Source organism: Salmo trutta, unplaced genomic scaffold (genome assembly GCF_901001165.1).
Source record: "Salmo trutta unplaced genomic scaffold, fSalTru1.1, whole genome shotgun sequence".
NCBI lineage: Eukaryota > Metazoa > Chordata > Actinopteri > Salmoniformes > Salmonidae > Salmo > Salmo trutta.
Genome location: NW_021822813.1, coordinates 23773 through 95861, shown reverse-complemented (window position 1 = coordinate 95861; position 72089 = coordinate 23773). Strand labels below are relative to the sequence as shown.

At 44.1% G+C, this 72089-nt stretch overlaps 1 pseudogene; it reads left to right on the top strand.

The window, feature by feature from the left end:
* Positions 1-24010: 24010 nt before the first annotated feature.
* On the top strand, positions 24011-58083 carry LOC115185003 (histone-lysine N-methyltransferase PRDM9-like; annotated as a pseudogene).
* Positions 58084-72089: the final 14006 nt, after the last annotated feature.

The window sequence follows — 72089 nt, the reverse complement described above, 5'->3', positions numbered from 1 at the left end:
TTGATCTGTGCAGCACCAGTAAACCTGCTATTTGAGGGGTGTGAGATGTTGTTCTGTGCAGCACCAGTAAACCTGCTATTTGAGGGGTGTGAGATGTTGATCTGTGCAGCAGCAGTAAACCTGCTATTTGAGGGGTGTGAGATGTTGATCTGTGCAGCACCAGTAAACCTGCTATTTGAGGGGTGTGAGATGTTGATCTGTGCAGCACCAGTAAACCTGTGAGAGAGATCCCCACTCGCCAGAGAGCTGCATGGGTCTCACCAATTATCAGCTTCTCAAGGAATGCCTAAAGACAGTACAGGATATGTAAGTGGGATTGGCAACATTAAATAGCCTATAATACCTTTATCCACACAGTGATCCACAGATGTCATTGGTCCAATAATGTTGTTATTACACTATTGCAGGGGTAGGCCACCCTAACCCCCCCCCCCCTTAAAAGAGTTAGATGCACTATTGTAAAGTGGTTGTTCCACTGGATATCATAAGGTGAATGCACCAATTTGTAAGTCGCTCTGGATAAGAGCGTCTGCTAAATGACTTAAATGTAAAATGTAAATGTAATGTTAAATGTGCCTAATTGGGATAACCTCCTGCAGGACCTGCAGCACTCCTGAAACAGGGTTGCCTAGCCCTGTACTATGGTCTTATGGTCAATGTTCTATAGTGACAACATTGTACTTGCTACAAAGGCCTTTTGTTTTTTATTTCATTTTATTGAACCTTTATTTAACTCGGCAAGTCAGTTAAGAACAAATTCTTATTTACAATGATGGCCGACCCCGGCCAAACCCGGACTACGCCCGGGCCAATTGTGCGACGCCCTAAGGCCTACTGTACTGTAAGTGTGTTGTTAATTTGAATTGGATAACTGAGATCTGGACCCGTATTCATAAAGTATCTCAGAGTAGGAGGATTGCTGGTCAAGGATCAGTTCCCCCTGGCTTAATCATTATGATCTAAAAGGCAAAATTGATCCTAAAGTCAGCAGTCCTACTCTGAGACATGTTATGAATACATGCCCTGATGGACATCAACCAGTTTCCCTACTCACAGAGGATAGCTGAACTGGATGCAGTGTTGGTGACCGTAGCCCAGGGTGAGGAGGAAGAGGAGGCATGTCTCAGAGCCTTGGAGAAGAAGGTCCACATCAAAACATTACAGGTGAACAGCAGTCTTCCACACAGCAGCTGCAGAGGGATGTGGAGCTGGAATGCAATAGGACCTGTTAGTGCTCTGGTAGAATGGTATCTCTCACTCTTTATCTCTCACACTCTCTCTCTCTCTCTCTCTCTCTCTCTCTCTCTCGCACTCTCTCTCTCGCACTCTCTCTCTCTCTCTCTCTCTCTCGCACTCTCTCTCTCTCTCTCTCTCTCTCTCTCACAGTCCCTCTCTCACACACTCTCTCTCACACACTCTCTCACACACACTCTCTCACACTGTTTCTCACACTCTCTCTCACACACTCTCACACACTCTCTCTCACACTTTCTCTCACACTCTCACATTCTCTCTCTCACACTCTCTCTCACTCTCTCTCACACTCTTTCACACTCTCTTTCACACTCTCTCTCACACTCTCTCTCTCACACTCTCTCTCTCTCACTCTCTCTCATTCTCTCTCTCACACTCTTTCACACTCTCTTTCACATTCTCTCTCACACTCTCTCTCACTCTCTCTCACACTCTTTCACACTCTCTTTCACACTCTCTCTCTCACACTCTCTCACACTCTCTCTCTCACACTCTCTCTCACACTCTCTCTCTCTCACACTCTCTCTCTCTCACACTCTCTCTCACACTCTCTCACACTCTCTCTCTCACACTCTTTCACACTCTCTTTCACACTCTCTCTCTCACACTCTCTCTCTCACACTCTCTCTCACACTCTCTCTCTCTCACACTCTCTCTCTCTCTCTCTCACACTCTCTCTCACTCTCTCTCACACTCTCTCTCTCACACTCTCTCACAACCTCTCTCACACTCTTTCACACTCTTTCACACACTCTCTCACACTCTCTCTCACTCTCTCTCAATCTCTCTCACACTTTCTTTCACACTCTCTCACACTCTCTCTCACACTCTCGCTCACACTCTCTCACACACACAAATGTTTAAAAATTATCCATAGTTAACCAAATGTTGTCTCACTTTCACCAATTTGTAAGGTGATGTTTCTTCCTGAATGATCCTGTGTCCAGACTTTCAGCCCTGTTTCACACATCCCTTTGAGGTAGTCTGAGCCCAGCAGTCTAGCTCTGGTAACTACTATCTATTACTGTATGTAGTGGTGGACTGGGCTTCAGTGCTGCTAACGCTACAGCTGTTAGTCTGTTCTCTCTATAACTTTAGTGGTGGACTGGGCTGGGTCAGGCTAGAAGGAGACTAAAGCAAAGGAATCATCGACCAACAACAACCCCTGTTGTCTCAGAGCTGCAGGAATATGTTGCCCTCAATCTTTTCTCTGTAGGTGAAGCAAGTAAGCATGTAATCACATTACAGCACCATCCCATTCCATCTCACAGCCCTAGGGGAGCTTATCGTAGAGAAGATTAGATTTCCCTGTGCAAAACGTATTCATCAGAGATAAATCCTATCTGCAGATATCACTGATACCAAATGGCCTATTTGCTTTTAGAGGCGTGTTGTATTCAGATTCAATGGTTACATCCCAAATAGCAACATATTATATGGATGGGAGATGTTTTGACACTGTAAAGTAACCACCCGTATTCAATTACCCCTCTCAGCAGACCACAGTATGGTAGCCTATGTAGAAGACTAGGCCTGCTTGGAAGGGGAGGTAATTGGTGACGCAGTTATTCCAGGGAAATTACAAGAATGAACATTTAAACGTTTATTATATTGTTGTAACATTATAAAAGTGTCCTTTGAAAGTGTCCTTTGAAATCAAGGGGTATATTTCATTAATTGAATTCATAGCCAACAAGTCCATCATAAAACATGGCATGATGTATGATTAAAAACCACTTGGTGGTTATCTAAGCATGGAGGCAGAGACAACTGGAAAATCACTCTGTCCCTTCTTCAATCAGCAACATTATCGGCAGAATTAAGAAATAACATAAGGTTAATACGTATTCAGAGAAAGATAATATATACAAATAATTATGTAGTCAATTAGACACAGTAACTCAGGACTAGAGTAGGCTGGTCCTCAATGTGCATTAGTGGCAATACTAAATTCAGACAAGTACAAGTTCAATGTGTGTGTTGTCTACCTCATGGGGACTCTTCAGTGTTCCTCCTCTCACAGTGTTTGGGGCACAGCAGGTGGTGGTGGTCTTGTTGTGGTGTACCGGTGGTGAGCTCCTCTCTTCCTCCTCCTGTCTCCCCCTGTAGGCTGCTGCTCGTTATTACAGCGGTGGACCAGGACAGGCTGTTTTGACCGAGAAGCCCGACTGCAGCGTGTAGTTTGGGGCCGGGCTCAATGTGGGCGGAGTCAAACGTCGGGGCGGGCTCAATGTGGGCGGAGTCAAACCCGTTTAACCCGAACCCTTCCCGTCTCCTTCAAGGTCACCCAAGTTGAGGTAAACGTCTCCTTCAAGGTCACCTAAGTTGAGGTAAACGTCTCCTTCAAGGTCACCTAAGTTGAGGTAAACGTCTCCTTCAAGGTCACCTAAGTTGAGGTAAATGTCGACGGTATCAACATCAACGAAAACGAATCTTAATCGAACCTAACCTACATGGATAAAAATATAAACCATGGAAGTGAGTCTGTCATTATGCATAATGTTCTTTGTAATATTCATGTTACACCAGTGCAGTGGTATATTTTTATATGACCAACTACCGCACCGATGTTAGGATAGCATTAATTAGCACCTATTTGCACGTGAGCTAGCTAATTGCTTAATATGAGGGAATCTTATTTGGACAAATTTGCCTACTTGAGCAGTAAGCCTAGGTTTATGTAATGTACAGTTATGTAATCGATTTGATTGGTGATTTTCTGTGTTTCTTCAATGTATGCCTTGTTGTGTTTGGCTGGCTCTAAATGTGTATCCTTGATGCCATTCCCTTAGTTACACATAGCGAGTCTACACTAGAGGTCGACCGATTATGATTTTTCAACACCGATACCGATTATTGGAGGACCAAAAAAAGCCGATACCGATTAATCGGCCGATTTATATATATATATATTTGTAATAAATATATATTTGTAATAATGACAATTACAACAATACTGAATGAACAATGAACACGATTATTTTTTTTATTTTTTTTTACAACAATACTGAATGAACACTTATTTTAACTTAAAATAATACATCAATAAAATCAATTTAGTCTCAAATAAATAATGAAACATGTTCAATTTGGTTTAAATCATGCAAAAACAAAGTGTTGGAGAAGAAAGTAAAAGTTCAATATGTGCCATGTAAAAAAGCTAACGTTTAAGTTCCTTGCTCAGAACATGAGAACATATGAAAGCTGGTGGTTCCTTTTAACACGAGTCTTCAATATTCCCAGGTAAGAAGTTTTAGGTTGTAGTTATTATAGGAGTCTTTCTCTCTATAACATTTGTATTTCATATACCTTTGACTATTGGATGTTCTAATAGGTACTTTAGTATTGCCAGCCTAATATCGGGAATTGATAGGCTTAAAGTCATAAACAGCGCAATGCTTGAAGCACAGTGAAGAGCTGCTGGCAAATGCAGGAAAGTGCTGTTTGAATGAATGCTTACGAGCCTACTGCTGCCTACCACCGCTCAGTCGGACTGCTCTATCAGATCATAGACTTAATTATAATATAATAACACGCAGAAATATGAGCCTTAGGTCATTAATATGGTCAAATCCTGAAACTATAATTTCGAAAACAAAACGTTTATTCTTCCAGTGAAAAACGTAACAGTTCCATATTTTATCTAATGGGTGGCATCCATAAGTCTAAATATTGCTGTTACATTGCACAACATTCAATGTTATGTTGTAATTATGTAAAATTCTGGCGAATTAATTACGGTCTTTGTTAGAAAGAAATGGTCTTCACACAGTTCGCAACGAGCCAGGCGGCCCAAACTGCTTGTAATATAGTCTGTGTGTAGCTGGTGTAGAGGAGTCAGGCGCAGGACAGCAGATATGAGTAAATAAACGTATTTTACTCAAAATCGACAAATACAAATACAAAATAAGCGAACCCACATAAACGGACCGTATTACATAAAAACAATTACTCACAAACAAACATGGGGGAACAGAGGGTTAAATAATGAACAAGTAATTGGGGGAATTAAACCAGGTGTGTAAGACAAAGACAAAACAAATGGAAAATGAAAAGTGGATTGGTTTCGGCGGAAGTCGTGACACTGCTGCATATACCCTGACTCTGCTTGCACAGAATGCAGGCAATATTAACTAAATATGCAGGTTTAAAAATATATACTGATTTTGATTTTAAGAAAGGCATTGATGTTTAGATACACATTGGTGCAACGACAGTACTTTTTTTCGCGAATGCGCTTGTTAAATCACCCGTTTGGCGAAGTAGGCTGTGATTCAATGATAAATTAACAGGCACTGCATCAATTATATGCAACGCTGGACAAGCTAGATAAACTAGTAATATCATCAACCATGTGTAGTTAGCTAGTGATTATGTTAAGATTGATTGTTTTTTATAAGATAAGTTTAATGCTAGCTAGCACCTTACCTTGGCTCCTTGCTGCAATCGCATAACAGGTAGTCAGCCTGCCACGCAGTCTCCTTGTGGCATACAATGTAATCGGCCATAATCGGTGTCCAAAAATACCGATTACCGATTGCTATGAAAACTTGAAATCGGCCCTAATTAATCGGCCATACCGATTAATCGGACGACCTCTAGTCTACACAGCCTACAGATAGTATATACAATAATGAAATCACCTGGTCCCAACATACATGGCAACATTGATGTGAGAAATTGTGCGTTTGCAGTCGAAAATACATTTTCTGGTCCAGCAACACCCATACATGTTGTGACAAATACTTGGGATAATTCAGTTCCAACTGTGTTCAAAACTGTTATGCATGCTGGAGTATTAAAAAGCTGTTGAATTGTACCTTTTCTATACTTTCACATTCACAGAAACATTGCTCGGATCTTGTCCCCTGGACCTTGGAGGACTTTTGGTGTGGATGATGTTCAGGTTAGATATTCCTTTAAATGATTCCACTGAACTGTACCATTTGATTGTCATTCCTTTATTGAAAAGTGTACCTTGTTCACACCACAGGGCCTACCAAAGCAAGGTTTCTCAAACAACTGCGGGGTGTTTGTTTTGATTGTTAACCTCTCTAGGGTAGGTGGCACCAAATCGTCCCGCCTACGTAACAGCCAGTGGAATCCTGTGGCGCGTTTTTCAAATACCTTAGAAATGCTATTACTTCAATTTCTCAAACATATGACTATTTTACAGCATTTTAAAGACAAGACTCTCGTTAATCTAACCACACTGTCCGATTTCAAAAAGGCTTTACAACGAAAGCAAAACATTAGATTATGTCAGCAGAGTACCCAGCCAGAAATAATCAGACACCCATTTTTCAAGCTAGCATATAATGTCACAAAAACCCAGAAGACAGCTAAATGCAGCACTAACCTTTGATGATCTTCATCAGATGACACACCTAGGACATTATGTTATACAATACATGCATGTTTTGTTCAATCAAGTTCATATTTATATCAAAAACTAGCTTTTTACATTAGCATGTGACGTTCAGAACTAGCATACCCCCTGCAAACTTCTGGCGAATTTACTAACAATTTACTAAATTACTCATGATAAACGTTCACAAAAAGCATAACAATTATTTTAAGAATTATAGATACAGAACTCCTCTATGCACTCGATATGTCCGATTTTAAAATAGCTTTTCTGTGAAAGCACATTCTGCAATATTCTAAGTAGATAGCCCGGCATCACAGGGCTAGCTATTTAGACACCCAGCATGTTTAGCCTTCACCAAACTCCGATTTACTATTAGAAAAGTTTGATTACCTTTGGTGTTCTTCGTCAGAATGCACTCCCAGGACTTCTACTTCAATAACAAATGTTGGTTTGGTCCCAAATAATCCATAGTTATGTTCCAACAGCGGCGTTTTGTTCGTGCGTTCAAGACACTATCCGAATGGTAAATAAGGGTGACGCGCATGGCGCATTTCGTGACAAAAGATTTCTAAATATTTCATTACCGTACTTCGAAGCATGTCAACCGCTGTTTAAAATCAATTTTTATGCCATTTTCTCGTAAAAAAAGCGATAATATTCTGACCGGGAATCTGCAATTAGGTAAACAGACGAAAGAAAATAAAGCATGAGGTCGACTCGGGCACGCGCCTAAGCCCTTTGTCCTCTGATCGGCCACTTGTCAAAGGCGATAATGTGTTTCAGCCAGAGGCTGCCTCGATATCGTTCAGCTTTTTCCCGGGCTCTGAGAGCCTATGGGAGCCGTAGGAAGTGTCACGTTACAGCTAGGATCCTCAGTCTTCAATAAACAGAGGCAAGAACAACAACACCTTGTCAGACAGGCCACTTCCTGCATGAAATCTTCTCAGGTTTTTGCCTGCCATATGAGTTCTGTTATACTCACAGACACCATTCAAACAGTTTTAGAAACTTTAGGGTGTTTTCTATCCAAAGCCAATAATTATATGCATATTCTAGTTACTGGGCAGGAGTAGTAACCAGATTAAATCGGGTATGTTTTTTATCCGGCCGTGTAAATACTGCCCCCTAGCCCTAACAGGTTTTAAGGTGCTGGCTATTCAGTGTATTATATTAGTCCTATTTTCTGTTATAACATATAAAAAGTTATTATTATTTCTATGCTTGCAGCATGCAAAGCACACTATTGTTATTGCTCATACTTTTTCTTGTTAATTATTCTTGACACGTTTTGGGACCTATTTCCTACAGTTTTTACACTACATAAACAATTCATAGTCTTCTAAATCCTGAAATATATTCCTGGGGGGGGGGAGGTCTTCTACATCCTGAAATATATTCCTGGGGGGGGGGATGTCTTCTACATCCTGAAATATATTCCTGGGGGGGGGGATGTCTTCTACAACCTGAAATATATTCCTGGGGGGGGGGATGTCTTTATGTCTTTACATCCTGAAATATATTCCTGGGGGGGGGATGTCTTCTACATCCTGAAATATATTCCTGGGGGGGATGTCTTTATATGTATTTCAGGATGATGTAGAAGACACCCCCCCAAGAAGTCACAGCATGTCACATCAGCATCCAGCTCTGCAGGATCAGGTACTATATAGGCTATTAGGGCTAGGGGGCAGTATCCTGAATTTCCACCTGACTGACGTGCTCAAAGTAAACTGCCTGTTACTCATGCCCTGCCTGTTACTCAGCCAGGTTATGCATATAATTGATAGCATTGGATAGAAAACACTGAAGTTTCTAAAACTGTTAAAATAATGTATGTGTCTATAACAGAACTGATATGGCAGGTGAAAATCTGAAGAAAATCCGACCAGAATAGTTTTTTTCAGCTCCCAGGCTCTTATTAAACCTATTGTTTGTAATGGTGTCCGTCACCCAGATTGCAATTCCTATGGCTTCCACTAGATGTCAACAGTCTTTATTCAAGGTTTCAGGCCTCTATCTTGAGCAAATCAGTCTTTCGGCGCATGCTTACGAATTTGGCTTTCCTATTGAACATACTTCTTTCCGTGTGAAATATTACCATTTATTTACATTTTAGAGTACCTGAGGATCAAATAGAAACATCGTTTGACTTGTTTGGACGAAGTTTAGTGGTAGCTTTTTGGACTCCTTTGTATGCCAGTTGTACAAGTGGATTACTGAAATCAATGGCGCCAACTAAACTGACTTTTTGGGATATAAAGAAGGATTTTATCGGACAAAACAACCATTCATGTTGTTGCTGGGACCCTTGGGATTGCAAACAGAGGAAGATCTTCAAAGGTAAGTGATTTATTTTATTGCTATTTGTGATTTCTGTGAAGCCTGTGCTGGTTGAAAAATATGTTCATGTGAGGGCGCCGTCCTCAGACAATCGCTTGGTATGCTTTCGCCGTAAAGCCTTTTTGAAATCTGACGACACAGTTAGATTAACAAGAAGTTAAGCTTTTAAATTATATAGCACACTTGTATGTTCATGAATGTTTAAAATTACGAATATTTATTTGAATTACGCGTCCTCCTAAAGTAAGGTGCATTCTTGTACTGTCACGGTCATCGTATGAAGGAGACCAACGTGCGTATCGTTCCACATCTTTATTTCTATGTGAAACTATGCAAGACATACAATAAACTATAAACAAAAACAACAAACCGTGACGAAGAGGTGCAACATGCATAAACTCAAAATAATCTCCCGCAAACACTAGTAGGAAAAACAACAACTTAAATATGATCCCCAATTAGAGACAACGATGACCAGCTGCCTCTAACTGGGAATCATACAAAAATCCCAACCTAGAAAAAAGAAGCTAGAACACAACATAGAAAATGTAAACTAGACAAAAACCCCAACATAGAAAAAATAAACTAGAACCAAACATAGAAATAAATAAACTAGACAAAACCCCCAGTCACGCCCTAACCTACTCTACCATAGAAAAATACGAGCTCTCTATGGTCAGGATGTGACAGTACCCCCCCCCCCCCAAAGGTGCGGACTCTGGCCGCAAAACCTGAAACCAAAAGGGAGGGTTAGGGGGGGTGTCTAGTGTTGGTGGCGGCTTTGGTGCAGGTCGAAGAACCTTTTCATCCCGCGAATCCTCCCGCATCAGAGGCGGTTCTGGTGCGGGACGAAGAACCCTCTCATCCTGCGGATCCGCCAGCATAGGAGGCGGCTCTGGTGCAGGACGAAGAACCCTCTCATCCTGCGAACCTGCCAGCATCGGTGGAGGCTCTGGGCTGCGGACCGTCGCTGGAGGCTCCGGACTGCGGACCGTCGCTGGAGGCTCCGGACTGCGGACCGTCGCTGGAGGCTCCGGGCTGCGGGCCGTCTCAGGAGGCTCCGGGCTGCGGGCCGTCTCAGGAGGCTCCGGGCTGCGGGCCGTCTCAGGAGGCTCCGGGCTGCGGGCCGTCTCAGGAGGCTCCGGGCTGCGGGCCGTCTGACCAGCTGTCTCTTATTGGGAATCATACGAAAACCCCAACCTAGAAAAAAGAACCTAGAACACAACATAGACTATTTAAACTAGACAAAAACCTCAACATAGAAAAAAAGAAACTAGAACCAAACATAGAAATAAATAAACTGGACAAAACCCCCCAGTCACGCCCTGACCTACTCTACCATAGAAAAATACGAGCTCTCTATCGTCAGGACGTGACATGTACACACATCCCTAGAGGTTCCCTTACATTACTAAATGACCACAATCTGTTGTCTTTCTAGACAATACTGAAAACAAAATGCATGGCGAACTGGGAGCTGTGAACTGGGTCTACTGTGTGTAATGCTGAAGGCTTGATGCATGGCAAGATATTATAGTTGTGATGACTTGTTGAGTAGTTATAGATATCACTGAAAACCCCTTTAGTAATAATGGCTTTTGTTTGCATGGTGGTGTTGTGAAAGTGGGGTGTAGTTTGTCTTGATCACCCAATGAGGCACTACTCTTAATATTTATTCTTCCTTATTCTTCCTTTATTCTTCCTTTTTCTTCAAGGAAGCAGATGTTTTTCTAAGGGACACCCTAGAGGCAGCAAGGTGGTGCGAACTCCAAACAGATGTTCTTCTAAGGGACACCCTAGAGGCAGCAAGGTGGTGTGAACTCCAAACAGATGTTCTTCTAAGGGACACCCTAGAGGCAGCAAGGTGGTGCGAACTCCAAACAGATGTTCTTCTAAGGGACACCCTAGAGGCAGCAAGGTGGTGCGAACTCCAAACAGATGTTCTTCTAAGGGACACCCTAGAGGCAGCAAGGTGGTGTGAACTCCAAACAGATGTTCTTCTAAGGGACACCCTAGAGGCAGCAAGGTGGTGCGGACTCCAAACATTTAATGGCACTGTTTCCCTCCCTAGTGTAATTGGGATGGACGGGGAAGACCACATTACAACCCTTAAAGAACTACGGATGTATGATGGAGGGGGAAGACCGCATTACAACCCTTAAAGAACTACGGTTGTATGATGGAGGGGGAAGACCACATTACAACCCTTAAAGAACTACGGTTGTATGATGGCCTGGAAGACCGCATTACAACCCTTAAAAACTATGGTTGTATGATGGCCTGGAAGACCGCATTACAACCCTTAAAAACTATGGTTGTATGATGGCCTGGAAGACCGCATTACAACCCTTAAAGAACTACGGTTGTATGATGGACTGGAAGACCGCATTACAACCCTTAAAGAACTACGGTTGTATGATGGCCTGGAAGACCGCATTACAACCCTTAAAGAACTATGGTTGTATGATGGCCTGGAAGACCGCATTACAACCCTTAAAGAACTACGGTTGTATGATGGCCTGGAAGACCGCATTACAACCCTTAAAAACTATGGTTGTATGATGGCCTGGAAGACCGCATTACAACCCTTAAAGAACTACGGTTGTATGATGGCCTGGAAGACCGCATTACAACCCTTAAAGAACTACGGTTGTATGATGGAGGGGGAAGACCGCATTACAACCCTTAAAAACTATGGTTGTATGATGGCCTGGAAGACCGCATTACAACCCTTAAAGAACTACGGTTGTATGATGGCCTGGAAGACCGCATTACAACCCTTAAAGAACTACGGTTGTATGATGGCCTGGAAGACCACATTACAACCCTTAAAGAACTACGGTTGTATGATGGCCTGGAAGACCGCATTACAACCCTTAAAGAACTACGGTTGTATGATGGCCTGGAAGACCGCATTACAACCCTTAAAGAACTACGGTTGTATGATGGCCTGGAAGACCGCATTACAACCCTTAAAGAACTACGGTTGTATGATGGACTGGGAAGACCGCATTACAACCCTTAAAGAACTACGGTTGTATGATGGCCTGGAAGACCGCATTACAACCCTTAAAAACTATGGTTGTATGATGGCCCAGATGAAGAGGAAAATATTCTCCTCAAGGAACCATTTATGTTCCAGTTACAGAGAGATTATGAGATGTTCTATGTGGAAGCAGTTGACAACAAGAAAATTACTGTCTTTGCCTCTTGAGGAGCAGGAGTTAGGCCATTTTTGAGGAGTGGTCGAACCTTCTTTTTGTCTGCTGTGTTAATTGTTTAAATTGTTAATTGTGTTGTTTAGTAAAGATGACATAGAAGTCAGCCGAGTCTCTGATCGCTTTACTGGAGCTGGTATAACTTAATGTACAAAGCACATTCAGCTTGTTCGTATGTCTGTATGGTATAGTCTGTCTCCATTCTCATGAGGAAAGTAAATAGCATTATAAATCAGGATAGGTAGTGACTGTGTATATATATGCGCAATGAAATAATATAATTACAAAGTTATAACATTTATCAACACAATTTTAACAGTACATGACATATATAAAAAGTTTGTTGTTCACTGCAACAATATCAGTAGCTTGTCTCAAATATAGCATGAAACAAAAAGTATTACAACACATCTGCTGGTACCACTTTACATAATATTTCTTACGATCTTCAAAAATGAAATACGTTTGTATTCAACGTGTGCCTTGCACAAACGTGTGTTTGTATTCAGTGGGTGACTGTCAAACCTCAGATGGGCAAAAAACGGTGGGTGTGGTCAAACGTGGGCGGAGTCAAACGTTTGACACCGCCCACATTGAGCCCGCCCCGAATTGCACACTGCAGTCAGGGGTACCTGGTTTGACCAAAGCTGGACTTTCATTGTCGACTCTTCAGGACCTGCTTGTCTGACCGCTCCTTCCTAAAGTCATCCTCATGCACCTTGTGCTGGACACAGGAGACCAGAGATAGTGGTTAGTTAGCTATTTTATAAATTCATATTGAAAATATATATATTTTTAAATGGAATTGACGTTTCAATGCATCTCCTAAAATGGAATGAACTCTGACCCTAGCATATAAAATAAAAATTATCTTTACAACAAGGCCCTGTTGGACTTTCACATGCAGCACTTCCAGCAGCACTTCCAGCAGCACTTCCCAGATGACTTTCCCAGACGACTTACACATGCAGCACATCCAGCAGCATTTCCCAGATGACTTTCAGATGCAGCACTTCCAGCAGCATTTCCCAGATGACTTTCCCAGACGACTTACACATGCAGCACATCCAGCAGCATTTCCCAGATGACTTTCAGATGCAGCACTTCCAGCAGCATTTCCCAGATGACTTTCCCAGACGACTTACACATGCAGCACATCCAGCAGCATTTCCCAGATGACTTTCAGATGCAGCACTTCCAGCAGCATTTCCCAGATGACTTTCAGATGCAGCACTTCCAGCAGCATTTCCCAGATGACTTTCCCAGACGACTTCTAATAAAACCATATGGTCATTACGGATATGTTGTGTCCCATTCATTTCACATTCAACTTAACCCAATGTCAGTTTATGTCCTTATCTGTTACGCTACACTCCATCTGCCCAGCTGTTTCTATTAATTCAGGTGTGTGTGTGTGTGTGTGTGTGTGTGTGTGTGTGTGTGTGTGTGTGTGTGTGTGTGTGTGTGTGTGTGTGTGTGTGTGTGTGTGTGTGTGTGAGTGTGTGGATGTGTTTATGTGGACCAGAAGTCCCCACAAGAATAGTAAACAAACAAAAATTAGACCAACTGGAGACATTTTGTTAGTCCCCACCAGTGGTGGGGAAAAAGTACCCAATTGTCATAGTTAAGTAAAAGTGAAAGTCATTCTGTAAAATACTACAGCTATTTGGTTTTAAATATACTTAAGTATCAAAAGTAAATGTAATTGCTAAAATATATTTAAGTATCAAAAGTAAAAGTATAAATCATTTCAAATTCCTTATACCAGAGGGCACCATTTTTGTAAAACAAAATGTAATCTACGGATAGCCAGAGGGCACACTCCAACACTGAGACAGAATTTACAAACGAAGCATTTGTATGTAGTGAGTCCACCAGATCAGAGGCAGTAGAGCTGATCAGGGATGTTCTCTTGATAAGAGTGTGAATTAGTCAGTTTTCCTGTCCTGCTAAGCATTCAAAATGTAACTGGTACTTTTGGGTGTCAGGGAAAATGTATGGAATAAAAAATACATTCTTTACTTTATGAATGTGGTGAAGTAAAAGTAGTAAAAAATATAAGTAGTAAAGTACAGATACCTCATAAAACTACTTAAGTAGTATTTTAAATTATTTTTACTTAAGTACTTTACACCACTGGTCCCCACGAGGTCAAATGCTATTTCTAGGGGGTTTAGTGTTAAGGTTAGAATTAGATTAAGGGTTTGTTTTAGGGTAAGAGTACGGGCTGGGGAAATATAATTTTGAATGGGACTGAATTTTGTGTGTGTGTGTGTCCCACTACCTGTTCCTGCAGTAGGGCCATCTGTTGTCTCATCTCCCCTCTCTACCTCCTCAGTCTGTTGTTCTCCTGCTGGGTGTGTTTGTGGTCCTTGTGCTCAGTCTGGTACTCTGCTTCATAGATCTCTGTCAGGTACTCTGCTTCATAGATCTCAGTCTGGTACTCTGCTTCATAGATCTCTGTCTGGTACTCTGCTTCATAGATCTCTGTCTGGTACTCTGCTTCATAGATCTCTGTCTGGTACTCTGCTTCATAGATCTCTGTCTGGTACTCTGCTTCATAGATCTCAGTCTGGTACTCTGCTTCATAGATCTCTGTCTGGTACTCTGCTTCATAGATCTCAGTCTGGTACTCTGCTTCATAGATCTCTGTCTGGTACTCTGCTTCATAGATCTCAGTCTGGTACTCTGCTTCATAGATCTCAGTCTGGTACTCTGCTTCATAGATCTCTGTCTGGTAGTCTGCTTCATAGATTTCAGTCTGGTACTCTGCTTCATAGATCTCTGTCTGGTACTCTGCTTCATAGATCTGTCTGGTACTCTGCTTCATAGATCTCTGTCTGGTAGTCTGCTTCATAAATCTCTGTCTGGTACTCTGCTTCATAGATCTCTGTCTGGTAGTCTGCTTCATAGATCTCAGTCTGGTACTCTGCTTCATAGATCTCTGTCTGGTAGTCTGCTTCATAGATCTCAGTCTGGTACTCTGCTTCATAAATCTCTGTCTGGTTCTCTGCTTCATAGATCTCTGTCTGGTAGTCTGCTTCATAAATCTCTGTCTGGTACTCTGCTTCATAGATCTCTGTCTGGTAGTCTGCTTCATAGATCTGTCTGGTAGTCTGCTTCATAGATCTCTGTCTGGTAGTCTGCTTCATAGATCAGTCTGGTACTCTGCTTCATAGATCTCTGTCTGGTACTCTGCTTCATAGATCTCTGTCTGGTAGTATGCTTCATAAATCTCTGTCTGGTAGTATGCTTCATAGATCTCTGTCTGGCACTCTGCTTCATAGATCTCTGTCTGGTAGTATGCTTCATAGATCTGTCTGGTAGTATGCTTCATAGATCTCTGTCTGGTAGTCTGCTTCATAGATCTCTGTCTGGTAGTCTGCTTCATAGATCTCTGTCTGGTAGTATGCTTCATAAATCTCTGTCTGGTAGTATGCTTCATAGATCTCTGTCTGGTACTCTGCTTCATAGATCTCTGTCTGGTAGTATGCTTCATAGATCTGTCTGGTAGTATGCTTCATAGATCTCTGTCTGGTAGTCTGCTTCATAGATCTCTGTCTGGTAGTCTGCTTCATAGATCTCTGTCTGGTAGTCTGCTTCATAGATCTCTGTCTGGTAGTATGCTTCATAGATCTGTCTGGTAGTATGCTTCATAGATCTCTGTCTGGACAGAGGACAGAGACACAGTTAATGCTAGATGAAACACAGTCTAGGAACAGAGGGCAGGGACAGTGGTAGTTAATGCTAGGTGAAACACAGTCTAGGGACAGAGGACACTGGTAGTTAATGCTAGGTGAAACACAGTCTAGGGACAGAGGACACTGGTAGTTAATGCTAGGTGAAACACAGTCTAGGGACAGAGGACACTGGTAGTTAATGCTAGGTGACACACAGTCTAGGGACAGAGGACACTGGTAGTTAATGCTAGGTGAAACACAGTCTAGGGACAGAGGACAGGGACAGTGGTAGTTAATGCTAGGTGAAACACAGTCTAGGGACAGAGGACACTGGTAGTTAATGCTAGGTGAAACACAGTCTAGGGACAGAGGACAGGGACAGTGGTAGTTAATGCTAGGTGAAACACAGTCTAGGGACAGAGGACACTGGTAGTTAATGCTAGGTGAAACACAGTCTAGGGACAGAGGACAGGGGCAGTGGTAGTTAATGCTAGGTGAAACACAGTCTAGGGACAGAGGACACTGGTAGTTAATGCTAGGTGAAACACAGTCTAGGGACAGAGGACAGGGGCAGTGGTAGTTAATGCTAGGTGAAACACAGTCTAGGGACAGAGGACACTGGTAGTTAATGCTAGGTGAAACACAGTCTAGGGACAGAGGACACTGGTAGTTAATGCTAGGTGAAACACAGTCTAGGGACAGAGGACACTGGTAGTTAATGCTAGGTGAAACACAGTCTAGGGACAGAGGACACTGGTAGTTAATGCTAGGTGAAACACAGTCTAGAGACAGAGGACACTGGTAGTTAATGCTAGGTGAAACACAGTCTAGGGACAGAGGACACTGGTAGTTAATGCTAGGTGAAACACAGTCTAGGGACAGAGGACACTGGTAGTTAATGCTAGGTGAAACACAGTCTAGGGACAGAGGACCGGGACACTGGTAGCTAACGCTCGGTGAAACACAGTAGCTGTACATTGATCAACTATTGAGTAGTTCTGATATTCAACCACTCTGTGGTGCTGTTCACCATCTAATAATCCAAGCAGGCAGGAAGACACTTGTCCTTTATCTGTACTGTAAAATACAAGATAGAAATACAATGGAAAACTACCGTAAATCTGGTGAACCCTGTCCACTTCTTCACTGCAAATTTAGAAAGGACTACAGAGTTACACTCCTGCTCCCTGACTGGTTCTCTACCTCTACCGGTCTGCAGGGGGTATGGAGGAGGAGGAAGTGGAGGGAGTATGTAGGAGGAGGAAAAGTGGAGGGGGTATGGGGGAGGAGGAGGGAGTGGAGGAAGTGGAGGAGGGTGTGGAGGGGGAATCGAGGAGGTGGAGGGGGAATTGAGGAGGTGGGAGGAGTAGAGTAGAGGGGATACGGAGGAGGAGGGAGGGAGTAGGACATGGAGGATGTATAGAGGAGGAGGGAGTGGAGGGGGTATGGAGGAGGAGGGAGTGGAGGGGGTATGGAGGAGGTGGGAGGAGTGGAGTAGAGGGGATATGGAGGAGGAGGGAGGGAGTAGGACATGGAGGATGTATAGAGGAGGAGGGAGTGGAGGGGGTATCGAGGAGGAGGGAGTGGAGGGGGTATGGAGGAGGTGGGAGGAGTGGAGTAGAGGGGATATGGGGGAGGTGGGAGGAGTAGAGTAGAGGATATGGGGGAGGAGGGAGGGAGTAGGACATGGAGGATGTATAGAGGAGGAGGGAGTGGAGGGGGTATGGAGGAGGAGGGAGTGGAGGGGGTATGGAGGAGGTGGGAGAAGGGAGTGGATGGGGGAGGTGAAGTGACCTACCTGGTGTCTGTGGGCCTCCAGCTGCTCCTTTCAGTCTTGCACCTCCTTCTGGGGGTCTGCCTGGTCCTCTAGTGCTCTGAAGGGGCCACTGCTGCTTGTACCCCCACTCCAGGCCACTCAATCTGGGGTGGTGGAGGAGGAAAGGTGGGATGGTGGGCCATGGCTGGAGGAGGAGGAGAAGAGGCCGGGTATGGTGCGATGACTAGGGGGCTGGGGGACAGACCGTGACCAGTGCGATGTGGCTCAGACTGGAGGAAGATGAGAAAAAGCTTTGTGTGTTGCGATGACTGGGGCTGGGGGACAGACCATGACCAGGGCGATGTGGCTCAGACTGGAGGAAGATGAGAAAAAGCTTTGTGTGTTGCGATGACTGGGGCTGGGGGACAGACCATGACCAGTGTGATATGGCTCAGACTGGAGGAAGAGAAAAAGCTTTGTGTGGTGCGATGACTGGGGCTGGGGGACAGACCATGACCAGTGTGATATGGCTCAGACTGGAGGAAGAGAAAAAGCTTTGTGTGTTGCGATGACTGGGGCTGGGGGACAGACCATGACCAGGGTGATGTGGCTCAGACTGGAGGAAGATGAGAAAAAGCTTTGTGTGGTGTGATGACTGGGGCTGGGGGACAGACCATGACCAGGGCGATGTGGCTCAGACTGGAGGAAGATGAGAAAAAGCTTTGTGTGTTGCGATGACTGGGGCTGGGGGACAGACCATGACCAGTGTGATATGGCTCAGACTGGAGGAAGAGAAAAAGCTTTGTGTGGTGCGATGACTGGGGCTGGGGGACAGACCATGACCAGTGTGATATGGCTCAGACTGGAGGAAGAGAAAAAGCTTTGTGTGTTGCGATGACTGGGGCTGGGGGACAGACCATGACCAGGGCGATGTGGCTCAGACTGGAGGAAGATGAGAAAAAGCTTTGTGTGGTGTGATGACTGGGGCTTGGGGACGGCCCCCGAGGAGCATCAGAGGTGGGGTGATTTCTGGAAGTGGTACACTTGTTTCTGGTTCAATTCCTGTAGTTCGATGCAGTGTAGTTTTGTGTGTCACCTCTTTGTTGACCTCTCACCAGCAAGGACAATCTCCTCCTCCTCATCCGCCCTGTACACACACACACACACACACACACACACACACACACACACACACACACACACACACACACACACACACACACACACACACACACACACACAGAGTGAGAAAATTGTGTAGGAAACCCACAGCACTCTCCTGAACATACCAACAGATATACGTAGAAGCCACAGAGTGACATGGTATGAAGCATGAAGTACTACTGTGACATGGTATGGAGCATGAAGTACTGCTATAGATGGTATGGAGCATGAAGTACTACTATGACATGGTAAGGAGCATGAAGTACTACTATGACATGGTACGGAGCATGAAGTACTACTGTGACATGGTACGAAGCATGAAGTACTACTGTGACATGGTATGGAGCATGAAGTACTACTATGGCATGATATGGAGCATGAAGTACTACTATGGCAGTAGCATGAAGTACTACTATGGCATGATATGGAGCATGAAGTACTACTGTGACATGATATGGAGCATGAAGTACTACTGTGCCATGATATGGAGCATGAAGTACTATTGTGACATGATGTGGAGCATGAAGTACTACTGTGACATGATGTGGAGCATGAAGTACTACTGTGACATGATATGGAGCATGAAGTACTACTGTGACATGATATGGAGCATGAAGTACTACTATGACATGGTATGGAGCATGAAGTACTACTATGCCATGATATGGAGCATGAAGTACTACTGTGACATGATATGGAGCATAAAGTACTACTATGACATGATATGGAGCATGAAGTACTACTGTGACATGATATGGAGCATGAAGTACTACTATGACATGGTAAGGAGCATGAAGTACTACTATGACATGGTATGGAGCATGAAGTACTGCTATGACATGGTATGGAGCATGAAGTACTGCTATGACATGGTATGGAGCATGAAGTACTACTGTGACATGGTAAGGAGCGTGAAGTACTACTATGACATGGTATGGAGCATGAAGTACTACTACAGATGAACGGAGCATGAAGTACTACTGTGACATGGTATGGAGCATGAAGTACTACTATAGATGGTATGGAGCATGAAGTACTAATATGACATGGTGTGGAGCATGAAGTACTACTGTGACATGATATGGAGCATGAAGTACTACTATGGCATGGTATGAAGCATGAAGTACTACTACAGATGAACGGAGCATGAAGTACTACTGTGACATGGTATGGAGCATGAAGTACTACTATAGATGGTGTAGAGCATGAAGTACTAATGTGACATGGTGTGGAGCATGAAGTACTACTATGCCATGATATGGAGCATGAAGTACTACTGTGACATGATATGGAGCATGAAGTACTACTGTGCCATGATATGGAGCATGAAGTACTACTGTGACATGATGTGGAGCATGAAGTACTACTGTGACATGATGTGGAGCATGAAGTACTACTGTGACATGATATGGAGCATGAAGTACTACTGTGACATGATATGGAGCATGAAGTACTACTATGACATGGTATGGAGCATGAAGTACTACTATGACATGGTATGGAGCATGAAGTACTACTATGACATGGTATGGAGCATGAAGTACTACTATGCACAATCTCACACCTACACACACGCATACACAGTAACACCCTATAGCATTTACACATGCCTGCAAATACACCCACCATCACTCTCAAACACCCAAATAATTTCCACCACCACTTCAAGTGTGTCTTGTCTAAGATGAGAAAAACACATCCTTGATACATTCTACAATCTAGTACAGGGGTAGGCAACCATGGTCCTGGAGTGCCGCAGACACTTCATATTTTTTGATTTAATGGAAGAAGACCAAGTGTGTTCAATTTAGGCAATCACTGAACTGATCAATTAACTCAGTTGGTCAGGTGTGGTGCCTAGTTGGAACAGAATCCTGCAGTACCTGCAGCACTCCTGGAACAGGGTTGCCTTCTCCTGATCTAGACCATTCCCCTGTGAGCTACCTGTCAACTGCAGCAGATTCACATCATTGCCATCTAATGATCCCTGTGCTGTGCCACCTGCACGCTTCTTGTGTCTAGATGACCACCATATTTTTGTCTGTTTGATTTTGCTTGAATCCAATTTAGTAACAGAGTTATTGAGCATGTCCATCAACAAATTGTCCAGTCCATTCAACCTCATAGATGGATCCAGTCTCCAGCCCTTCTTTCTCCTGAATATTCAACATGTTTTCTTCCTCTTGGACAGCAGATGAATGTGACCCAGATTAAGCAAGTTTTCAATCATAAACGCTGTCTTGGAATGACACCAAGATGCTATTTCTTCCCACGGCAGTTTGGTTATTTGTCATCTAGCATGAACAAAAGGGTAATAATATCTTCCTTCCCCCCCTGCCATGCAGGGAAAAAGTTATTCAAAAAATGTAATATCCTGTCACGTCCGTCATAAGAAGGAGACCAAGGCGCAGAAAGTATCGTTCCACATTTTTTATTTTAATGTGAAACTTAGCGAGACAAACAAGAAACTAATAACAACAAACCATGACGACAGAGGTGCAACATGCACTAAACTCAAAATAATCTCCCACAAACACAGGTGTGAAAAACAACTACGTAAATATGATCCACAATTAGAGACAATGATGACCTGCTGCCTCTAATTGGGAATCATACAAAAACCCCAACATAGAAAAAATAAACTACAACACAACATAGAAATAAATAAACTAGATAAACCCCCCAGTCATGCCCTGACCTACTACTCTACCATAGAAAATAAGAGCTCTCTATGGTCAGGACGTGACACATCCTGTCACGTCCTGACCACAGTAAGATGTTATTTTTCTATGGTAGAGTAGGTCAGGGCGTGACAGGGGGTGTTTTGTGTTTTTCTATGTTTTCTATTTCTATGTTCCTAGGTTCTAGTTTTTGTATTTCTATGTTGGCTTGTTTGGGATGATCTCCAATTGGAGGCAGCTGGTCCTCGTTGTCTCTAATTGGAGATCATATTTAAGTAGGGGTATTTCTTCCTGGGTTTTGTGGGTGATTATTTTTGAGTAGTGTTTGTTCTCCTCTGCGTCACGGTTTGCCTACTCCCCAATTGGCACCCTATTCCCTTCACAGTGCACTACTTTTGAGCAGGCCACATAGAGCTCTGCCCAAAAGTAGTGCTCTATATAGGGAATAGGATGCCATTTGGGACATTACCAATGTCAATTGATGTGTGGGTGCTCTGCAGTAGCAGGCTGTACTACTATCAGATGAATTGATAATTGGGTCATTGCACAACGCAGTCCTCAGCCACTTCTGGGTCAAAAATACATTTAGAATCAATCACTTCAGGATAAAAAACCTTCAGGACAACAGAACTCTCAATGATCTAATTCACATTCTGCAATGTCATTCCATGGGCGTAAATAGATCATTGCACCGCAGTCTGAGTAGTGTTTATTTGGAAACAAATAATGAGATGGGGGAGGAAAAAAAGTTACCTCCTTGTATGTGAATGCACCAAAGCCTCTGCTGAGAAGTCTATGCCTTATTGGCACAGGTGGATTGTGCACTGGCACTTACTATAACTCTAGAACAGAGTTCTTGTCCCCCCTTAATCACTACTGAACACATGATAAACTTCAGCAGTAGTCATGTGACCTGAACAGTGAGGGTCAATCCAACATATTGACTTATTGACTTGGGGAAACTCCCCTGACATACCAAGTTCCTTTTTTAGCTGGAATGGAATAGATAACCCACACATGACCTATTCACACACCCTGTTATTTACTGATAGTAATGCAAGTGTTTTCCCAGCTAGCACATAACGTTCTGAGAACCATGTTTCTTAGAGCTTGGTGAGAGCGAGGTTGTCCCATGGTTATTTAGCATACATTCGCATAATGTCTCCTATAGATTTCCCCATGGCTGTAATGTAATGTTCTCAAATTGTTTAGAGAACGTTAAGAAAATAACCTTCTTCTGTTGGATTCCAGTACCTCAGCATAATGTTTTCTACAGGTTTCCTCATGGTTCTATTTAAAGTATTTTTTTTCAGAACATCAAAACGTTTCCATAAAAAACCCAAGAAAACATTAGTAACATTCAAAGAACCTTCTAAGAATGTTATTTCAAAACATATACATTCTGTTCTCAGCATCAACAAAACTATCTCTATCCTCTATCTTATTTAGTGTATTCAGGTGTGTTGGCCACACCCACTAATTGGCCACACCTGATCTTAATGAGTGCTTGTTTCCTTTGAAATTAAGTCTGTTTGTCACGTCCAGAGAGTCCTTATTTTCTATGGTGGAGTAGGTCAGGGCGTGACTGGGGGGTTAGTCTAGTTTACATTTTCTATGTGGGGTTCTAGTTTATTATTTCTATGTTGGTGATTTGTATGATTCCCAATTAGAGGCAGCTGGGAATCGTTGTCTCTAATTGTGGATCATATTTAGGTAGCACTATTCCCACCTGTGTTTGTGGGATATTGTTTTGAGTTAGTGCACGTAGCACCGCTTAGTTACGGTTTGTTGGTTTGTGCGTTTCTATTATTAAATATGTGGAAACCATATCGCGCTGCACCTTGGTCCAATTATTACGACGAACGTGACACTGTTTGAATATACTAAAATGAACAGCTTTGCGTGTTAAAAAAACATGGCATGCTAGCTCTATCCTGGTGGTGCAGTGGACTAATTCCATGAATAGAGAACAGAAGATTATAGGTTTGCATCTCACTGATGCTGTGCCACATAAAGAAATGTGTTTGCATTGATTAATGCCTAAGAAAATTAGTTTATATGTGTCATATCTCTGCTTGGAATTCAAAACAGTTAACCTAAGCTAGCAGTGTTATTAAACGTCTTATTGAAACGTTATTTAATTACCTTCAAATAACCTCGAATTTCTGTTCTCAGAATGCAGTGATTTTCATGCTTGACCATGATATGGTGGGGTTGTGACGTTGGAGCCACGGGAGGCCGAGGATTACCTTGTGTACGGGTGTGGTTGTGATGAAGAAGGGAAGACTTTCCCGGTGCATTGGTTCCACGGTGAGGGTGAGTGGTGCTGTGATGTGGGTAATTGTGCCGGATCACAGTGGTCACGTATCCAGGGCTTGGACAGGAAAAGGAGAAGAGAGCAGGTGTGAGGTTAAGTTCAGGGAGGAGGCGAGGGCCTGGTCGATGAAGTTCCCTATCGGCACCAGAGTCCACTAGAGCTGTAGAGACATTACCTGAGGGAAAGCCAGCCAGTGAAATGGGAACCATAAAGGGTTTGGCAGAAAACGATGATACTGGAATACTCACGCCTACCCTGGGAGACAGAAGGTCACGGGGCCACCCTCTGCTCTGCTCTAGTGGATCCCCAGCTGAAGCTGGTGGCCCTCCTGGCTGCAATAGGAACAGAGCCTCTCTCCAGCGACGCCGCATTGCCGTGGAGAGATGTGTGGCCTCTACCTCCATGGGTTCAGGCTCTGCCTCAGGACAGCCTTAGGAGGGAGGCGAGTGGAGAGGTGGATACCAACGCTCCTGAAGAAGGTTATCTATGACATGACCTCCTCATGCAATAGAGTGCGGAGAGCCAGCTCATTCCATCCCCTGGAGGCTGCCACAGTGCGAAAGGTGAGGACATACTCCGCAGCGGAGAACCATGCAGGAGCTGGAAAAGTCACTCGTCTCCCTCTCTGCCCTCCGGAGGATTCTTATTTTTTTATTTCACCTTTATTTAACAAGGCAGGCCAGTTGAGAACAAGTTCTCATTTACAACTGCGACCTGGCCAAGATAAAGCAAAGCAGTGCGACACAAACAACACAGTTACACACGGGATAAACAAACGTACAGTCAATAACACAATAGAGAAATCTATATACAGTGTGTGCAAATGTAGTAAGATTAGGGATGTAAGGCAATAAATAGTCCACAGTGGCGAAATAATTACAATTTAGCAATTAAACACTAGAGTGATAGATGCGCAAAAGATGAATGTGCAAGTAGAGATTCTGGGTTGCAAAGGAGAATAAAAACAATAACAATATGCGGATGAGGTAGTTGGGTGGGCTATTTACAGATGGGCTGTGTACAGGTGCAATGATCGGTAAGCTGTTCTGACAGCTCGTGCTTAAAGTTAGTGAGGGAGATATAAGACTCCAGCTTCACAAATTTTTGTTTTTGCAATTCATTCCAGTCATTGGCAGAAGAGAACTGGAAGGAAAGGTGACAAAAGGAGTTAGCTTTGGGGATGACCAGTGAAATATACCTGCTGGAGCGCGTGCTATGGGTGGGTGGTGCTATGGTGACCAGTGAGCTAAGGTGGGGCGTTACCTAGCAAAGACTTGTAGATGACCTGTGGGTTTGGCGACGAGTATGAAGCGAGGGCCAGCCAACGAGAGCGTCCAGGTCGCAGTGGTGGGTAGTATATGGAGCTTTGATGACAAAATGGATGGCACTGTGATAGACTGCATCCAATTTCTTGAGTAGAGTGTTGGAGGCTATTTTGTAAATGACATCGCCGAAGTCGAGGATCGGTAGGATGGTCAGTTTTACAAGGGTATGTTTGGCAGCATGAGTGAAGGATGCTTTGTTGCGAAATAGGAAGCCGATTCTAGATTTAATTTTGGATTGGAGATGCTTAATGTGAGTCTGGAAGGAGAGTTTACAGTCTAACCAGACACCTAGGTATTTGTAGTTGTCAACATATTCTAAGTCAGAACCGTCCAGAGTAGTGATGCTGGACGGGCGAGCAAGTGCAGGCAGCGATCGGTTGAAGAGCATGCATTTAGTTTTACTTGCATTTAAGAGCAGTTGGAGGCCACGGAAGAAGAGTTGTATGGCATTGAAGCTCGTCTGGAGGTTAGTTAACACAGTGTCCAAAGAAGGGCCAGAAGTATACAGAATGGTGTTGTCTGCGTAGAGGTGGATCAGATAATCACCAGCAGCAAGAGCGACATCATTGATGTATACAGAGAAGAGAGTTGGCCCGAGAATTGAACCCTGTGGCACCACCATAGAGACTGCCAGAGGTCCGGACAACAGGCCGTCCGATTTGACACACTGAACTCTATCAGAGAAGTAGTTGGTGAACCAGACGAGGCAATCATTTCAGAAACCAGGGCTGTTGAGTCTGCCAATAAGAATGTGGTGATTGACAGAGTCGAAAGCCTTGGCCAGGTTGATGAATATGGCTGCACAGTAATGTCTCTTATCGATGGCGGTTAGGATATCATTTCGGACAGCTCAGAATTGAGATTGCAAAGCAGAGAAGGAACGGTGGAATTCGAAATGATCGGTAATTTGTTTATTAACTTGGCTTTCAAATACCTTAGAAAGGCAGGGTAGGATAGATATAGGTCTGTAGCAGTTTGGGCCTAGAGTGTCTCCCCCTTTGAAGAGGGGGATGACCGCGGCAGCTTTCCAATCTTTGGGGAACTCAGACGATACGAGAGGTTGAACAGGCTAGTAATAGGAGTTGCAACAATTTTGGCAGATAATTTTAGAAAGAGAGGGTCCAGATTGTCTAGCCCTGCTGATTTGTAGTGGTCCAGATTTTGCAGCTCTTTCAGAACATCAGCTATCTGGATTTGGGTGAAGGAGAAATTGGGGAGGCTTGGGTGAGTTGCTGTGGGGGTGCAGGGCTGTTGACCGGGATAGGGGTAGCCAGGAGGAAAGCATGGCCAGCCGTAGATAAATGCTTATTGAAATTTTCAATTATAGTGAATTTATTGGTGGTGACAGTGTTTCCTAGCCTCAGTGCAGTGGGCAGCTGGGAGGAGGTGCTCTTATTCTCCATGGACTTTACAGTGTTCCAGAACCTTTGTGTTTGTGCTAGAGGATTCAAATTTCTGCTTGAAAAAGCTAGCCTTAGCTTTCCTAACTGCCTGTGTATACTGGTTCCTAACTTCCCTGAAAAGTTGCAAATCACGGGGGCTATTCGACGCTAATGCAGAACACCACAGGATGTTTTTGTGCTGGTCAAGGGCAGTCAGGTCTGGAGAGAACCAAGGGCTATATCTGTCCCTGGTTCTACATTTTTTTGAATGGGGCATGCTTATTTAAGATGGTGAGGAAGGCACTTTTAAAGAATTACCAGGCATCCTCTATTGGCGGGATGAGGTCAATATCCTTCCAGGATACCCGGGCCAGGTCGATTAGAAAGGCCTGCTCGCAGAAGTGTTTTAGGGAGCGTTTGACAGTGATGAGGGGTGGTCGTTTGACCGCAGACCCATTACGGATGCAGGCAATGAGGCAGTGATCACTGAGATCTTGGTTGAAAACAGCAGAGGTGTATTTGGAGGGCAAGTTGGTTAGGATGATATCTATGAGGGTGCCCGTGTTTACGGATTTGGAGTTGTACCTGGTGGGTTCATTGATAATTTGTATGAGATTGAGGGCATCAAGCTTAGATTGTAAGCTTAGATTGTAGGTGTTGAGCATGTCCCAGTTTACGTCACCTAGCAGCACGAGCTCTGAAGATAGATGGGGGGCAATCAATTCACATATGGTGTCCAGGGCACAGCTGGGGGCAGACGGTGGTCTATAGCAAGCGGCAACGGTGAGAGACTTGTTTCAGGAAAGGTGGATTTTTAAAAGTAGAAGTTTGAATTGTTTGGGTACAGACCTGGATAGTAAGACAGAACTCTGCAGGCTATCTCTGCAGTAGATTGCAACACCGCCCCCTTTGGCAGTTCTATCTTGTCGGAAAATGTTATAGTTAGGGATGGACATTTCAGGGTTTTGGTGGTCTTCCTAAGTCAGGATTCAGACACGGCTAGGACATCCAGGTTGGCAGAGTGTGCTAAAGCAGTGAATAAAACAAACTTAGGGAGGAGGCTTCTAATGTTAACACGCATGAAACCAAGGCTTTTACGGTTACAGAAGTCAACAAATGAGAGCACATGGGGAATGGGAGTGGAGCTAGGCACTGCAGGGCCTGGATTAACCTCCACATCACCAGAGGAACAGAGGAGGAGTCGAATAAGGGTACGGCTAAAGGCTATAAGAACTGGTCGTCTAGTACGTTTGGAACAGAGAGTAAAAGGAGCAGGTTTCTGGGCGCGATAGAATAGGTTCAAGGCATAATGTACAGACAAAGGTATGGTAGGATGTGAATTCAGTGGAGGTAAACCTAGGCATTGAGTGATGATGAGAGAGATATAGTCTCTAGAAACATCATTTAAACCAGGTGATGTCACCACGTGTGTGGGGGGTGGAACTAAAGGGTTGGCTAAGGCATATTGAGCAGGGACTGAGGCTCTACAGTGAAATAAGACAATAATCACGAACCAGAATAGCAATGGACAAGGCATATTGACATTAGGGAGAGGCATGCGTCGCCGAGTGATCATAGGGATCCAGTGAGTATTGAGGCTGGCTGGAGACATGGCGGTTCAGACAGCTACCGGGCCGGAGCTAGCAAGCTAGCAGAAGGGCGTTAGAGGGACGTCGTGACAGAGGAAGTCTGTTTATAGCCTCCTCGTGCGGAGCCTCCTCGTCGGTTGTGATGGATTAGTAGGGTTCCGTGTGGTAAAGGGGTCCAGACCAATTGGCAAAATAGGTATACTGGCCCAAGAAATTCAGCTTACAGTCCGATATGCTCTAGACAGCTAGTGGGCCTGGGCTAGCAGGCTAGCAGATGGGCATTCAGGAGATGTCGCGACAGAGGGGCCAGTTGAAAAACCCCCTCGGGCAGATTACATCGGCAGTCCAGTCGTGAAGGATCGGCGGGGCTTCGTACCGGCAGTAAAAGGGGTCCAGGTATAGGTATTGTAGCCCAGGAGTGGCTGATGGGCCTCTTCAGCTAGCTGGAAGATGGACCTAGCATGGGCTAGCTCCAGGCTAATTGGTACTTGCTTCGGGACAGAGACGTTAGCCATGAGTAGACACTCGGATTGCAGCCAGCTAGCTGCTATGATCCAGGTGAAAAGGTTCAGAGCTTGCGGTGGAATCCAGGGATATGGAGAGAAAATAGGGCCGGTGGGATTCAAAATGGTCGGTGATCTATTTGTTAACTTGGCTTTTGAAGACTTTAGAAAAGCAGGGTAGGATAGATATATGTCTGTAACAGTTTGGGTCTAGAGTGTCTCCCCCTTTGAAGAGGGGGATGACTGCGACAGCTTTCCAATCTTTAGGGATCTCAGACAAAACGAAAGAGAGGTTGAACAGGCTAGTAATAGGGGTTGCAACAATTGCGGCGGATAATTTTAGAAAGAGAGGGTCCAGATTGTCTAGCCCAGCTGATTTGTAGTGGTCCAGATTTTGCAGCTCTTTCAAAACATCAATTATCTGGATTTGTCCCAGAACCTTTTTGAGTTTGTGCTACAGGATGCAAATGTCTGTTTGAAAAAGCTAGCCTTTGCTTTCCTAACTGCCTGTGTATATTGGTTAGGATGGTCGAAGACCTCCCTGTACTCTCTCCCAGACGGCCGTAGCCCACTCCAGTTCCGTCAGCAGGGAAATGACCGTGGCAACCTTGGACCTCTCGGTGGAGGGGGTTGGTTAAGAGAATGCCAAAGCTGTCATCAAGGCAAAGGGTGGCTACTTTGAAGAATCTCAAATATAAAACATATTTAGCTTTCTTTAACACTTTTTTTGGTTACTACATAATTCCATATGTGTTATTTCATAGTTTTGATGTCTTCACTATTATTCTGCAATGTAGAAAATGGTAAAACTAAAGAAAAACCCTTGAATGAGTAGGTGTCCAAATGTTTGACTGGTACTATATATACATTACATTTGCGTGTTTCAGCGAATGGTTAGTGAGGGAGGCCCTGCTCTCTCACTTCCCCAGTTGTTTAGTTAATTTTCTTTCCAATCTCCTTTGCATTAGCGTAGCCTCTCCTGTAGCCTGTCAACTATGTGTCTGTCTATCCCTGTTCTCTCCTCTCTGCACAGGCCACACAAACGCTTCACACCGCATGGCCGCTGCCACTCTAACCTGGTGGTCCCAGCGCGCACGACCCACGTGGAGTTCCAGGTCTCCGGCAGCCTCTGGAACTGCCGGTCTGCGGCCAACAAGGCAGAGTTCATCTCAGCCTATGCTACCCTCCAGTTCCTCGACTTCTTGGCGCTGACGGAAACATGGATTACCACAGAAAACACTGCTACTCCTACTGCTCTCTCCTCGTCTGACCACGTGTTCTTGCATACCCCGAGAGCATCTGGTCAGCGGGGTGGCGGGACTGGAATCCTCATCTCTCCCACGTGAACATTCTCTCTTTCTCCCCTGACCCATCTGTCTATCTCCTCCTTTGAATTCCATGCTGTCACAATCACTAGCCCATTCAAGCTTAACATCCTTATCATTTATCGCCCTCCAGGTTCCCTTGGAGAGTTCATCAATGAGCTTGACGCCTTGATAAGTTCCTTTCCTGAGGATGGCTCACCCCTCACAATTATGGGTGACTTTAACCTCCCTACGTCTACCTTTGACTCATTTCTCTCAGCCTCCTTCTTCCACTCCTCTCCTCTTTTGGCCTCACCCTCTCACCATCCCCCCCTACTCACAAGGCAGGCAATACGCTTGACCTCATCTTTACTAGATGCTGTTCTTCTACCAATCTCACTGCAACTCCCCTCCAAGTCTCCGACCACTACTTTGTATCCTTTTCCCTCTCGCTATCCTCCAACACTACTCACTCTGCCCCTACTCAGATGGTATTGTGCCGTTGCAACCTTCGCTCTCTCTCTCCTGCTACTCTCTCCTTCCATCCTATCATCTCTTCCCTCTGCTCAATCCTTCTCCAACCAATCTCCTGATTCTGCCTCCTCAACCCTCCTCTCCTCCCTTTCTGCATCCTTTGACTCTCTATGTCCCCTATCCTCCCGGCAGGCTCAGTCCTCCCCTCCTGCTCCGTGGCTTGAAGACTCATTGCGAGCTCACAGAACAGGGCTCCGGGCAGCCGAGCGGAAATGGAGGACAACTAGCCTCCCTGCGGACCTGGCATCTTTTCACTCCCTCCTCTCCACATTTTCTTCCTCTGTTTCTGCTGCTAAAGCCACTTTCTACCACTCTAAATTCCAAACATCTGCCTCTAACCCTAGGAAGCTCTTTAACACCTTCTCCTCCCTCCTGAATCCTCCTCCCCCCCTCCTCCCTCTCTGCGGACGACTCTGTCAATCATTTTGAAAAGAAGGTTGACGACATCCGATCCTTGTTTGTTAAGTCAAACGACACCACTGGTCCTGCTCACATTGCCCTAACCTATGCTCTGACCTCTTTCTCCCCTCTCTCTCCAGATGAAATCTTGCGACTTGTGACGGCCGGCCGCCCAACTTGACCCTATCCCCTCCTCTCTTCTCCAGACCATTTCCGGAGACCTTCTCCCTTACCTCACCTCGCTCATCAACTCATCCTTGACCGCTGGCTACGTCCCTTCCGTCTTCAAGAGAGCGAGAGTTGCACCCCTTCTCAAAAAACCTACACTCGATCCCTCCGATGTCAACAACTACAGACCAGTATCCCTTCTTTCTTTCCTCTCCAAAACTCTTGAGCGTGCCGTCCTTGGCCTGCTCTCTTGCTATCTCTCTCAGAATGACCTTGATCCAAATCAGTCAGGTTTTAAGACTGGTCATTCAACTGAGACTGCTCTTCTCTGTGTCACGGAGACTCTCCGCACTGCTAAAGCTAACTCTCTCTCCTCTGCTCTCATCCTTCTAGACCTATCTGCTGCCTTTGATACTGTGAACCATCAGATCCTCCTCTCCACCCTCTCCGAGTTGGGCATCTCCGGCGCGGCTCACTCTTGGATTGCGTCCTACCTGACAGGTCGCTCCTACCAGGTGGCATGGCGAGAATCCGTCTCCGCACCACGTGCTCTCACCACTGGTGTCCCCCAGGGCTCAGTTCTAGGCCCTCTCCTATTCTCGCTATACACCAAGTCACTTGGCTCTGTCATATCCTCACATGGTCTCTCCTATCATTGCTACGCAGACGACACACAATTCATCTCCTCCTTTCCCCCTTCTGATAACCAGGTGGTGAATCGCATCTCTGCATGTCTGGCAGACATATCAGTGTGGATGACGGATCACCACCTCAAGCTGAACCTCGGCAAGATGGAGCTGCTCTTCCTCCCGGGGAAGGACTGCCTGTTCCATGATCTTGCCATCACGGTTGACAACTCCATTGTGTCCTCCTCCCAGAGTGCTAAGAGCCTTGGCGTGACCCTGGACAACACCCTGTCGTTCTCCGCTAACATCACGGCGGTGACCCGATCCTGTAGGTTCATTCTCTATAACATTCGCAGAGTACGACCCTGCCTCACACAGGAAGCGGCGCAAGTCCTAATCCAGGCACTTGTCATCTCCCGTCTGGATTACTGCAACTCGCTGTTGGCGTGGCTCCCTGCCTGTGCCATCAAACCCCTACAACTCATCCAGAACGCCGCAGCCCGTCTGGTGTTCAACCTTCCCAAGTTCTCTCACGTCACCCCGCTCCTCCGCACACTCCACTGGCTTCCAGTTGAAGCTTGCATCTGCTACAAGACCATGGTGCTTGCCTACGGAGCTGTGAGGGGAACGGCACCTCCGTACCTTCAGGCTCTGATCAGTCCCTACACCCAAAGAAGGGCACTGCGTTCATCCACCTCTGGCCTGCTTGCCTCCCTACCTCTGCAGAAGCACAGTTCCCGCTCAGCCCAGTCAAAACTGTTCACTGCTCTGGCACCCCAATGGTGGAACAAGCTCTCTCACGACGCCAGGACAGCAGAGTCAATCACCACCTTCCGGAGACACCTGAAACCCCACCTCTTTAAGGAATACCTGGGATAGGATTAAGTAATCCTTCTAACCCTCCCCCCAAAAAAATATATAGATGTACTATTGTAAAGTGGTTGTTCCACTGGATATCATAAGGTGAATGCACCAATTTGTAAGTCGCTCTGGAGATGAGCGTCTGCTAAATGACGTAAATGTTAAATAAAAACGTTTTGTAGGCCTATAGGATATTTCATGAGTATGAAACCATCAGTCTGAAAAGGTTAGGAATTTATTCCGCAATGGCTGGGCACCATTTAGAACCCATACAGACTAGCATTAGGTCAACATCATTACTTCCTATATTTACACTATGAATCCTAGTAACCTCTTAGCATGATCCATCATATTCGACCTTGATCGTTTTGGATTTAACAGCAAGTTATGCAATGAAAGGATACAGGGAGGTAAAGGGGAGCGAGAAGGAAGGGAGAGAGAGATATGTAGAGGTTAGACTGTGACAGAGCGATAGAAACCGACAGAAAGGGTGGCTGCGAGACATAAGGCAGAGAGAAATTAGCAACACAAATCAAATGCGTTTTGATGCAATGACATTGGAAGTGATGACATTGGAAGTTGCGTCTCTTGAATGAAAAGGAATGAGGGAGAAACTAATTAGTTCATATAATCCTCTCCCTCCCCACTGGGCACACACTATTTAAATCAACGCTGTTTCCACGTAATTTCAATGAAATTACCTTGATCCAACGTGGAATAGACATTGAATTGACATCTGTGCCCTCTCTCCCTCCCTGCTCCTGTCTCCCCCTCTCTCCCTTTTCCCTTTCTCTGTCTCCCCCTCTCCTGATCATATGGCCCTGGCCTCTCTATGCGTGTCCTCCCTCTCTCCTCCACTCTCTCCTCTCCCTCTCCTCCACTCTCTCCTCTCTGTCTCCTCCCCCTCTCCTCCACACTCTACTCCTCTGCCTACGGCAGCCTCTTTCAATAGCAATGCTCACTGAATCTTTACATAGACAAAGCTTTCCTTCATTTGGTGTCAGTCACAGTGGTCAAGTATTCTGTCACGGTGTGCTCTCTGTTAAGGTCCAAATAGACAACTTACCCCTCTCCCTCTCTGGCTAGATTGACAGGTTAATGTATTGTCTCTCTCTCTCACACACACACACAGCTGAATGTGATTGGAAATGCAAGGCCCGACCGGTCAATAGTAATAAGGCTTTTTAATTAAGAGTCTGATAGAACATGATGCTAATCTGAGTGTGATGCTCCCAGCAGGTGGGATCAGTATGGAAGACATCAGGCCAGTGTTTACAGGATGAACAATGGGGCTGGTTTGAAAGAGAACACATGTAAATGGATCAGATTGGTGTAAGCTTTAGTCATCATGGAGGTTAGGAAAGGTGGTGTGTACACATTCTTAATGAGGTTGCTCCATACAGGAAGTACACTCTCCATAAGGTTGCTCCATACAGGCAGTACACTCTCCTCATGAGGTTGCTCCATACAGGAAGTACACTCTCTTCATGAGGTTGCTCCATACAGGAAGTACACTCTCTTCATGAGGTTGCTCCATACAGGCAGTACACTCTCTTCATGAGGTTGCTCCATACAGGGAGTACACTCTCTTCATGAGGTTGCTCCATACATTGATGCATGTCCAGGAAGTATGGTTTTATATACAATAATCTGCAGGTGGCTGGGTCCAGGCACATACTATAGAATGGATGTCATTAAACACGCCTCATGGATCAAATGGATTTGGAAAGACGTGACATTATCAACCATAGAGGTCAAGAGTTACACAGACATTCTCAGGCAGATCTATAGATCACAAACTGACCGTTACTGGTCATCAAAGGGGTCAATCACAGATTTGATCCAGTTAACATGACCCCTCCTCTCCTGCTTCCACCCCCTCCTACTTTTTCTTCCCAAGCCTTCCATCTTAGAGGTAATCTTTGTGGTGGTGAAATTATCATACATCATGTCCACTGGCTGCCTCTTTCTGCTCCCTGCTCGCCCGCACGTGTCACGCCCTGATCAGTTTCACCTGTCCTTGTGAATGTCTCCACCCCCTCCAGGGGTTGCTTATTTTCCCCAATGTATTTATCCCTGTGTCTACGGTCTCTCTGTGCCAGTTCGCCTTGACCACGAGCCTGTCTGCCACTCTGTACCTCCTGGACTCTGTTCTGGTTTTGACCTTTTTGCCTGTCCACAACCATTCTCTTGCCTACCCCTTTGGATGAATAAACATTGTAAGACTCCAACCTTCTGCGTCCTGTGTCTGCATTTGGGTCTCACCTTGTGCCTTGATAGCACGAGGGAGTACATGCTAAAACAACAGAAATTACAATTCCAGTCATTTTCAGAACAGCGTGTGGCTATTCCTGTGAGCGGAACTGGATTCCGTGACGTGTCTGTTTGTGCGTGGTTGTGTGCATGTGTGTGGTGTGCACATGCGCACGCTCGTGTGTATGTGCCTGCATTGTGTATGTTGCTGTGTGGCGCAGGGATCTGACCTGAGCCCTGTAGGAGGATTATACATCCAGACAAGACAGCTATGGCTTTGGCCTGTGTGCTTTGGGTCAGTCTGACGGAGTCAATGGGATCAATTGTTGTGCAGACCAGGCCCAAAACAAGAGCGAGACATTGTCATCCTACAAGAAACATGTTATAAAAGAAACTGACCCACTGGTTGCCCTCTAGGTTACAGAGAGCTGGTAGTCCCGTCCACCAAACTACCAGGTGTGAAACAGGGAAGGGACTAAGGGGGTATGCTAATTTGATATAGAGCAGACCTAACCCACTCTATTAAATTAGTCAAAACAGGAACATTTTACACCTGGCTAGAAATGAGTTTTTTTCAATTGTTTAAGCACAATTTTGAAAATGGCCCGGTTTGTCAAAACACTACACACAATTAGCACAACCCTACACCAAAGTAGCACAACACTTCAGATAATTTGCAAAATGGAACACTTTTGTCAAAACTACACACAACTTCATAAAAACAATATTTTGTTACCATACGAAACACATTTCATATGACTTCAATCTTTTTGAACCAGTTACACACTGCTGTTGCTAACCTAAAACACTTTTAGCAAGCCTAATTGTCAGTGATTAGAGTACTGTAAATGAAGTACACAGAGAACACTACACAAGACCAATGCTGCAGACTGAGGAAAATATCATTTATTTCTCTCCATATACCCAAATCAGTCAACATGGAGAATCACAACAAAACATGTCCCAGTTTTCATGCTACTACAGTAGTGTGCATAACACTGTTAGCTCAGCAAACAGACAAACTTAAAATACTGTATCCAGTACAGGTTACAATTACAGTAAATAACAACAACAAACCTAAAAAAAAAAAAAAAAAAGACAATATTGTACAGAAAATACTACAGTAAACATTCTATACATTATCTCTTCGCCTAGCTGGATCTGGCCAGAGAATTTCATCAACATCACAAGCAATATCCTCATTAGCAAGACAACGCGGGAATAACCGTCTTGAATGTGGAATCCATCCTTGCACAGCTGCGGCGTCGATTTGGTCACAGGCGTCCTCCATGGCCTGAATGAGGGGTACCTGAGCCTGGGGCTGGAGATCGTAAACCTTCCACCGCCATGCAGAGAAAAACTCTTCAATAGGGTTTAGAAATGGAGAGTATGGTGGAAGGTATAGTACTGTCAACTGTGGATGGTGTTGAAACCAGTTCTGGACCAAAGCAGAGCGGTGGAATGACACATTGTCCCAGATGACAGTGTATTGCATCTGGTGCATTTCATTACCTGCTGTGACGATGTGGTGCAATCGGTCCAAAAATGCGAGAATGTAAGGTGTGTTGTAAGGGCCCATTTTGGCATGACGGAGGAGAACCCCATGCTGTGAAATGGCAGCGCAAAGGGTGATGTTACCCCCACGTTGCCCTCGGACATTGATTATAGCCCTGTGGCCAATTATATTTCTGCCTCTCCTTCTTGCTTTTGTGAGGTTGAACCCTGCGTCATCAATATATACTGCTCAAAAAAATAAAGGGAACACTTAAACAACACATCCTAGATCTGAATGAAATAAATAATCTTATTAAATACTTTTTTCTTTACATAGTTGAATGTGCTGACAACAAAATCACACAAAAATAATCAATGGAAATCCAATTTATCAACCCATGGAGGTCTGGATTTGGAGTCACACTCAAATTTAAAGTGGAAAACCACACTACAGGCTGATCCAACTTTGATGTAATGTCCTTAAAACAAGTCAAAATGAGGCTCAGTAGTGTGTGTGGCCTCCACGTGCCTGTATGACCTCCTTACAACGCCTGGGCATGTTCCTGATGAGGTGGTGGTGGATGGTCTCCTGAGGGATCTCCTCCCAGACCTGGACTAAAGCATCCGCCAACTCCTGGACAGTCTGTGGTGCAACGTGGCGTTGGTGGATGAATCGAGACATGATGTTCCAGATGTGCTCAATTGGATTCAGGTCTGGGGAATAGGCGGGCCAGTCCATAGCATCAATGCCTTCCTCTTGCAGGAACTGCTGACACACTCCAGCCACATGAGGTCTAGCATTGTCTTGCATTAGGAGGAACCCAGGGCTAACCGCACCAGCATATGGTCTCACAAAGGGTCTGAGGATCTCATCTCGGTACCTAATGGCAGTCAGGCTACCTCTGGCGAGCACATGGAGGGCTGTGCGGCCCCCCAAAGAAATGCCACCCCACACCATGACTGACCCACCGCCAAACCGGTCATGCTGGAGGATGTTGCAGGCAGCAGAATGTTCTCCACGGCGTCTCCAGACTCTGTCACGTCTGTCACGTGCTCCGTGTGAAACGTTTGAGCAGACACATGCACATTTGTGGCCTGCTGGAGGTCATTTTGCAGGGCTCTGGCAGTGCTTCTCCTGCTCCTCCTTGCACAAAGGCGGAGGTAGCGGTCCTGCTGCTGGGTTGTTGCCCTTCTACGGCCTCCTCCACGTCTCCTGATGTACTGGCCTGTCTCCTGGTAGCGCCTCCATGCTCTGGACACTACGCTGACAGACACAGCAAACCTTCTTGCCACAGCTCGCATTGATGTGCCATCCTGGATGAGCTTCACTACCTGAGCCACTTGTGTGGGTTGTAGACTCCGTCTCATGCTACCACTAGAGTGAAAGCACCGCCAGCATTCAAAAGTGACCAAAACATCAGCCAGGAAGCATAGGAACTGAGAAGTTGTCTGTGGTCCCCACCTGCAGAACCACTCCTTTATTGGGGGTGTCTTGCTAATTGCCTATAATTTCCACCTGTTGTCTATTCCATTTGCACAACAGCATGTGAAATTTATTGTCAATCAGTGTTGCTTCCTAACTGGACAGTTTGATTTCACAGAAGTGTGATTGACTTGGAGTTACATTGTGTTGTTTAAGTGTTCTCTTTATTTTTTTGAGCAGTGTATATGAATTCATGCAGGATTTCCTCAGCATCCATCTGCAAAACTCCCTGAAATACAGTGAAAGACAAAATTGTGTAGTTCAGGATAGGTCTAGTATACAGTCAATGTAAAAAAGTAATGTGTGCAGTATGCAACATCCCAGTGCTAAAGTGAACAATACAAACCTCCACATACTCATGCCGCAGCCGTTTGACCCTCTCTGAATTCCGCTCAAAAGGCACTCGATAAAGTTGTTTCATTTGAACCTGATGTCTTTTCAGGATGCGTGCCAGTGTTGACAGAGACCTGATGGACATTATTGAAAATGGCATGTCACCGATAATGTTGGCTTGTAGTTCTCTGAGCCTGATAGCATTATTGGCCAAAACCATGTTTATTATCTCTCTCTTGTTCATGCTTGAATATGGGCCCCCTTCCTCCTTGTCGTTCCTGACCCTCAATCCTACGTAGAGAATAATACATGTAACTTACTGTACAATGTCACAGGAAGGGGTATCACAAGTGCTGATATGGTGCATACAATAAGCGGCTGATTACTGTAACTGTAGACAGATCTTCTTTTACCTGTTTTCCTGTCGAAAAGTCCTTATGACAGATGCCACTGTATATCTGCTAAGATTTGGCTGAACTCTCAGTCCAGCCTCCCTCAGCGTCAATCCGTGGTTCACAACATGGTCCACGAGTGTTGCATGAATGTCATTTGATAAGTTTGGTCCTCTTCTTCTTTGTGCTTGTTCTCCTCCTGCTTCAGGTTTTCCTCGACCTCTGGCTCGGCCTCTGCCTCTTCCTCTTCCTCTACCTCCTTCTCTGTGTACTCCTCCTCTCACCCTCACTCTTCTTCTGACTCCTTCCATTTTGGTTGAAGGCAGGTGAACCTACCTGCTGCATTTTTATAGTGCTTAAACCTGATTGGTGTGTCTACAATTTAGCAATCATGTGTTTGTGCACCTGATGGCTGTGTTTAACAGATTGGTTCATAGGTGTGGTAATTTGACAGTCAGTGCTTTGGAATTGCAAGGAAGTGACATCATGATATACTTCTGTGTCTGATGTATACAAGTGTGTTTAGTGTTTTGCAAATCACTGTGTGTAATGTTTTGCAAATAGTGTGAAGCTGACAATGTGCTTACAGTTGTGCAAATCTAGCCTTGTGTTTTGCTCCTTGAGTGTAAGGTTTTGCTAATTGTGGGAAAAGTTAAATTTTAGCGTGTAAGCAATCTTAAAAAACTGTAATAAGGAAATTATCTCAACAGAGAAAAATGTCCTCATGTGTGCTACCTATATACCCCCACTAGAATCCCCATACTTTAACGATGACAGCTTCTCCATCCAAGAGGGGGAGATCAAGCATTTCCAGGCCCAGGGACATGTACTAGTCTGTGGTGACCTAAATGCCAGAACTGGACAAGAACCTGACAGTCTCAGCACAAAGGGGGACAAACACCTACCTGGAGGTGACAGTATTCCCACCCAAATATGTCCCACTAGACACAACTATGACAAAACAACCAACAAAAACGGGTCACAACTCCTGCAGCTCACAACTCCTGCGTATGTACATAGTCACTGATAGGCTTCGAGGGGACTTCTATGGTAGGTACACCTACAGCTCATCTCTTGGCAGTAGTACTGTAGACTACTTTATCACTGACCTCAACCCAGAGTCTCTCAGAGCATTCACAGTCAGCCCACTGACTCCCCTATCAGATCACAGCAAAATCACAGTCTACTTGAACAGAGCAATACTCAATCATGAAGCATCAAGGCCAAAAGAACTGTAATGCTTTAGATGGAAGGCAAATAGTGTAGAAACCTACCAAAAAACAATTAGGCAACAACAAATTCAATCCCTTCTAGACAACTTCCTGGACAAAACCTTTCACTGTAATAGTGAAGGGGTAAACTTGGCAGTAGACAACCTAAACAGTATATTTGACCTCTCAGCTTCCCTATCAAATGTAAACATTTCAAGCAGACAACCTAAGAAAAAACAATGACAAATGGTTAGATGAAGAATGCAAAAACCTAAGAAAGAAATTGAGAAACCTGTCCAACTTCACTATGGTGAATCTCTAAAACAATACAGAAATACACTACGGACCCTCATGCCAAATTGAGTCAAAAGCTTTTTTTATAAATCAACAAAGCATGAGAAGACTTTGCCTTAGTTTTGGTTTGTTTGTCTGTGAATTAGGGTGTTCATGGTGAGTACGTGGTCTGTCGTAAAATAATTTGGTAAGAAGCCAATTTGACATTTGCTCAGTACATTGTTTTCACTGAGGAAATGTACGAGTCTGCTGTTAATGATAATTCAGAGGATTTTCCCAAGGTTGCTGTTGATGCATATCCCACGATAGTTATTGGGGTCAAATTTGTCTCCACTTTTGTGGATTGGGGTGATCAGTCCTTGGTTCCAAATATTGGGGAATATGCCAGAGCTAAGGATGATGTTAAAGAGTTTAAGTATAAGCAATTTGAATTTGTGGTCTGTATATTTTATCATTTAATTCAGGATACCATCAATACCAGAGGCCTTTTTGGGTTGGAGGTTTTGTATTTTGTCCTGTAGTTCACTCAATGTAATTGGAGAATCCAGTGGGTTCTGGTAGGGCTGTTATACAGCGTTGATATCATCTGTAATTCTGATGAGGGCTGTTATACAGGGGTGATATCATCTGTAGTTCTGATTGGGGCTGTTATACAGGGGTGATATCATCTGTAGTTCTGATAAGGGCTGTTATCCTGTTTGGGATAGGGGGCAGTATTTTCACAGCCGGATAAAAAATGTACCCAATTTAATCTGGTTATTACTCCTGCCCAGAAACTAGAATATGCATATAATTAGTAGATTTGGATAGAAAACACCCTAAAGTTTCTAAAACTGTTTGAATGGTGTCTGTGAGTATAACAGAACTCATATGGCAGGCCAAAACCTGAGAAGATTCTATATGGGAAGTGCCCTGTCTGACCATTTCTTGGCCTTCTGTAGCCTCTTTATCGAAAATACAGGATCTCTGCAGTAACGTGACATTTTCTAAGGCTTTCATTGGCTCTCAGAAGGCGCCAGAACGTTGAATGATAACTCTGCAGTCTCTGGGCGAAAAACAGCAGGGGTTTTGGTGAGTGGTACTTCTGAGAACAATGACACTGGCTGCGCGCGTGCATGTGATGACTCCATTTTCTTATTTCAGTGTTTGAACGGATACAACGTCTCCCGGTTGGAATATTATCGCTATTTTACGAGAAAAATTGCAAAAAATTTGATTTTAAACAGCGTTTGACATGCTTCGAAGTACGGTAATGGAATATTTTGAAATTTTTTGTCACGAAATGCGCCGGCGCGTCACCCTTCGGATAGTGTCTTGAACGCACGAACAAAACGGCGGTATTTGGATATAACTATGGATTATTTGGAACCAAAACAACATTGGGTGTTGAAGTAGAAGTCCTGGGAGTGCATTCTGACAAAGAACAGCAAAGGTTATCAAATTTTTCTTATAGTAAATCTGAGTTTGGTGAGTGCCAAAGTTGGTGGGTGTCAAAATAGCTAGCCATGATGGCCGGGCTATCTACTCAGAATATTGCAAAATGTGCTTTCAACGAAAAGCTATTTAAATATCGGACACTGCGATTGCATAAAGGAGTTCTGTATCTATAATTCTTAAAACAATTGTTATGTTTTTTGTCAACGTTTATCGTGAGTAATTTAGTAAATTCACCGGAAGTTTTCGGTGGGTATGCTAGTTTTGAACAAAACATGCTAATGTAAAAAGCAGTTTTTTTTATATAAATATGAACTTGATTGAACAAAACATGCATGTATTGTATAACATAAAGTCCTAGGAGTGTCATCTGAAGAAGATCATCAAAGGTTAGTGCTGCATTTAGCTGTGGTTTTCTTTTTTGTGACATATATGCTAGCTTGAAACATGGGTGTGTGATTATTTCTGCCTGGGTACTCTCCTGACATAATCTAATGTTTTGATTTTGTTGTAAAGCCTTTTTGAAATCGGACAATGTGGTTAGATAAAGGAGATTCTTGTCTTTAAAATGGTGTAAAATAGTCATATGTTTGAAAAATTGAAGTTTTTGCATTTTTTAGGTATTTGTAATTCGCGCCATTCTATACCATTGGATATTGGTGAGGCATTCCGCTAGCGGAATGTCTGTCCCTAACAGGTTTTGAACAGGGGTGATATCATCTGTAGTTCTGATGAGGGCTGTTATACAGGGGTGATATCATCTGTAGTTCTGATTGGGGCTGTTATACAAGGGTGATATCATCTGTAGTTCTGGTGAGGGATGTTATACAGGGGTGATATCATCTGTAGTTCTGATTGGGGCTGTTATACAGGGGTGAAATCATCTGTAGTTCTGGTGAGGGCTGTTATACAGGGGTGATATCATCTGTAGTTCTGGTGAGGGATGTTATACAGGGGTGATATCATCTGTAGTTCTGATTGGGGCTGTTATACAGGGGTGATATCATCTGTAGTTCTGGTGAGGGCTGTTATACAGGGGTGATATCATCTTTAGTTCTGATGGGGGCTGTTATACAGGGCTGATATCATCTGTAGTTCTGATGGGGGCTGTTATACAGGGGTGATATCATCTGTAGTTCTGATGGGGGCTGTTATACAGGGGTGATATCAAATCAAATCAAATTTATTTATATAGCCCTTCGTACATCAGCTGAAATCTCAAAGTGCTGTACAGAAACCCAGCCTAAAACCCCAAACAGCAAGCAATGCATGTGAAAGAAGCACGGTGGCTGGGAAAAACTCCCTAGGAAAAACTCCTGAGAAAGGCCAAAAACCTAGGAAGAAACCTAGAGAGGAACCAGGCTATGAGGGGTGGCCAGTCCTCTTCTGGCTGTGCCGGGTGGATATTATAACAGAACATGGTCAAGATGTTAAAATGTTCGTAAATGACCAGCATGGTCAAATAATAATAATCATAGTAGTTGTCGAGGGTGCAACAAGCACGTCCGGTGAACAGGTCAGGGTTCCGTAGCCGCAGGCAGAACAGTTGAAACTGGAGCAGCAGCATGGCCAGGTGGACTGGGGACAGCAAGGAGTCATCATGCCAGGTAGTCCTGAGGCATGGTCCTAGGGCTCAGGTCCTCCGAGAGAAAGAAAGAAAGAAAGAGAGAAAGAGAGAGAGAATTAGAGAGAGCATATTTACATTCACACAGGACACCGGATAAGACAAGAGAATACTCCAGATGTAACAGACTGACCCTAGCCCCCCGACACATAAACTACTGCAGCATAAATACTGGAGGCTGAGACAGGAGGGATCAGAAGACACTGTGGCCCCATCCAATGATACCCCCGGACAGGGCCAAACAGGCAGGATATAACCCCACCCACTTTGCCAAAGCACAGCCCCCACACCACTAGAGGGATATCTACAACCACCAACTTACCGTCCGAAGACAAGGCCGAGTATAGCCCACAAAGATCTCCGCCACGGCACAACCCAAGGGGGGGGCGCCAACCCAGACAGGAAGACCACGTCAGTGGCTCAACCTACTCAAGTGACGCACCCCTCCCATGGACGGCATGGAAGAACACCAGTAAGTCAGTGACTCAGCCCCTGTAAAAGGGTTAGAGGCAGAGAATCCCAGTGGGAAGAGGGGAACCGACAAGGCAGAGACAGCAAGGGTGGTTCGTTTCTCCAGCCTTTCCGTTCACCTTCACACTCCTGGGCCAGACTATACTTAATCATAGGACCTACTGAAGACATAAGTCTTCAGTAAAGACTTAAAGGTTGAGACTGAGTCTGCGTCTCTCACATGGGTAGGCAGACCATTCCATAAAAATGGAGCTCTATAGGAGAAAGCCCTACCTCCAGCCGTTTGCTTAGAAATTCTAGGGACAATTAGGAGGCCTGCATCTTGTGACCGTAGCGTACGTGTAGGTATGTACGGCAGGACCAAATCGGAAAGATAGGTAGGAGCAAGCCCATGTAATGCTTTGTAGGTTAGCAGTAAAACCTTGAAATCAGCCCTTGCCTTAACAGGAAGCCAGTGTAGGGAGGCTAGCACTGGAGTAATATGATCAAATTTTTTGGTTCTAGTCAGGATTCTAGCAGCCGTATTTAGCACTAACTGAAGTTTGTTTAGTGCTTTATCCGGGTAGCCGGAAAGTAGAGCATTGCAGTAGTCGAGCCTAGAAGTAACAAAAGCATGGATTAATTTTTCTGCGTCATTTTTGGACAGAAAGTTTCTGATTTTTGCAATGTTACGTAGATGGAAAAAAGCTGTCCTTGAAGCAGTCTTGATATGTTCTTCAAAAGAGAGATCAGGGTCCAGAGTAACGCCGAGGTCCTTCACAGTTTTATTTGAGACGACTGTACAACCATCCAGATTAATTGTCAGATTCAACAGAAGATCTCTTTGTTTCTTGGGACCTAGGACAAGCATCTCTGTTTTGTCCGAGTTTAAAAGTAGAAAATTTGCAGCCATCCACTTCCTTATGTCTGAAACACAGGCTTCTAGCGAGGGCAATTTTGGGGCTTCACCATGTTTCATTGAAATGTACAGCTGTGTGTCGTCCGCATAGCAGTGAAATTTAACATTATGTTTTCGAATGACATCCCCAAGAGGTAAAATATATAGTGAAAACAATAGTGGTCCTAGAACGGAACCTTGAGGAACACCGAAATTTACAATTGATTTGTCAGAGGACGAACCATTCACAGAGACAAACTGATATCTTTCCGACAGATAAGATCTAAACCAGGCCAGAACTTGTCCATGTAGACCAATTTGGGTTTCCAATCTCTCCAAAAGAATGTGGTGATCGATGGTATCAAAAGCGGCACTAAGATCTAGGAGCATGAGGACAGATGCAGAGCCTCGGTCTGACGTCATTAAAAGGTCATTTACCACCTTCACAAGTGCAGTCTCAGTGCTATGATGGGGTCTAAAACCAGACTGAAGCGTTTCGTATACATTGTTTGTCTTCAGGAAGGCAGTGAGTTGCTGCGCAACAACTTTTTAAATTTTTTTTGAGAGGAATGGAAGATTCGATATAGGCCGATAGTTTTTTATAATTTCTGGGTCAAGATTCGGCTTTTTCAAGAGAGGCTTTATTACTGCCACTTTTAGTGAGCTTGGTACACATCCGGTGGATAGAGAGCCGTTTATTATGTTCAACATAGGAGGGCCAAGCACAGGAAGCAGCTCTTTCAGTAGTTTAGTTGGAATAGGGTCCAGTATGCAGCTTGAGGGTTTGGAGGCCATGATTATTTTCATCATTATGTCAAGAGATATAGTACTAAAACACTTTAGTATCTCCCTTGATCCTAGGTCCTGGCAGAGTTGTGCAGACTCAGGACAATGGAGCCCTGGAGGAATACCCAGATTTAAAGAGGAGTCCGTAATTTGCTTTCTAATGATCATAATCTTTTCCTCAAAGAAGTTCATAAATTTATTACTGCTGAAGTGAAAGCCATCCTCCATTTGCGAATGCTGCTTTTTAGTTAACTTTGCGACAGTGTCAAAAAGAAATTTCGGATTGTTCTTATTTTCCTCAATTAAGTTGGAAAAATAGGATGATCGTGCAGCAGTGAGGGCTCTTCGATACTGCACGGTACTGTCTTTCCAAGCTAGTCGGAAGACTTCCAGTTTAGTGTGGCGCCATTTCCGTTCCAATTTTCTGGAAGCTTGCTTCAGAGCTCGTGTATTTTCTGTATACCAGGGAGCTAGTTTCTTATGACAGATGTTTTTAATTTTTAGGGGTGCAACTGCATCTAGGGTATTGCGCAAGGTTAAATTGAGTTCCTCGGTTAGGTGGTTAACTGATTCTTGTCCTCTGACGTCCTTGGGTAGGCAGAGGGAGTCTGGAAGGGCATCAAGGAATCTTTGGGTTGTCTGAGAATTTATAGCACGACTTTTAATCTTCCTTGGTTGGGGTCTGAGCAGATTATTTGTTGCAATTGTAAACGCAATAAAATGGTGGTCCGATAATCCAGGATTATGAGGAAAAACATTAAGATCCACAACTTTTATTCCATGGGACAAAACTAGGTCCAGAGTATGACTGTGGCAGTGAGTAGGTCCAGAGACATGTTGGACAAAACCCACTGAGTCGATGATGGCTCCGAAAGCCTTTTGGAGTGGGTCTGTGGACTTTTCCATGTGAATGTTAAAGTCATCAAAAATTAGAATATTATCTGCTATGACTACAAGATCCGATAGGAATTCAGGGAACTCAGTAAGGAACACTGCATATGGCCCAGGAGGCCTGTAAACAGTAGCTATAAAAAGTGATTGAGTAGGCTGCATAGATTTCATGACTAGAAGCTCAAAAGACGAAAACGTCATTGTTTTTTTTTTTGTAAATTGAAATTTGCTATCGTAAATGTTAGCAACACCTCCGCCTTTATCATCTGTAGTTCTGATGAGGGCTGTTATACAGGGGTGATATCATCTGTAGTTCTGATTGGGGCTGTTATACAGGGGTGATATCATCTGTAGTTCTGGTGAGGGATGTTATACAGGGGTGATATCATCTGTAGTTCTGATTGGGGCTGTTATACAGGGGTGATATCATCTGTAGTTCTGGTGAGGGCTGTTATACAGGGGTGATATCATCTTTAGTTCTGATGGGGGCTGTTATACAGGGGTGATATCATCTGTAGTTCTGATGAGGGCTGTTATACAGGGGTGATATCATCTGTAGTTCTGATGGGGGCTGTTATACAGGGGTGATATCATCTGTAGTTCTGGTGAGGGCTGTTATACAGGGGTGATATCATCTGTAGTTCTGATGGGGGCTGTTATACAGGGGTAATATCATCTGTAGTTCTGGTGAGGGCTGTTATACAGGGGTGATATCATCTGTAGTTCTGATGAGGGCTGTTATACAGGGGTGATATCATCTGTAGTTCTGGTGAGGGCTGTTATACAGGGGTGATATCATCTTTAGTTCTGATGGGGGCTGTTATACAGGGGTGATATCATCTGTAGTTCTGATGAGGGCTGTTATACAGGGGTGATATCATCTGTAGTTCTGATGGGGGCTGTTATACAGGGGTGATATCATCTGTAGTTCTGGTGAGGGCTGTTATACAGGGGTGATATCATCTGTAGTTCTGATGGGGGCTGTTATACAGGGGTGATATCATCTGTAGTTCTGGTGAGGGCTGTTATACAGGGGTAATATCATCTGTAGTTCTGGTGGGGGTCGTTATACAGGGGTGATATCATCTGTAGTTCTGATGGGGGTCGTTATACAGGGGAAATATCATCTGTAGTTCTGGTGAGGTCTCTTATACAGGTGTGATATCATCTGTAGTTCTGGTGGGGGTTGTTATACAGGGTTGATATCATCTGTAGTTCTGATGAGGGTTGTTATACAGGGGTGATATCATCTGTAGTTCTGGTGGGGGTCGTTATACAGGGGTGATATCATCTGTAGTTTTGGATGGATGCTTTCTAGCCTTTCAGTATCCACTCACCCAGAGCCAATTGGGCTATTTAGGGGCATCTAGTGGTGTAAAATAAACATAATTTGAACCACTAAAGTATTTTTGGGGGTATCTGTACTTTACTTTACTATTTATATTTACTTTACTCCACTATATTCCTAAAGAAAATAATGTACTTTTTACTCCATACATTTTCTCTGACACCCAAAAGTACTTGGTACATTTCAAATGCTTAGCAGGACAGGAAAATGGTCCAATTCACACACTTATCAAGAGAACTTCCCTGGTCATCACTACTGTCTCTGATCTGGCGGACTCATTAAACACAAATGTTTTGTTTGTAAATTATGTTTGAGTGTTGGAGTGTGCGCCCTGGCTATCCGTAAATAAAAAATATAATTAAATGGTGCCATCTGGTTTGCCTAATATTCAGTAAGGGAAAAAAGTATTTGATCCCCTGCTTATTTTGTACGTTTGCCCACTGACAAAGAAAGGATCCGTCTATAATTTTAATGGTAGGTTTATATGAACAGTGAGAGACAGAATAACAACAACAAAATCCAGAAAAACGCATCTCAAAAATGTTATAAATTGATTTGCATTTTAATGAGGGAAATAAGTATTTGACCCCCTCTCAATCAGAAAGATTTCTGCCTCCCAGGTGTCTTTTATACAGGTAACGAGCTGAGATTAGGAGCACACTCTTAAACGGTGTGCTCCTAACCGCAGCTTGTTTCCTGTATAAAAGACACCTGTCCACAGAAGCACCTTCCCTGACAATCTTTCTCACACTAACACCCTTCCTACCTGTAGTACCTCAGCCTACCAGAGGGGGTGGCACAGCACAAGAAAACGCTACCCCATTCACATTTTATTTATTTTTATTTCACTTTTATTTAACCAGGTAGGCCAGTTGAGAACAAGTTCTCATTTACAACTGCGACCTGGCCAAAATAAAGCAACGCAGTTCGACAAAAACAACAACACAGAGTTACACATGGGATAAACAAACGTACAATCAATAACACAATAGAAAATCTGTATACAGTGTGTGCAAATTAAGGAGGTAAGGCAATAAATAGGCCATAGTGGCAAAGTAATTACAATTTAGCAATTAACACTGGAGTGATAGATGTGCAGATGAGGATGTGGAAGTAGAGACACTGGTGTGCAGAAAAAACAAATATGGGGATGAGGTAGGTATTAGGTTGGATGGTGTTACGTTCATTGATGGAAGGATTGGACCAAGGTGCAGCGTGGTAGCCATACATTTTAATTTATTAAATGAACACCGAAACAAAAACACATACAAACAAAAACGTAACGTTCAGTAGGGCATACAGCACAGTACCAAAAACAAGATCCCACAAACTAAAGGTGGAAAAAGGCTGCCTAAGTATGATCCCCAATCAGAGACAACGGTCATGAACTTCAGAGTCGCCGTTGATCCTCCCTCGCTGCCTGTGATTGAGAACCATACCCGGCCAACAAAGAAATAGAAAACATAGATTGCCCACCTTAGTCACACCCTGACCTGAAATAGAGAATAAAAGGGATCTCTAAGGTCAAGGCGTGACAGTACCCCCCACCCCCCCAAAGGTGCAGACTCCGGCCACAAAACCTGACTCTATAGGGGAGGGTCCGAGTGGGCATCTAGCCTCTGTGGTGGCTCCGGTGCGGGACGTAGACCCCGCTCCACTCGCGGATCCGCCATCTTCAGTGGCGACTCTGGTGCAGGGATCGTCGCCGGAAGTTACGGACCGTGGATCGTCGCCGGAGGAACCGGACCGTGGATCGTCGCCGGAGGAACCGGACCGTGGATCATCGCCGGAGACTCCGGACCGTAGATCGTCGCCGGGGACTCCGGACCGTAGATCGCCGCAGAATGTTCCGGACTGGGAACCCCCGCTGGAGGCTCTGGACCGCCGACCGTCGCTGGAGACTCTGGACCGCCGACCGTCGCTGGAGGCTCTGAACCGCCGACTGTCGCTGGAGACTCTGGACTGCAGACCGTCGCTGGAGGCTCCGGGCCATGGATCGTCACTGGAGGCTCCGGGCCATGGATCATCACTGGAGGCTTCGTGCCATGGATCATCACTGGAGGCTTTGTGCTATGGATCATCACTGGAGGCTTCGGCCATGGATCGTCACTGGAGGCTTCGGGCCGTGGACCGTCTCAAGAGGTTCCGGACTGTGGACCGTCTCAAGAGGTTCCGGACTGTGGACCGTCTCAAGAGGTTCCGGACTGTGGACCGTCTCAGGAGGTTCCGGACCATGGACCGTCTCAGGAGGTTCCGGACTGTAAGCCGTCTCAGGAGGTTACGGACTGTGGGCCGTCTCAGGAGGTTTCGGACTGTGGACCGTCTCAGGAAGTTCCGGACTGTGGACCTGATAAGAGAATTATCTAATAAAGGTAAATGAATCAATAAACCATGATGAATTATTAGTCATACAGAATGGTTAATGAATAATCAATGTAATGATCAATGTAGGGATAGATAAGTTTGATTAGTTCTGGAAAGTCCAGGAACCATGGGATAGGGAAAGAAATGTGTATATGCAATTACGAGGGACACCAGGAGACAGATGGTCCTGGGAGTAAAAGCTTCAAAGCATTTCTAACCTTGAGGGAAAGGAACAGGCGAGCTCGGGAGAGTGATAAAGAGTGTGAGAAGTTTGTGGGGGAAGCAGGTCACCAACAGTGTGTGTAAATGCATGTGCGTAAGAAAGCAAGAACTATATAATGACTGTTTTGTTATCCTGACCTGAGAACGTTCTCTGAATAAAGCTACAGATACCTTTTGCAGAAAGCTGAGTCCTTGCCTAATTATTTTAACCCATTGTCTTACAAACCTTGGGCATTAGTCAAGGCGAATTGATTATTGATTATTATCATCAAAGATATAAAATTCCTTTAACAGGACCGTATCAGGAGGTTCCGGACTGTGGACTGTCGTTGGAGGTTCCGGACTGTGAAACATCGCCGGAAGCTCTGGACTGGGAACTGTCGTCGGATGCTCTGGACTGGGAATTCTCGCCGGAAGCTCTGGACATTGGTACTGTCGCTGGTAGCTCTGGACTGGGTACTGTCGCCGGAAGCTCTGGACTGTGAAGATGCACTGGAGGCCTGGTGCGTGGAGCCGGGACAGGTGGCACCAGACTGGTGACACGCACCTCAGGGCGAGTGCGGGGGGCAGGCACAGGACGTACCTGACTGGGGACACGCACTTCAGGAAGAGTGCGAGGAGCAGGCACAGGACGTACTGGGCTGTGGAGGCGCACTGGAGACCTGGTGCGTAGAACCGGTGCAGGATATACTGGACCATGGAGGCACACTGGAGGTCTGGAGCGTAGAGCTGGCACAACCCGTCCTGGCTGGATACTCACTTTAGCCCGGCAAGTGCGGGGCGCTGGCACAGGACTGTGAAGGGGCACTGGCGACACAGTGCGTAGAGCTGGCGCAGGATATCCTGGACCGAGGAGGCATACTGGAGACCAGGAGCGCTGAGCCGGCACAACCCGTCCTGGCTGGATGCTCACTTTCACACGGCAAGTGCGAGGAGCTGGCACAGAACGCACCGGGTTGTGGATGCGCACTGGAAACACATTGCGTATCTCCGCAAAACATGGTGCCTGACTGGTCACACGCTCCTTAAAGCGAGTGCGGGGAGTTGGCTCTGGTCTGAAACCTGGCTCCGCCAACCACCCCGTGTGCCCCCCCCCCCCCCCAAAAAAAATTGGGGGCTGCCTCTCGGGCTTCCGTCGTGGTCATGAACTTCAGAGTCGCCGTTGATCCTCCCTCGCTGCCTCCGTCTGCTCCCATGGAAGGCGATCCATTCCTGCCTGGATCTCTTCCCACGTCCAGGAATCCTTTCCGTCCAAGATATCTTCCCATGTCCAGGATGTCTGTTTCTCCTGGCCACGCTGCTTGGTCCCTTTGTGGTGGGATCTTCTGTTACGTTCGTTGATGGAAGGATTAGACCAAGGTGCAGCGTGGTAGCCATACATTTTAATTTATTAAATGAACACCGAAACAAAAACAAATACAAACGAAAACGTAACATTCAGTAGGGCATGCAGCACAGTACCAAAAACAAGATCCCACAAACTAAAGGTGGAAAAAGGCTGCCTAAAGTATGATCCCCAATCAGAGACAACGATAGACAGCTCCCTGAGAACCATACCCGGCCAACAAAGAAATAGAAAACATAGATTGCCCACCCTAGTCACACCCTGACCTAACCAAATAGAGAATAAAAGGGATCTCTAAGGTCAGGGCGTGACAGATGGGCTATTTACAGATGGGCTGTGTACAGCTGCAGCGATCGGTAAGCTGCTCTGACAGCCGATGCTTGAAGTTAGTGAGGGAGATATAAGTCTCCAACTTCAGTGATTTTTGCAATTCGTTCCAGTCATTGGCAGCAGAGAACTGGAAGGAGAGGGTCCAAAGGAGGTGTTGGCTTTGGGGATGACCAGTGAAATATACCTGCTTGAGCGCGTGCTACGGGTGGGTATTGCTATGGTGACCAGTGAGCTGAGATAAGGCGGAGCTTAACCTAGCAAAGATTTATAGATCACCAGATTACACTGCCCCAATTCACATCACAGCACCAGATTGCACGGCCCCCATTCACATCACAGCACCAGATTACACTGCCCCCATTCACATCACAGCACCAGATTACATAGCCCCCATTCACATCACAGTACCAGATTACACAGCCCCGATTCACATCAGAGCACTAGATTACACGCCCCCCAATCAAATCTAATTTTATTTGTCACATGCGCCGAATACAACAAGTGTAGACTTTACCGTGAAATGTTAATTTATAAACCCTTAACCAAAAGTGCAGTTCAAGAAGAAGAAAATATTTTCCAGGTAGACTAAAATAAAAAGAAATAATAAAAGTAACACAATAAGAATAACAATAATGAGTCAGTGTGCAGGGGTTCAGGCTAGTTGAGGTAATCTGTACATGTAGGTGGGGGCGAAGTGACTATGCATAGGTAAGAAAAGGGCTGATGAAGGCATTTCATCCCTGTATACTTCCGTATTCCTCCCATCGCTCCCTGTCCGACCCAGGCTCACCACAGGCTTAATTGGGGCCTGTATCATAACCCGGGCCCCCGGGGGACACTCTAATGAATACAGACTATAATTAATGCAATGCTGACGGATATTGCCTTTTTGCCTACAGGGCTGGGCTCTTACACCAACTTCTCATCACTTTCTCTCTCTTTGACTCTCCTTGCTCTCTACCTTTCTCTCTATCCCTCATTTTGTATGTTTTGTGCCTGTGTGTGTGTGGTAGGTGGGCGCTGTGGAAGTGAAGACAAGAGCTATCCATCCAGCCTACCAACCTACTGCCACACCTGATGGATACACCCTGTACAGGCAGGCCTCTCTCTCTCTCTCTCTCTCTCTCTCTCTCTCTCTCTCTCTCTCTCTCTCTCTCTCTCTCTCTCTCTCTCTCTCTCTCTCTCTCCTCTCTCTCTCTCTCTCTCTCTCTCTCTCTCTCTCTCTCTCTCTCTCTCTCTCTCTCTCTCTCTCTCTCTCTCTCTCTCTCTCTCTCTCTCTCTCTCTCCACTCCTCCCTCCCCCTCCCTGTGTTTGTCTGGGGACGACAGGTAGCCAAGTGGTTTTAAGAGTGTTGGGTCAGTAACCAGAAGGTCTCTGGTTCAAATCCCTGAGCAGGCAATGTGGGAAAATCTGCTGTTCTGCCCTTGAGCAAGACAGTTAACAACTGAGTCGACTCCAAAATAATAGATTCCTTGCCAGTCGACACCAGGGTGTCAACTCCCATTTCTGGGTGTCAAGCTTCGATTTCTTTAGGAAGGAAACTATTTTCTGTAGTCTATTTAGACAACACAAACTCTTGCATTTTACAACAAAGGAAGAGCGAGGTAGCATGAGAGAGAGATGGAAGGGGCATTAGCCAGGCATTTGTAGGCATCTCGGCCACCAGGCAGACAGTCAGAACCGTGCATCGGTAATCAAAAGATATAGGCTATATGCAATGCTGTATTTCGCAATATCTTGGCTTGCAATGTCTCGTTCAAGTTCACTAAAGTAAGGGCTATCAATGAGTAGGCTGAGCTATTCTACATGCAACAGACCGAAGACCAAACACACACTAGCGTTTTCATAGTCTCTCGGGGCAAGCCGAGAGACAGTCAGAACCGTGCACATGGGCTCTATCTTGGTAATATGTATCTAGTGCAAATACGGTTCAGCTGCTCAAATCAGCAGGATGGGGGGCATTGTTATTAGGAAGGACGTCTACCACGGATGGATCACTAAAATAATGATTATGATCACACTTCATCACATCATCAATTTAAATATTATGGGGAGACCTTTGGCTGCCAAGCACAAGTTATCAGTGTAGCCTATTATCGTCTAGACATGATGTTGAAAATATATTCACGCCTACAATAAAATCCTCCAGGGTCAATTCAATTGTTGGAGGTAGGAACACAAGCATTGAATTACAACAAATTAAGAATTACAGGGGGCAGTTTGGAAAACTAATACTGTGTGAAAATCATCTGGAATAACGCACATGCTTGGATAATAATTACAAAACCAACGTCTCTAGTAATATCCGTCCGAATAGGGCTATAACGTAACAAATAATAGGCTTATCACAGCATCATCTCATGGGAGCCGTCAAAGCAGAGCACAGCAGAAATATCCATGACAAATTATAGTTCCTACATTTCACCCCCTATATTCAAACAAAATACACATTTTATAGGCAAATGGTCAGCATCATGCCCATGTCAGTCCTCAAGAACGTAAACGCAGTATTCCTAGTTGGACTCTGCAATGTTGGGGTGGTTGTGCGTGTGTGTGGGCATTCGCTTCAGCATGTTCTGAGAGTCGAACAAGAGTCAACTCCAATGAATCCAACCACTGAAGTCGGAGTCGACTCCAGAAATCCCGGCATCATGCACCACTAGGGGAAACTGGGCAGAGAGAGTTTAGTCAGTGATTTTCAACCCTCTTTCCCGCGGTTGTATGTTTGGCGCCAGAAGTTGTCTCGCGGTCCATTGGACGTGCTCAGTTGTTCTCACAATTTACCTCAGTTGAAAGTTTTTTCAAACAACGATTTCAAAAGGCAGGTAAATTTAGCTGGCTAGCAAGAATAACAGGCTCAACATTGTACAACATTGCTATGTTATCGGTTATATTGAGAATAATTTGTTAGCTCGGTAATGTAGCTAGGTATCAGGTAACAGAGACAGACAAGAATAGACTGTTAGAGTTTTATATGGTGATTTAAAACCCATTTGTTTCATTTGGCTTCCAGGCCTGTCTAAGAGAGAGTGGCTGGAAAGGCAGAAAGCAGAGCTGAACACATACAAGCGCAGCAGAAACCTGAGAGACAGACCAAGAATCACTTACACAGAGGAGGAGGTCCCCAAAGATGATCACTACCTCTGTGAGTCACTCTCTCAAGGAATAGAGACATTTCAAATGTCATATTATGTCTATATACAGTGTTTTTATGATGTACAAATAGTTAAAGTACCAAAGGGAAAGTAAATCAACATAAATATGGGTCGTATTTACAATGGTGTTTGTTCTTTACTGGTTGCCCTTTTCTTGTGGCAACAGGTCACACATCTTGCTGCTGTGATGGCACACTGTGGTATTTCACCCAATAGATATGGGAGTTTATCAAAATTGGATTTGTTTTCAAATTCTTTGTGGGTCTGTGTAATCTGAAGGAAATATGTCTCTCTAATATGGTCATACATTTTTGCAGGAGGTTAGGAAGTGCCACTCAGTTTCCACCTCATTTTGTGGGCAGTGTGCACATAGCCAGTCTTCTCTTGAGAGCCATGTCTGCATACGGTGGCCTTTCTCAAAAGTCTGTACATAGTCAGTCAGTGTTCAGGTATTCTGCCACTGTACTCTCTGTTTAAGACCAAATAGCATTCTAGTTTGCTCAGTTTTTTTGTTAATTCTTTCCAATGTGTCAAGTAATTATCTTTTTGTTTTCTCATGATTTGTTTGGGTCTAATTGTGTTGCTGTCCTTGGGCTCTGTGGAGTCTGTTTGTGGGGGTGCAGGTAGCCTAGGGGTTAGAGCATTGGGCAAGTAACTGAATCCCCGAGCTGACAAGGTAAAAATCTGTTGTTCTCCCCCTGAACAAGGCAGTTAACTGTTCCCCGGTAGGCAGTCATTGTAAATAAGAATTTGTTCTTAACTGACTTACCTAGTTAAATAAAAATACAATTGTGTTTGTGAACAGAGCCCTAGGACCAGCTTGCTTAGGGTTCATCTCTGTAGGTGGTTGTAGAATTTAACGCCTATTTTCTGGATTTTAGAGGGTATCTGCCTAATTCTGCTCTGCATTATTTGGTGTTTTACTCTGTATTTTTTATTTTTTTGCAGAATTCTGCATGCAGTCTCAGTTTGGTGTTTGTCCCACTTTATGAATTCTTGGTTGGTGAGCGAACCCCAGACCTCACAACCGTAAAGGACAATGGGTTCTATTACTGATTCAAATATTTTTAGCCAGATCCTAATTGGTATGTCAAATTTTATGTTCCTTTTGATGGCGTAGAAGGCCCTTTTTGCCTTGTCTCTCAGACCGTTCACAGCTTACCTGTGGCGCTGATGTTTAAGCTGAAGTATGTATAGTTTTTTGTGTGCTCTCTTTCTCTCAACCACACAGGTTTTTTACATTTTGAATGCATGTCTTCATCATCATCATCATAATAACTGACGTTTATTAACATGTTCTGTTTCTCTTTTTCTCTCCCAGACTGTGAGGACTGCAAGTCTTTCTTCATGGAGGAGTGTGGGATCCATGGTCCTCCCCTCTTCGTCCCTGACATCCCTGTCCCTCTAGGAGTCTCTGACAGGGCCAGACTCACCCTGCCGTCCGGCCTGGAGATCAGGACATCAAGCATCCCTGAAGCAGGACTAGGGGTGTTCAACCAAGGAAACACTGTGCCTGCAGGAGCCCACTAAAGAGAGCTCACAGACAAGGACCAAGCCATGGAGAGTGGCTACTCCTGGGTGGTGAGAGAAGTGTGTGTGTGTGTGTGTGTGTGTGTGTGTGTGTGTGTGTGTGTGTGTGTGTGTGTGTGTGTGTGTGTGTGTGTGTGTGTGTGTGTGTGTGTGTGTGTGTGTGTGTGTGTGCGCGTGTGCGTGCGCGTGTGGGCTGTGCTTACATTTTTTTCAACCTGATCAAAAGTGTAAATATGAATAGTTGTTTTCCTCAGATCTACAAGAGTAGACACTGGGACGACTATATCGATGCTGGGAGAGACACTCACTCCAACTGGATGAGGTGAGCAGCACTGAAATACAGAGGAAGTCTAACAGTCCTCTTCCTCCTTCTGTTTCTCTCTGTACCTACAGTGGTTCCTCAATTAAAAGTTTTGAGCTTTATGCCGAAACACTTTGTGGTAGCTGTTGGTAGATTGTGGTAAATTGCATCATTCCGCCATTGCGAGGAACCACTGCACCTACCTGTTTCATACTATATTTGATAGTTGATGACCTCAATCTCTTGTACATAATTAAGCCCCTAATGCTCTCTCTCTTTCTCTGTCTCTCCATCTCTTTCTCTCAGATATGTGAACTGTGCTCGTCATGAAGAACAGAATCTGGTGTCCTTCCAGTACAGAGGAGGGATTCTGTACCGCTGCTGGAGAGGAGTTGTTGGTTTGGTACGGAGAGGAGTACGCCAGAGACCTGGGCATTGTCTTCGACTACCTCTGGGACAAAAAGAGCTCTGCTAAAGGTTATTTCTCCCCTCTTCCTCCTCTCTCATCCCTCTCTCTCTGCCCTTACTTTGTCCTCCTCTGTTCACTCCTCTTACATTAATTTTCTTTTTACCTCCTATTACTTCATTTATACTCAGTAATACCCATTAATACTCCTTATTACTCCTTATTACTTCATTATTACCCATCAATACTCATTATTATGACAGTATTACTCAATAATACTCATGATTGCTGAATTATTTCTCATTAATACTCATTATTGCTCATTAATACTCATTATTACTAATAAACTCATCATTGATTTTAAATATATGTATTATCACACTGGTCCTGAGTTTTCTCTGTTCATGTCAAGTTGTCTGGAAGAATAATGATCATGAACGTTGTGATCTTGGTTTCTCTTCTTTTAATTACTCGCTCTTTCTCTCTCCCCTTCATCTCTCTCAGATGTGAACGCTGAGTCGTCCCAGTTCCAGATCTTCTCATGCTCTGGCTGTCCGTTCTCCTTCATCTCTCAGATCTTCCTCCAGAAGCACATAAAGAGATGTCACCATGATGAGTATGTCAGACTGTTGAGGAGTGGAGAGATCAGATCAGAGAATCTCATCTCCTTCAGCAGCTCACAGCACCATGGAACCACATTAAGTTCCTCCAACCCAGCTCCCACCAGGAAACAGAGGGAGACAGACAAGCCACGATCAAAACACTGCTCCCAGTGTGGGAAGAGTTTCACTACAGGGAGTAATCTCACCAGACACCAGCTCACTCAGTCGGGAGAGAAGCCGTTCCACTGCTCTCAGTGTGGGAAGAGTTTCACTACAGGGAGTCATCTCAGAACACACCAGCTCACTCACACAGGAGAGAAGCTGTTCCACTGCTCTTAGTGTGGGAAGAGTTTCAGTTAGTCAGGACATCTAAAGAGACACCAGTGTTGTAAAAAGAGTAAAGAAGTGGAACTTTAGATTCTCTTGACATTGGGACAGTGATGTAATAGAAGTGTAATGTTCCATCATGAAACATGACTGATGAGTCTTTCTATAGACACTGTTGAACTATTTGGATATAAATTATGATATTCATAAAACTGTCAACACTTTTTTAATTATCTGAAAGTACTGTGTCATTGTAATAGAATACGCATAAATGTATGAATCGTATTTTATAGTAGGAAAACAATGAAATCTTACATAAATGTATGTATATAAACATGAACTATTAAGAAAAGTATTTTTTAAACTGAAATGAATACTTCCCAAGTTATAAACATGACAAGGTTTTAATCCATTTTTATGTAATAATAACATTTATTTCTTTACTCTGGTGTCCATCTTGTGTATTTAGTGTCAGATATTAACAACTCACCCAGAGGATTCACTCTTCTCCTTCATCCTTATCATTCCATGAATTCACTGTTGATTTCCTGTTGATGATGATGATTTGCATTCTATAAGTACATTTAAACTTTGATGATCCATGTTTAATAATCTTTAGGTACTAGAAGATCCTCTTCAGCCCGCCAACACTTATTAACTGAGCAGGAATGGTCAAGGAACTGACTAGTTGCGTAACTCTGGATCTTGATAAAAGTCGTTTAATTTGACCATGAATTCAATTAATATCAATCATTTAATTACACCTTACAGTTATCTAAACTATTTCTAATTAAAAAAAACACTTGAATACCTACTGCAGGAGGGCTGCTGCTAAATGGTAGATTTGCATAAAATGTGTTTTTTTTCTCCCCCAAGTAATTCATTCCTTCAGTAAAAGTCCAGTCCTGTCACGATTCCTACCGACGGTGGCGCCCCCTCCTGCTCGGGTGGCGCTCGGCGGTCGTCGTCACCGGCCTATTAGCTACCACCGATTCCCTATTTGTTTTTCCCTTTTTTAATGTTTTCTCACCTGCCCTGAGTTAGTCATTAAGAGGGCTATTTAGTTCAGCTGGCCCGCTCCCTATTGTGCGGGATTGTCCTTCTGTGTGTCGACTGCGTTTTGTTCGACTGTGCTTGTCGATTGTATTTTCCCTGTTGTTGGGAGACCTTTTATTTTGTACATGTGGTTTTATTAAAATTACCACACAGTGTTCGCTGCTTCCTGCGCTTCTTTCCGCCACACCACAGACAAGCCGTTACAGAATCCCGCACAATAGGGAGCGGGCCAGCTGAACTAAATAGCCCTCCTAATGACTAACTCAGGGCAGGTGAGAAAACATAAAAAAAGGAAAAACAAAAAGGGAATCGGTGGCAGCTAATAGGCCGGTGACGACGACCGCCGAGCGCCACCCGAGCAGGAGGGGGCGCCACCGTCGGTAGGAATCGTGACAAGTCCCTGGATTCATAGTGTCTCTAAAGTAGGAGTGGTAATCTAGGACCAGGTCCAAAACTGGTCCCCTACTCCAGTGGTTCACAACTCCAGTCCTCCAGTATCCCCAACTGCAGTCAGTGGACTAAAGTGACTAGGCATCAGGATAGATAAGTTATTTGAGGTACAGGGCCTTCACATTTTGTTACGTTGCAGCCTTGTTCTGAAATTGATTTAATAAAATAAAAAATACTCAGCAATTTACACACAATACCCCATAATGACAAAGTGAAAACAGGTTTTATTTTTTTGTGTGCAAATGTACTAAAAATAAAAAACAGAAATACAGTATTTACATAAGCATTCAAACCCTTTGCTATGAGACTCGAAATTGAGCTCTGTTACATAATTTTTCCATTGATCATCCTTGAGATGTTTATATTACTTGATTGAAGTCCACCTGTGGTAAATTCAATTGATTGGATATGATTAGGAAAGGCACACACCTGTGTGTATAAGGTCACACCAAGCCATGAGGTCGAAGGAATTGTCTCTGAGACAGGATTGTGTCGAGGCACAGATCTGGGGAAGGGTACCAAAACATTTTTACAGCATTGAAGGTCCCCAAGAACACAGTGGCCTCCATCATTCTTAAATGGAGGAAGTTTGAAACCACCAAGACTCTTCCCGGCCAAACTGAAAAATCGGGGGAGAAGGGCCTTATTCAGGGAGGTGACCAAGAGATGGGGAAACCTTCCATAAGGACAACCAGCTCTACAGAACTCCACCAATCAGGCCTTTATGGTAGAGTGGCCAGATGGAAGACACTCCTCAGTAAAATGTTTGCCAAAAGGCACCTGAAGACTTAGACCATGAGAAACAAGATTCTCTGGTCTGATGAAACCAAGATTGAACTCTTTGGCCTGATTGCCAAGCATCACTTCTGGAGGAAAACTGGCACCATCCCTAGGGTGAAGCATGGTGGTGGCAGCATCATGCTGTGGGAATGTTTTTCAGCAGCAGGGACTGGGAGTAGTCAGGATCGAGGGAAAGTACAGAGAGATCCTTGATGAAAACCTGCTCCAGAGTGCTCACGACCTCAGACTGGGGTGACGTTTCACTTTCCAACAGGACAACGAACCTAAGCACACAGTCAAGACAACGCAGGAGTGGCTTCTTGACAAGTCTCTGAATGTCCTTGAGTGGCCCAGCCAGAGCTCGCACTTAAACCCGATTGAACATCTTTGGAGAGACCTGAAAATAGCTGTGCAGCAACGCTCCCCATCCAACCAGACAGAACTTGAGAGGATCTGCAGAAAAGAATGGGATGAACTCCCCAAAGCTTGTAGCATCATACCCAAGAAGACTCAAGGCTGTAATCGCTACCAAAGGTGCTTCAACAAAGTATTGAGTAAAGGGTCTGAATACTTACGTAAATGTCATATTTAAAAAAAATATATATTTTATAAATTAGCAAAAAAAAAAAAAAAAAAGCTGTTTTTACTCTGTCATTATAGGGTAGTGTGTGGATATTTATGAGGAAAAAAGCTATTTAATACATTTTAGAACACGTCTGTAACAAAATGTGGAGTCAAGGGGTCTCATTACGTTCCGAAGGAGATATATACATGAAGGCAGGTTATTAAAGTGACTAGGCATCAGGATAGATACTAATAAGGTATTTGCGGTAGATACAGTTGAAGTCAGAAGTTTACATACACTTAGGTTGGAGTCATTAAAACTAGTTTTTCAACCACTCCACAAATTTCTTGTTAACAAACTATAGTTTCGGTTAGGACATCTATTTTGTGCATGACACAAGTAATTTTTCCAACAATTGTTTACAGACAGATTATTTCACTTTTCTTCACTGTATCACAATTCCAGTGGGTCAGAAGTTTACATACACTAAGTTGACTGGGCCTTTAAACAGCTTGGAAAATTCCAGAAAATTATGTCATGGCTTTAGAAGCTTCTGATATGTCAATTAGCCTAATTTGAGTAAATTTGAGGTGTACCTGTGGATGTATTTCAAAGCCACTGCTCCAAAAACCACCATAAAAAAAGCCAGTCTACGGTTTGCAACTGCACATGGGGACAAAAATCGTACTTTTTGGAGAAATGTCCTCTGGTCTGATGAAACAAAAATAGTACTGTTTGGCCATAATGACCGTCGTTATGTTTGGAGGAAAAAGGGGGATGCTTGCAAGCCGAAGAACACCATCCCAACCGTGAAGCACAGGGGTGGCAGCATCATGTTGTGGGGGTGCTTTGCTGCAGGAGGGACTGGTGCACCTCACAAAATAGATGGCATCATGAGGGAGGAAAATTATGTGGATATATTGAAGCAACATCTCAAGACATCAGTCAGGAAGTTAAAGCTTGGTTGCAAATGGGTCTTCCAAATGGACAATGACCCCAAGCATAATTACAAAGTTGTGACAAAATGGCTTAAGGACAACAAAGTCAAGGTATTGGAGTGGCCATCACAAAGCCCTGACTTCAATCCTATAGAACATTTGTGGGCAGAACTGAAAAAGAGTGTGCAAGCAAGGAGGCCTACAAACCTGACTCAGTTACACCAGCTCTGTCAGGATGAATGGGCCAAAATTCACCCAATTTATTGTGGGAAGCTTGTGGAAGGCTACCCAAAATGTTTGACCCAAGTTAAACAATTTAAAGCAATGCTACCAAATACTAATTGAGTGTACGTAAACTTCTGACCCACTGGGAATGTGATGAAAGAAATAAAAGCTGAAATAAATCATTCTGACATTTCACATTCTTAAAATAAAGTGGTGATCCTAACTGACCTAAGACAGGGAATTTTTACTCTGATTAAATGTCAGGAATTATGAAAAACTGAGTTTAAATGTATTTGGCTAAGGTGTATGTAAACTTCCGACTTCAACTGTATGTACATGAAGGCAGGGTAAAGTGACTAGGCATCAGGATAGATAATAATACGTTATTTGAGGTAGATATATACATGAAGGTAGGGTAAAGTCACTAGGTATCAGGATAGATAATATAAGTTATTGCAAGTGTGTGTATTGTGTGTGTGTGTATTACATGGTAATGTGTGTGGTGCATCTGTTGGGGGCAACTCAAGGAGTTGGGAAAACCTTTCCTACTCTCATACAGGGCCCCGGTCCCCTACTCTCATACAGGGCCCTGGTCCCCTACTCTCATACAGGGCCCTGGTCCCCTACTCTCATACAGGGCCCTGGTGCTTTACTCTAATACAGGGCCCTGGTCTTTCTCAGGAGCTGAGGTTGCTAGGACTAGAATGAAGTTGCCCCCAAACACTGATCTAAGGTCTTCCCTGATAATAAAGGTTAGGTTTTAGGCAGGATATGCTGAGCCTAGATCAGTAACACCACCTAGTGGAAAATCATGACACACACACACACACATCCTGATTTGGCTCCTGTTCTGTGCCCATTTATCAAGCATCTGTCTAAGAGTTCCAGTGCTGATTTAGGAACAGTTTAGTCTTTTAGATCATCATGAATATGATTATGTGGACAGGGGGACTGTATATGGTATGCTAACTTACTTTCAAGATCTTATTTTTTTATTTGTCGTGTGTTTTTGTTCTACCTTGTTATTTTTAGTACCACATTGATATTGATTAATGCATTGTTGGGTTTAGAGCTTGCAAGAAAGGCATTTAAATGTACATGTGCACGTGACACTAAAATGTGAAAGTTGATACGTGATCCAAGATCAGAATTCTTACCGTGAGACGCTTAATACACACAGTATGGCCCCTGGTCAGGAATGGGTCCAGGGTAAGCCTGTATTGAGCCTGGGAGAGAGGGAACGGGAGATAGAGGGTAAAGAAAGGAGAGAGAGATGTAGTGAGAGCACAGAAAGAGGAATAGACAGAGAACCAGAGAGATGAGAGAGAGAGAGGAATGGACAGAGAACCAGAGAGATGAGAGAGAGAGAGAGGAACGGAAGGAGATCCAGAGAGATGAGAGAGAGGAATGGACAGAACCAGAGAGATGAGAGAGAGAGAGGAATGGACAGAGAACCAGAGAGAAAGGAATAGACAGAACCAGAGAGATGAGAGAAAGGAATAGACAGAGAACCAGAGAGAAGAGAGAGAGAGGAATAGACAGAGAACCAGAAATATGGGAGAGGATTGGACAGAGAACCAGTGAGATGAGAGAAAGGAATAGACAGAGAACCAGAAAGATGAGAGAGAGAGGAATAGACAGAGAACCAGAGAGATGAGCGAAAGAGAAATGGACAGAGAACCAGAGAGATGAGAGAGAGAAATGGACAGAGAACCAGAGAGATGAGAGAGAGAAATGGACAGAGAACCAGAGAGATGAGAGAGAGGAATGGACAGAGAACCAGAGAGATGAGAGAGAGAAATGGACAGAGAACCAGAGAGATGAGAGAGAGGAATGGACAGTGAAACAGAGAGAGGAATGGAAAGAGAACCAGAGAGAGGATTGGACAGAGAACCAGAGAGAGGAATGGACAGAAAACCAGATATATGAGAGAGAGGAATGGACAGAGAACCAGATATATGAGAGAGGGGAATGGAAAGAGAACCAGATATATGAGACAGAGGAATGGACAAAGAACAAGAGAGATGATAGAGAGAAGTAAGGACAGAGAACCAGAGATATTAGAGAGAACCAGAGAGATGAGAGAGAGAGGAATAGACAGAACCAGTAAGATGGGAGAGAGGATTGGACAGAGAACCAGAGAGAATAGAGAGAGGAATGGACAGAGAACCAGAGAGAAGAATGGACAGAGAACCAGAGAGAAGAATGGACAGAGAACCAGGGAGATGAGAGAGAGGCATGGCCAAGTAACAAGAAAGATGAGAGAGAGAGGAATGTTCAGAGAATCAGAGAGATGACAGAGAGGAATGGACAGCGAACCCGAGATGTGAGAGAGAGAAATTTACAGAACCAGAGAGATAGGAATGGACAGAGAACATGAGAGATGAGAGAGAGGAATAGACAGAGAACATGAGAGATGAGAGAGAGGAATGGAAAGAGAACCAGAGAGATGAGAGAGAGGAATGGAAAGAGGACCAGAGAGAGGAATGGACAGAGAACCAGAGAGATGATAGAGAGGAATGGAAAGAGAACCAAAGAGAGGATAGGACAGATAAAGAGTAAGATGGGAGAGAGGAATGGAAAGATGTAGAGAAATGAAAGAGAGGAATAGACAGAACCAGAAAGATGGGAGAGAGGATTGGACAGAGAACCAGAGAGATGAGAGAGGAATAGATAGAGAACCAGAGATATTAGAGGGAGGAATGGACAGAGTATCAGAGAGGTGAGAGAGAGGAATGGACAGAACCAGGGAGATGGGAGAGAGGAATAGACAGAGAACCAGAAAGATGAGAAGAGGAAGGCACAGAGAAACGGAGAGATGACAGAGAGGAATGAACAGAAAACCAGATAGATGAGAGAGAGGAATGGACAGGGAACCAGAGAGATGAGAGAGAGGAACGGAAAGATAACCAGAGAGATGAGAGAGAGGAATGGACAGAGAACCAGAGAGAACAATGGACAGAGAACCAGAGAGATGAGAGAGAGGAACGGAAAGATAACCAGATAGATGAGAGAGAGGATTGGACAGAGAACCAGAGAGATAAGAAAGAAAGGAACGGACAGAACCAGAGAGATGGGAAAGAGGAATGGACAGAACCAGAGAGATGATAGAGAGGAATGGACAGAACCAGAGAGATGAGAGAGAGGAATAGACAGTGAACCAGAGAGATGAGAGAGAGGAATAGACAGAACCAGAGAAATGATAGAGAGTAACAAGGTTTGAAAAGTAACAAGGAGTGCTAGTGTTGCTCCAGCAGGTCTGTCTGCTGAGCTGGCTTAGTGTCTCTACGTTGGTTGGATTAGACTGGTCTTTAGCAGAACACAGATACACAGGGCTGAGGTGTGTGTGTACCCTGTCCCATCTTGCCGTGGTTCATCTGAGTAGCGTCTGCCATTACTGCTGCGTCTGAGGTTTTCAGGCTACGTCTCTAATGGCACCCTATTTTCATGTTTTATTTGTTTAACCCTTATTTAACTAGGCAAGTCAGTTAAGAACAAATTCTTATTTACAATTACGGCCTAGGAACAGTGGGTTAAGCCTTGTTCAGTGGCAGAATGACAGATTTTTACCTTGTCAGCTTGGGGATTTGATCTAGCAACCTTTCGGTTACTGGCTCAATGGTCAAACCACTAGGCTACCTGCCGCCCCTATTCCCTACGTAGTGCACTACATTTGACCAGAGCCCAATGGGAGGTGAACAAAAATTGCGCACTACATATGGAATAGGATGCCATTTGAGACGTAACCTTAGACTGGCATTGTGTCATCATCATTTATCCCTATATTTAGACTGTATGAATCACAGCAAACCTCCTAGCATGATCACTCTCATTCAACCTTGTTGGTTTAGGATTTAACAGCAGGTTATGCAGTTAAATGAGATATGGAGGGAGAGGGGAGAGAGAGGGAGGGAGAGGGGAGAGAGAAGGAGGGAGAGTGGAGAGAGAGGGTAGAGATTGAGAATGATAGAGGGGGAGCAAGACAGAGCGAGTAACGGGAGAGAGCGGGGAGATAATGAGATGGATAGAGGGGAGAGAGAGAGAGGGACAGAAGGAGAGAGACAGAAACAGACAGTGAGGGTGGCTGGGAGACAGATAAGAGAGAGAGAGATTTAGCTACACAAATCAATTGTGTTTTGATGCAATGATATTGGAAAAGTGGGATCTCGTGAATGAAAATTCATGAGGGAGCGATGCGATTAGTTCACATTACCATAATCCTCTCCTTCTCTCTCTGCCTCTCCCTTTCTCTCTGCCACTCCCACCCCTCTCGATCTTCCTTTCTCCCTCCCTCTCTGTCTCTTTCTCTCTACCTCTCCCCCTCTCTCCTGTTCTCCCTCTCTCTGTCAATATCCCCCTCTCTCTCTGCCTCTCCCTCTCTCTCTGCCACTGTTGCCCCTCTCGATCTTCCTTTCTCCCTCCCTCTCTGTCTCCCTCTCTCTCTGCCACTCCCGCCCCTCTCAATCATCCTTTCTCCCTCCCTCTCTGTCGCTCTCTCTCTGCCTCTCCATCTCTCTCTGCCACTGTTGCCCCTCTCGATCTTCCTTTCTCCCTCCCTCTCTGTCTCCCTCTCTCTCTGCCACTCCCGCCCCTCTCAATCATCCTTTCTCCCTCCCTCTCTGTCACTCTCTCTCTGCAGCTCCCCCCTCTCCTGTTCTCCCTCTATCTGTCAATATCCCCCTCTGTCTCTGCCTCTCTATCAATTCAATTCAAATTAAGGGCTTTATTGGCATGGGAAACATATGTTAACATTGCCAAAGCAAGTGAAATAGATAATAAACAAATGTGAAATAAACAATAAAAAATTAATAGTAAACATTACACTCACAAGTGTCAAAGGAATAGACACATTCAAAATGTCATACTTTGGCTATGTAGGGTTACAATGATATGCAAATAGTTAAAGTATAAAAGGGAAAATAAAATAAACATAAAAATTGGTTGTATTTAAAATGGTGTTTGTTCTTCACCGGTTGCCCTTTTCCTGTGGCAACAGGTCACAGATCTTGCTGCTGTGATGGCACACTGTGGTATTTCACCCAATAGATGTGGGAGTTTATCAAAATTGGATTTATTTTGGAATTCTTTGTGGGTCTGTGTAATCTGAGGGAAATATGTGACTCTAATATGGTTATACATTTGGCAGGAAGTTAGGAAGTGCAGCTCAGTTTCCAGCTAATTTTGTGGGCAGTGTGCACATAGCCTGTCTTCTCTTGAGAGCCAGGTCTGCCTACACCTACATCTCTCAATAGCAAGGCCATGCTCACTGAGTCTGTACATAGTCAAAGTGTCCTTAATTTTGGGTCAGTCACAGTGGTGAGGTATTCTGCCACTGTGTACTCTCTGTTTAGGGCTAAATAGAATTCCAGTTTGCTTTGTTTTTTGTTAATTCTTTCCAATATGTCAAGTAATTATATTTTTGTTTTCTCATGATTTGGTTGGGTCTAATTGTGTTGCTGTCCTGGGGCTCTGTGGGGTCTGTTTGTGTTTGTGAACAGAGCCCCAGGACCAGCTTGCTTAGGGGGCTCTTTTCCAGGTTCATCTCTCTGTAGGTGATGGCTTTGTTATGGAAGATTTGGGAATCGCTTGCTTTTAGGTGGTTTAGAATTTAACAGCTCTTTTCTGGATTTTGATAGTTAGTTAATTCTGATAGTTACTTCTGCTCTGCATTCATTATTTGGTGTTTTACATTATACGCAGAGGATGTTTTGCAGAATTCTGCATGCAGTCTCAATTTGGGGTTTGTCCCATTTTGTGAATTCTTGGTTGGGGAGCGGTGAGCACACAACCATAAAGGGCAATGGGTTCTATAACTGATTCAAGTATTTTTAGGCAGATCCTAATTGGGATGTCAAATTTTATGTTCCTTTTGATGGCATAGAAGGCCCTTCTTGCCTTGTCTCTCAGATCGTTCAGAGCTTTGTGGAAGTTACCTGTGGCACTAATGTTTAGGCCAAGGTATGTATAGTTGTTTTGTGTGCAGTAGAGCAATGGTGTCTAAATGGAATTTGTAACTGGACCTTGGAACACCATTATTTTGTTTTACTGAGATTTACTGTCAGGGACCAGGTCTGACAGAATCTGTGCAGAAGATCTAGGCCCTCCTTGGTTGGTGACAGAGGCACCAGATCATCAGCAAACAGTAGACATTTGACTTCAGATTTTAGCAGGGTAAGGCCGGGTGCAGCAGACTGTTCTAGTGCCCTCACTAATTCTTTGATATCAATTTTGAAGACAGTGGGGCTCAAGCTGCATCCCTGTCTCACCCCACGGCCTTGTGGAAAGAAATGTGTGTTTTTTGCCAATTTTAACTGCACACTTGTTGTTTGTGTACATGGGTTTAATAATGTTGGATGTTTTTCCCCCAACACCGCTTTCCATTACTTTGTATAGCAGACCATGATGCAAAATTGAGTCCAAAACTTTTTTGAAATCAACAAAGCATCAGAAGTCTTTGCCTTTGTTTTGATTGGTTTGTTTTCAATTAGCGTGTGCTGGGTGAATACGTGGTCTGTCGTACTGAAAATTGGTAAAAAGCCAATATGACATTGTTTTCACTGAGTAAATGTAAAAATCTGATGTTAAAGATAATGTAGAATATTTTCCCTAGGTTGCTGTTGATGCATATCCCACGGGAGTTATTGGGGTCAAAATTGTCTCCACTTTTGTGGATTGGGGTGATCAGTCCTTGGTTCCAAATATTTGGGAAGATGCCAGAGCTGAGGATGATGTTAAAGAGTTTAAGTATAGCCAATTAGAATTTGTGATCTTTATATTTTATCATTTCATTTAGGATACCGTGAACACCACAGTTCTTTGGAGGTTTGCATTTTGTCCTGTAGTTCCGTCAATGTAATTGGAGAATCCAGTGGGTTCTGGTAGTCTTTAGTAGCTGATAGCTAAGATGTGTAATTGATCATGTATATGTTTTTGCTGTTTGTTCTTTGTTATAGAGCTAAAAAGATTGGAGGAGTAATTTATCCATACATCTCCGTTTTGGATAGATAACTTTTCATGTTGTTGTTTGTTTATTGTGTTCCAATTTTCCCAGAAGTGTTTAGAGTCTACGGATTCTTCAATAACATTGAGCTGATTTCTGACATACTGTTCCTTCTTTTTCCATAGTGTATTTCTGTATTATTTTAGTGATTCATCATAGGCGTAGGCTCAGGTTTTTGGGGTCTCTATGTTTTTGGTTGGATGGATTTCTCAATTTCTTTCTTAGGTTTTTGCATTCTCCATCAAACCATTTGTCATTGTTGTTAATTTTCTTAGGTTGTCTGCTTGACATTTTTAGATTTAATAGGGAAGCTAAAAGGTCAAATATACTATTTAGGTTTTCTACTTCCAAGTTTACAGCTTCACTAATACTGTGAATGTTTTCTCCAGGAAGTTTGTTGTTGCCTAATAGTTTTTTGGTAGGTTTTGTCATGATGTTGGCCTGTGGGTAAGGTTTATGACCCCCCCATAAATACCTGTCTCCCTTCCTCTCTCTTTCTGACCCTACTGAAGGACTGCTGTCCTGAAGGACTGCTGTCCTGTTAAATATAGAGAGTCTGGGAACATCAAACAAATGGGGAAAGGAACCATATTTTGGTAATAAAACCAGTTGGAAATATGCTTTGGAACGTAATGAGTATGGATGTCAGTTCGGTTGTCATCTGAGACATTATGACTGATGACAGGACGACATAAACTGTACCTGGGAAAGTATACACCCTCTAGTTATCAGAGTCACATGGAATTGTTATGCAATTGAAATGTTTGATATTGAAATTGTTTGTTAGGAGATTAACCTCTACGGGCTAGGGGGCAGTATTGAGAATTTTGAAAAAAATATGTGCCCATTTTTAACTGCCTCCTACACCAACTCAGAAGCTAGGATATGCATATCATCAGATTTGGATAGAAAACACTCTGAATTTTCTAAAACTGTTTGAATGGTGTCTGTAAGTATAACAAAACTCATATGGCTGGCAAAAACATGAGAAAAATACAACCAGGAAATGAGAATTTTGTGGCTGTACTATTTTCGAATCATTGCTAATAGATCACACAGTGACAAAGGATTCATTTTGCACTTCCTACGGCTTCCACTAGATGTCAACGATCTTTATAAAGTTGTTTGAAGCATCTATGATGAACGGTGAAAAATAGTTGATTGTTTGAGAAATTGAAATTATTAGATTCTTGCAGTTTTGAATTTCCCGCCATGGTCTCTTGTCAATAAATCCCAATACTGGGATCAGGTCCTCAACAGGTTTTAAATGTAATTTTAGCTTCCAAATGAGAGAATTGGGTTTTCATAAGGAAAGTGCCCTGCTTGATCAGTGGCCCACCCCTGTGAAGAGACAGGGGTTATAAACAATGAAACACATCCTTCCCCCTCTCCACTATATAAGCCTTTGATGAAAAGATAACCACATTGTTCCAGTACGTGAGGTCTGCAGCCTCTACGTTAGAAGGACACACGTCAAGTACAGAACTAAGCCAACCTCGGCGTGAGCTTTGGTGGCGAATGGTATGAACTTTGAGCTTATTCACTACAGAAGTGATACTTCCTAGCCGTTGAGTTAGCAGCGGCCGCTGTAGACGTGGGCTAGGAAAGGACAGACGACGGATCCAGTCTAACAACGAACAGACGAAGATACCACCACGTATCCAATTTACCACCAGAGACATTCTTCCGAGGACAGGAAGATCTGTTGGCCAACCCGGCCAGCATCTACGACCAATCTACCCGAAGCGCAGCTCAGAGTAAATATTTATTGCATCTTCCTTTTCCAAATGGGCGGTAATTTAGAATGCATAAGATAATGTATTTACGATAGCATAGCTGCTGTTTCTTTGTTCCTAAGTCTTCCCGCTCTTTCACTCAAGCCCAACCCCCTTTCCTTTGTGTAACCAGCCATCATACAGGTTCCGTCCACCAGGGATGTTTTCTGTATGACATCATTTGTATTCTGTGTATTTGTAATTCTGTGTGATTAGTTTAGGTATTTAGTAAATAAATAATTAAACACAATTTTGTATTGCTGATTCAACTTGTTAGCCAGGGTACGTGAAGATAGCCAAGAATTTACAACTTTCATTATGAGACTGAAAATAAGATAAGGGTTAATATTGACTGCTATCGATGTAAAATATTACTAAGTATTTTAAGAGTTTATTCGGAAGATAACGGCTCTATAAACGTTCTTCCGTGGTGCCCTGACTTTCTAGTTAATTACATTTACATGATTAGCTTAATCAGATAATATTAATTACAGAGAAAGAATTTTATAGGTTAGCATGTCATATCACTTAATCCGGCATAGCCAAAGACACGACAGTTTCTACATTACTTTCCTTCTATCTATAGCATTTATTTTTTGTCCTATATTTATACATAATTTTTTTAACATTTTATTATTTTTTAAATCCCAGCCCCCGTCCCGCAGGAGGTCTTTTTCCTTTTGGTAGGCCGTCATTGTAAATAAGAATTTGTTCTTAACTGACTTGCCTAGTTAAATAAAGGTTAAATAAAATAAAATGAATACTGTGCAGTTCCTTTGGCTTTGATGCCTCATGACTGAGTATTGCTCTGTTCAAGTAGACTGTGATTTTGCTGTGGTCTGATAGTGGTGTCAGTGGGCTGCCTGTGAACGCTCTGATAGTCTGGGTTGAGGTCAGTGATAAAGTAGTCTACAGTACTACTTCCAAGAGATGAGCTATAGGTGTACCTACCGTAGGAGTCCCCTCGAAGCCTACCATTGACTATGTACAGACCCAGCATGTCACAGAGCTGCAGGAGTTGTGACCCGTTTTTGTTGGATGTTTTGTCATAGTTGTGTCTACTGGGGCATATTTGGGTGGGAATACTGTCACCTGCAGGAAGGTGTTTGTCCCCCTTTGTGCTGAGACTGTCAGGTTCTTGTCCCGTTCTGGCATTTAGGTTGCCACAGACTAGTACATGTCCCTGTTGATCTCCCCCTCTAGGATGGAGAAGCTGTCATCGTTAAAGTATATGGATTCTAGTGGGGGGATATAGGTGGCACACATGAGGACATTTTTCTCTATTGAGATAATTTCCTTATTAATTTCTAGCCAGATGTAAAATGTTCCTGTTTTGCTTAATTTAATAGAGTGGG